Source organism: Parasteatoda tepidariorum, chromosome 1, assembly GCF_982258835.1.
Source record: "Parasteatoda tepidariorum strain Cologne lab strain chromosome 1, Ptep-v5.0, whole genome shotgun sequence".
NCBI lineage: Eukaryota > Metazoa > Arthropoda > Arachnida > Araneae > Theridiidae > Parasteatoda > Parasteatoda tepidariorum.
The window spans coordinates 16,324,720-16,393,543 of record NC_141755.1 but is presented as its reverse complement, the minus strand read 5'-3'; the positions used below and the strand labels follow the sequence as shown (position 1 = coordinate 16,393,543).

The following is a 68,824-nucleotide window of genomic DNA, read 5'->3' as shown; positions in this document are numbered from 1 at the left end:
TTCCTATCGATTGCATAAAGGATATAAAGGAATCAATACCTCATTTACCTGAATAATAACGTGGGACGCATAAATATAAATGAGAATGAATTTGTTCTTTCTCGTATAAAATTTAATAAACTTTTTAAAGATCAGATGTACCAATTCGGGTCTTATTTCATTTGATTTAGCGTAAAAAGTTACATTAGAAACAATATTACTTGCCTAGATAGCAAAGATTCTGTGTTCACCCTTCTCCCCTACCCTAAGTAAATAATTGGGCCTAAATCACATTTTTTAAACAATTCAGGGCTCTCCCATTACTTTTTTTCTGCATTAAAATATTCAGGTGCGATACTCATAGTTTACGGCTATATTATATAAAAGTTAAATCAGTGACCAAACTTCTGTGAGTTGATTTTGTTTCCGCTAAGAAGATTCTTTTCCATTAAATTTCAGACTTGTTTAGTTTTGGGTAATGTAGTTGATGGCCCTGAAAGTTATGTAAAATTTAAAATTGTAAATGTAAAATTCAGTTTCAAGATTACGCCAAATGTATACTACACACAATTAATTTTTTTCAGGTACTACTCATAGCAATACATTCACAGAAATCGATATATTTTTTTGGTTTACAGTTAGCATAAGTAAATACTTATGATCAAATTCTAGGAAAATAACCTTATTTGAAGACTTTTGAATATTGATTCTAAGGTCAACTGAAAAAATTAATTTCTCAATAGTTAGTGCGGGAGTCGTAAAATACAAAATAATGACCAATGACGTGGTTCATTCATTTCTCAAAAGGTATTTACTCATGTAAATAGATATTAAAAAATTTAATGCAAATAGATAGAAAAAAATCTGAAAAATTCAATCAAATGCAAAAATATGAATATATAACCCTGCCTTTTTTACATTTCTGTATTAAATAACCCTAATAATATTAAAGTATTTTCTCATTTTCAAGGATTTTCATTATCACTCAATTTCATTAGAGCTAATTAACTAAAATTTATCAAGATTTAAAAAAATACCCTACAGTTAATTTAATATCTACACTACAAAAACTGGCGCAATATCTCTCCGAATATGATGCCAACCAATGCAGAAAAGTTGTGTGAAAAAACCCTTTTTTCATGTTAACACCAAATTGAGCTTTCATATACGATTTAAAGGGTATAATTTTAATCTAAAGACTTATAATGGAATAAGGCTACACTCAATGCCATTGCTCATTCACGCCAAACGAGAATTATTTTCACTTCCGGAGACACCGATATTGGATAGCTTTTAATATTGCCAGCTAATTGTTTCCAATCTAGGATGAGTTGGCGTGAGTTAGTGGCGCCTTTCACGCTGCTATACATCAGCCAAGTTTCCAGTTCAAATATGTATTTATCTATTTAATTGCATGATAAGGATAATTACATTTTGCACCATTTTCATGCAAGTCCATCATTTCTAAAGTTAAGATAAACGAAAACTTTTTCCAGACAATTGTTCGAATTATAACCGCAGAATATTAAATTATAATTATAGCCGGAATATAACCGGTGCCATTATACAGAATTATAACAAGTTTTTCATGTATTGAAAAAAATATTTTAAATTAAAGACTTTGCTATGGTGAACTTTTAGAGCATCTCAACTATAATGATGTTCCCTAATTTAATTGAAAAAAGGATCAGAAGAAAACGGATCGAGCGAAAAGGATTTATTGCTTCAATAGCTAGTAGTTTTCCGAAAAGTAATCTAATAAAAAAAGATTTAATTTGATAAACTTGAAATTCGACGGGTAGAATTATATATTTCGGATAATTCGGGAAATTAATTCAAGAAGATATTTGTAATAAAAGGTATTTTTTTAAATTTATTTGCATTGATGATTTTTTAAACATTGAATCAAAATTGTACCTTCTGGAAAATTATATACTATAATTTGATTTGATTTAATACCTGAATGTAACCTTTTTTTAAATATTTAGTACGACAATAAATGTTTTTATAGTTATCAAATCAATGCTTTTAAATGGCATAAATAATATTTTAAAGAACATATTTTTTAAAACACTTCATAAAATAGTATTGCTAAACATTTTATAAAACGCACCTCATGAATTGTCAAGGATATAAATGAATTCAAACATTTTACCAATGGTCAAAACTATTTAAAAAAAATATACCATCACGTTACATGAATTTGTACTGTTCATCATTATTATATACATTATTCATTCCTAAATATATGTAAGATTATACATTTTTTACTGCATTTTAACCAAGATATTTAAGCAAATTACAATTTTCATGATATTACATTTAAAAGAAATGGCTAAAATATTTTAAATGAATCATAAATTTTTCTAATTCGATGAAAAAATAAAACCTTTCTTTGTTCAAAATACCGTAAATTTTTAATCCAATTAAATTTCTATTCAATTTATTTAATTCTATTTGTTCTAATGCTTCTCTAGAAACTTACTATTGACATATTTTATTCGTTTTATTGGTTTATGCTATACAAACAAAGTAAATACAGGTGTAAATTTTTTTAAAATCATTTTAAAGTAATTTGTTCTTAGTTATTTTAATTTCATTGTAGAGAACAGACTTTTGTTATTACATGAAAAATATGACCTCTGTAAATTTGATGAGACATTTTTGTTGGCAAACTATGCAATATATAAATATACGTCGATTGGTGCTATATTATATATATATAACACACTTATAATTTATTTTTGTTTAGAAAATTTTCCGATCATACACACATTAATAACTTTTGAAAAACCATTTTATTACTTGGGCGTTATTTTGTATTTAAATATGTTTTTCAACCTAGTACTATATTCCTGATTATTAATTTCAAATCATTTCTTAATACCTCAATTTTTGCCTCAATTTATTTTTATTCACTTAAGTTTTTAAAACAAAATTTTGATAATTTTATATTCAATGTGAATTAAATATTTGATAATTTTTATTGAATCTGTAACGCATTGAAATTAATTAAATGCTTTATAGTGGTTGTTTTGCAAGTTTTTTTGTACATTAAATATGTGTATACTTATACTAATGTTTTAAAATTTTTTTTAAGAATGTTTTTTCTCCATCGGTTACGAAGAAGTGAATTATCGAGAGTTTAAGATCCGATAAGCATTTAAAAAGTTCTGAAGGAAAACTTCTTTCTCGCGTGCAGCCGTGAAAAACTGAGCTATAAGTTAGGAAGAATTGATAAGTTAAAACGAATAGTTTTTATCAACAAAGCAAAATGTTCTATACTATGCTTTGAGCCGTGGTGACTCAGGGGAGAGAGCACTCGCCTCCCCATGAGGTGAGCCGGGTTCGAATCCCAACGATGACTGGTCGATACGAATTCCACACTCGGCTCACACCATCCACAGTGCTGACTTAAAATACCCTCGGCGGTAAATGGATAATGGGCTAAAGTCCCCTTGCTTTCAGAATAACCGTGAGAGGTTTTCGTGGTTTTCCTCTCCATGTAACGCAAAAGAGAGTTAGTTCTATCAAAAAGTTCTCCACGAAGGCAAATTTCTCTCTTACAATACTTGATCCAGGAGTTCCCTTTTATTCTGGCTTAAGTTCAAAATTACAAGGCTACGGAGTTGAACACTGGCAACTGTAAACGGGAAATTCGGATCTGCTGTTCAACGATGGTTATAAAATGAAATAATATGCTTTAAATAATGCAGGCTCAATAAATGCAATTTTCTTCATTGTAATTATTATTCATCGAAAAATAAGTATTTGTCATGTTGTTTAAAGAATAATAAAAAAAAAGCGCTAAGAAGGAACTGAAGAAAACGTTGATGACAGTTATGAAAGACGGAACGCTGAAAGAATGCGTAGGAGACGTGCCGCCATGCATGATTTAACAGCTGATGTTGAAGAACATGACATCGGTTACATGATCGGAATATGTAGGTTCTGTCCTGCTCACTTCTGCGCGAAAGAAGAAAAAAATTCTTCCGGAAAACATACTGAATGTTGCCATGTTGGGAAAATCAAATTTCAAGATTTAGAGATCGTTTCTAAATAGCTAAAAAATTTACTATGTGAGAATTCAATCGAGGCTGAGAAATTTTAGGGATCTTTTTCGAGATTGACTTAGAATTTAAATTTTTTATAGAGGATTCATCGTCAAAGATTTTAATAGCTTACTTAAATTCTTATAATTTTACGCTAAAACATATTTCAAACTAGTTTAACTTAGTAGCGAGTGAAACGAGCGTGGTTTGCAGAGCAAACCAAATGAGATCGTGTTGAACACTTAGTGTGCGAACAGAGAGCTGGCGAGCATAATCGAACAGAGAGGTGGGCTCACTGGTTTTAACATAATGAATTTATACGATGTTAATTGTTGATATGCGAAAATCAATAAAACCAAGAAACACATGGGGGGGGGGACGTCAGGTGACGAAGCAGGTAAGATATGAAGCAGTAAAAATAGCTTGTCCAGGATATTCTTAAGTTTCTAACTTTGTTTGTATTCCAACAAACTCTAATGTAAATTGAGATCATTTTGTGAGCACTGGTTAATCAAATGTACCCCCTTGATCTATGTTTGAAAAGTGCGCAAAACATAAACGAACCACACTGAATAACTTTTGATCTAATGATCGGGACGTTATAGGACTCAATCTTAATGGTTTGAGGGGATGACCTCAAACATGCTAATTAATTAGTGCAGACGATGTTTCAAGTTAAGAAATCAGACATGCAAACGTACTATCGCTGAATAAACTCACCGTTCTTTTGACGAATTTGAATTTCTGACCTCCAAAATAGAGAAATCGAATTTTAAAAAAGTCGTGTCGTTAAAATTCGATTTCTCAGGAACTATTCGACTGATTTCGCTTAAATGTTCTATTTTGTCATGTAAAATTTCAATTTTATTAATAAATTGTATACAATTTATTAACAAATTGTATACAATTTATTTATTAACAAATTGTATACAATTCAAATTTTATTTCGACTAATGCTAAATAAAAAAAATTATTTACTAAAAGTTATTTTTCGCTTGGAATTATCTTTGGACCAGCGAATTTTATTAATGTGTATTTTTAAAAAGTTCTCGAGGTCTTCGGATCATCTTCAGACCGTCACCAGTAGCCCATTGAGCTGTTGTAGCCAACAACAACAAAAAATTCTCGAGATATAGTGATATACGTAAAAGGTAAAATTGACATTAAGGAGTTCAATCATCGCATCGCTCTCCTAACCAAATTATAGGAACCCTATTTCGCAAATTACGGCTAGGTTTAAGAGTCAGAAATCCTTTTTTTTCGAATGGCAGGCACTGAACTTTATTCGTTACGCCTTAGAAGATGCCAGAGTTGTTACTCATTTCGCGTTACCCAGTGTGCACGTGTGAACCACAGTCACGGAAACGATTAACATTGCCCACGCCACACTGCCGCAAACCCGTTCATAGGGTGGGCCACATTCACTCATCGCACACAACAGAAGACAGCACAAGAGAGAGAAAAAAACCATGCCCAGAGCGGGATTCGAATCCGCGGCCATTGGCTTCACAGTCAGGTGCGATAACCGCTCGGCCACCTGGCCAGCAGTCAGAAATCCTAATCCGACAAGGAAACGGGTTGTTTAATCGGAAAGAGTTCGTTTTACCGTAACTTAGACTATCGTCTGCACTAATTAATTAGCATATTTGAGATCCCCCTTTCGGACCATTAAGATTGACTCTTTCTTAAAACGTGAAGATCCGATAAATAGATGAAAAATTATTAAAGATGATCTGTTTTTTTTTTTTTTTAATTTTAAACACTGTACATTTTTGATTTCATAGAGCAAGGAATTAACCTACTAGGACAAGATGTTTTTTCCTTCATAAAATTTCAAAATGCAACTCACAACAAAGCAAATCATATATGTTTTAGTTTGTTTACTGAGTATTGTTATAGTAGCTGGGATACTGATTGACAGGTTTTATGACAAATTGACTTTTTGCGGGGAGGAAGGAAATTAGAAATTATGTAAAAAGTGTTTCAGATGCTAATCGTTGACCCATTGTTTCGGTTGGTAGAATAACGCATCTAAAGACAAATCTCAGGAATGCGATTTTAGTAATTGACCTTTATTATCTGTGGGCATTTTCCTCAAATTTATATCAAATTTTCCTTATTCAATATTTATATCAGTAACTTTATTATTGGTTGCTTTTCTCTGTATTTTCTGTATTAATAATGCGTCTTAATAGAAATTGTTTCATTATATATTTGAAAATAAATTTTTATTCTTTGATTTATATTTTAATCAATTTCTCATCCTGAAGGAATATTGTTTTTTAAGATTTCCATACTGCAAGATAAAATTTTTTTTCTGTAATAAAAATTATTAAAATCGACAACACCAAGAATCGAACCACGAACCACGGGATTAGTAGTTTGTCTCTTCCCCATAACCCTTATTCGTCTTACCCAATTTAATGGGTAAGATAATGAAAATTATTTTTTGGGGGAAGGGGAAGAATCTGTATGAATAAGAAGCAAAGCCCTTTGACACTCACTTATCAGTATTCTACCATTTTCCTTAAAGCTAGGAAAGCCAAAATTTGGAACATGTTTTCTTTATGTAATAATAAATAGAAAAACTAAATAAGTTTATTTCGATATTTTGTAATTATCGAGATACTGAAAAGTTAATAGCCTAATCCACAGTAATGCTATATAACACCTTTTTACCAAGGCAGAAGGCTCAATTTTGTATCATGACTTCTTTACAGCATAATAAACATTACAAAGGTTTCATTTTGATATTTTGTAATTATTGGCGTAATTTGCGTAATCGAAAAGCTAAAGAAAAATGTAGAAAGAAGCCTAAAATTTGGAATTCGTGAGTTAAATAGGAAAATTTAAAACGTTTCATTTCGATATTTTGTAGTAATCCGAGTAATTATGGGTAATAAGCCTAATTGGGTATAATATTAAAAAAATACAACTACTTCCACTTAGTAGGAATAACATTTACCATGACGCAATGCTAAATTCTATGCCACTATCCACATAAATGCCACTATCCACATAAATCAATTATTTATCAAAAATCGAATATCAATTACTTTTCTTTATAATGCAATAAAATCTGGCGAGCAGCTATTTAAACGATCAAACACTTCGTTTGTTTATTTGTGGCTTGTAGTTAGGCTCGCAGAAAATGCCGTTCATGGGTTAAATTTAGTAGGAATAACACAACCTGTGACGTAGGCTATAGTATACCCAATTGGCAGTAACTCTTTGCCATGCTTTTGCCAGTAAAGAAGTCTCAAAATGGACTATGCGTTCCTTAGCAGATGTAAGGAAGAACTAAAAAAATTTCATTTCAGCATTTGCAATTATCGGAGTAATTAGCTAAAAACTGGTAGTAATGCTAAATTTAACAAGAATGCCAAATTTACCACGCGAATGCTAAATTTACACATTTTTAAAAGGAGAGAAGTCTCAAATTTAGTCCATGTACTTTTAAAGTGACAACTCAAAAAAAAAAAAAAAAAAAAAAACTAAAAAATATTCATTTTGATGGTTTGTAACTGGACTAATTGGCAGCTATGCTAAATAACATGTCTCCATGATTTGCCATAATGTGTTTTTCGCAACATAACCGATTTTGGATATTGGGCCATTAAGACGCGAACAGGTGTATGACTGTGCGAAACCATGTGAAGAGGTGAGTATGCTTTGGTGGACTAACTAGCCACTACAGATGGGTCCAAGAAAAATTTCTAACCCACCGATGTACACTTGAAATACTAATGTCGAGGATTCAAGAGCAATATTGCCGAAGGCAGCTGGAGCAAACGGGAATCCGCGAAGCTGTAGGGTCATGCAGGGAAGGAAAATAATTAACCACGAACCAGTGAGTTCGTGCAGAGAAGGACAACGTGGAACCGCAAAGTGGTGAGTTCGCGTAGGGAAGGTCAGTTGGCTATTATTTTAAAATCATTTGAAAGAAGATGGAACTATTTGACCTTTTTTTATACAAAGCGTAAAAGTCAATTTTTTCCCCTTCTAAATGTCATGCTTTTAAACAGATTACCAAATTCAGGAGGAAAAAAAAAATTGAGTTTAAGGCCATAATTTTAATTTACCTCCACCTATTTATGAATAACTATTATTTTCAAGTAATTTATATGCTCACAATTTGATAAAAGAATGGAAATAAACACTTTATAAGTCAGATTTATTCCAACTTTATTTTCTAATTAATGAGAGCTCAAATTTCAGTAAGAATGAACGACATTTGTCAAACATCAGTTTTAACTTTGTTAAAGAAATTCATGTGTAAAAATAAATTGCAGTTGGGATTACATTTAATGATACATTTAATGTTACACTAATTAAAATTCAGTATATTAAGAAGATATATGAATAAAGTATTTAAGTAACAATAAAACGAGGAGGTCGTGGTTTATGCCCGTAAATGTAAATACATATATTTCATTTTTGCATTTAAGATAGCATATAAAATCTGGTTTATCTGGAAAGGCTTTGCAAACTAATATTTTTTTGAATTGTCAATAATATCTTATTTTATGCAAAAAATTATTTCTTTTGTAGATACATAATTAATTGCTTACATTTGTTTTGAATTTATATTAGTGCCATTTCTAATATACTTAAACTTAAGATATATGGTATAAATGTGACATTTTTAAATAGTTTTAAGAAATCTTGCGAATAAAAAAAAAGATTATATAAATATTTTTTTTCTAAAGCATGTTCAACTTCTTTAAAAGCGCTGCAGACTGTCACAAGCCAAGACCGGCCCAAGAAGTCTTTGCCACCTTCGATATGCAGCAAGGCTCCTCCAGTATTTATTAAATAACAGTCCTCTTCCATCGAGCAAAAACCACCTAATTGCTGATCTTCCTCGGTTTCTGCTTCTCAATGGACTAGTAAAGATGAAATTTTTTTGTTCTGGATTTGTATTTTCAGATCGGATTTGGCGTCCGATCCGTCATAGTCAATGAAACTATGTCTAACTTTGTTAAAGTTATTTCATGACTTTAAAAAATATCAGGTTGTTTGAACTTTTGGAAATTTTAAAGTTAAATAAGGATCTCCGATAAAGTTAAATAAAGATCTGTTGTTTTCATTGATTGCACCAAATATCAGTTCATTTTCCATTCAAAGGGCAATAATTTAATTTCAAGTAACTTATTTATTGCCCAGCATTTATTCCCATAAAGCAAAATGTACAGATTAATGTAAGTTCGAAATAATTAATTTAGAAAATTGCGCTAAAGGTTCCATTAAAAGCGTTTAAAGTAAAAACATTTAAAGTTTAATTAAAAATATTAATTGAAAATTCAAGAAAGAAAAATTCAATCATCAATTAAACCTTGAGCGGTGAAATGAATAAATCGAAATGTTTTATATTATTGTTTAAATAACAAATAAGGGCTGGTGGAAATGTTATTCAGAAAAATAATTATCTTCAAACTGTCAAAACCAGGGAACCTTTTTGCCAGCAGCGTCATGTCATCAAAAGTAAAGGCAGGAAATATTAAAAATCTTTTTAAATTGTTACAAGTTTAAACAATAAATTCATTTCATTTTTCTTATATTTTCCAATAGATGTTCACAAAATTCACTTTATTTTAATGAGCAATTTAATGTCTGATGGAATATACATCATACATTTTGCAATATTTGAAAAATAATATTTTTATTCTGATTTAGCTACACTACATCCCCAAAAGTATACTACATACACAAATAATATTTATTTTTCTATATGTAGCCAAACAGATAAAAAACCATAATGTAATAAATAGTTTAAAATATTTTTATTAAAAAACTTAAATCAATATTTTAAACATGAAATAAAGTGCAATTATATAAATACAATCGCCTATTTTTAATAACTAAATTTTTTCAGCCGTCAATTACTTTAAGACTATTAAGAATTTCAAATTAATGAAGATAAATCTAAACTAATATTTCAAAAGTGTAAAAAAAAACTTCAATTTAGATTAATTTATTGTTTTTCTTTTTGGATTTAAATTCTTCCGTTGTTAGGATATTTTATTTTCATATTCTTTTTCTTAATAACATATTTACTATTATCACTATTTATCAATATATTTTATTTATCAACATCTTAATGTTTGGATTTATAATTTTCTTGCAAAAAAGTAAACCAATTAATACCATTTTTCACCTCAACTTACATTTATAACTATATATCCATTATATACAAATGTAAATGCATCGATGTCTTAATTCCAGTGATTCAGAACTTTCCTATGTAAGGTAGGTGGAAGTTCTAACGTCGCGCTAGAATTACTCTAATGGGCTATTGGAGAATGTCTGGGAATAATCCTCAGACCCGAAGAAATTACTGGCGCATGGGCAAACTACATTCACAATTAGATGAAAGGAAATATAGTGATAATCATTCGCCTCCGCATCAAGCTTCTCAATCCCCCAAATGTGCCTGGACTTTAATAACTCTGAAACTGAGAAAACTTTAGAGAAAACTCTTAACTAATGAGACAAGAATTCCAGATAGCACAAGCTCATCAGATACCCGATATTTCACAACCTTTTAATTTAGATACCCAAACATAGAATCGAACCGTCTCCCAATCTGTGAAAGGCGAGAATTGACGAAAAGCTCATTGACAAAAGCCATAGCAATCAACATTTACTTTATACATACATGATATTCAACTGGAAACTACAATGAATGAAATAAGTTAATATTTTTAAATATATTTGAAAATTACAAAAATAAGCGACAAATGCTGATAGCACATGCAAAAAATATCAATTTTAAAACTTGAGCAAAAGAATTCATTAAAATCAAACTGAATGATAAAAAATTCTTTCTGCACAAAATTGTCAGCCACTTTGCAATAAAATTGTCTTTATGTTCGTAGCGCGGGAACTTCTGTAATTTTTAGTAAATTAAGATATAATAATTTTTGATAAGATTAATGAAATGATTATTTCTTCAGTTCCCAATAACAAAAACTTAAATTCCATATGGAACATAAAAGAATTTATAACTCCTCATTTTCCAAATTGATAAGTAAATTATATTCCTATAGACAACACAAGATAGAAAGTTTTACGTACAAGAACTTAAAATAACTATATATAGCTCCTTATCACAACCTACCAAAATCATCCTGAGATGTTTTTTATTGATTTTAGGGTTTATCAAAAAGCCGAAAGATGGCGTAAACTGAAATGGTGGGTAGATATATCCTGTTGCTCCTGAGTCTTACCATTCCATAGATTTGAGGGCGGGTTTTGAAAAGTTTGTCATTCTTAGAGAGTGTTTGAAAAGTACACAGTCTCATCCCATCAGAGGAATATCAATGCATATTGGATATTATTAACTATAATATTTATCTGCATTTATCTTTCTATTTTCACAAGAGTTTTTTTTTAATATTTGTTTTTTTGAGAAAATGTTTGCGATAATTAAAAAATAACGTAACTATTTTACTTTAAACTAGATAACTATAGTAGAAGGTGAATGTAAACAAAAACTATAATTTAAAGACTAGATAGACTTTTATATTTTTGCTGTCATATACTTATAAGTAAAATTATCTATAATATTTAAGACGGACATATTAGAAAAATATTACAAATTGAAATGGGCTTTAGTAATTAAACTTGTAGTTCATACTTTAGAAAAAATATTTTTTTTATGTTCATACATATTTATCGCTCATACTATCTAAATCTGACTTTTTCTAAGGCCGTTACTAATATTTTTCATTGTTGAAACTGAAAATATACCCTCAGTATTTCAAACATGTGTGTAAAAAATTATTAACCAAATTATTCTAACTGTTTTTCTTTTATTATCTAAAAATGTATTTTGTTGATGAACATAAATGATTTTCGGATTTTTAAAAAATATATTTCAGGAATAATTTGCTTAGGAAAATCTGTGTGAGTAGATAATCTTTTTAAAATACTTAGAATGACAAAAAGATGTTGATGACAATGTTGAAAACTTTTTCAATATGTGACGCCTATCAATTAATAATTTGAACGATTTTCTAGAAAGCTGTGGTTTGCTGCCTGCAAGGAACATTGTTTTGTTTTCTTTCTGATGATTTCATCCATTATGAACGTGCTTGAAAGTGCAACTAGTCACCTTTTAAGTTTAGCACCTATAATTAAAAATGAAACTTTTTCAGACACCATAGAAAATCACGAAAATAACTCAGATGACTCGTCATATTTTAATTACTTTGAAGACATCAGTGAAATAACTTGGTCGCTCATTTTAATGACTATCCTCTATTCAGTGCTCCTCATCAGTGGCGTATTAGGAAACATTTGTACATGTGTTGTAATATATCGCAATCGATATATGCATACAGCCACCAACTATTACTTATTCAGTTTAGCAATTAGCGATCTGTTACTCCTTGTTATGAGCTTACCTCAAGAAGTTTATGACTTATGGGTGCCCCAACCCTATCCATTCGGAGACGCCATGTGTGTTGTACGTGGTTTCACAGCTGAAACTTCAACTTACGCGTCAATACTGACAATAACAGCTTTCACTGTTGAGCGATACATTGCAATCTGTCATCCTCTGAAGTCGCATAAATGGTCAAGCCTCTCAAGAGCGTTGAAAGTTATAATGTTCGTGTGGATTGTGTCATTGGTGTGTGCCATACCGGTGTCTTTTCAATTTGGAGTGCTGCACATGAGAGGGTCGTCTGGAGAAGATTTATGGTTTACGGCTGTTTGTACCATTAAAAGAAAATTGCGTCACGCCTTTCTCATATCATCGTTAATATTCTTCTGGCTCCCGCAAGCAATCATACTTGTTCTATATGTGAAAATAGGGCTTAGATTGAGGCTACCGAATCCAATGGCCAAAGCGATGGTCAGCGATGATAGTGAGAGTATGGACGGGATGAAAGACAGTTCTGTTAAAATGACACAAAGCCGGAAAATAAGTATGATCAACAACAGAAAAGGAATTATAAAAATGTTGGGTAAGTTTTTATTTTTCCTTTTTAAAAAAGTTATTGTTAAATTTTATTTTAATTCAAAATAATCTTCGAAACGTCAGAAATTACAAGAAATAATTTTATCTTAGGGGGAGTCGGTAGGGCATATATCAATAATGATAAAACTGACCTTTTTTGATGTACCTTCTCTAAAAAACTACATATGATATCGCTCTGAAATTTTTTGGGGATGTTTAAAATTATATTAGTTGTATGCTGAGATAGAGTTTTGGCGTGAACAGAAATTCTTTGTGAGTTGTGAAACATTCTTCGAAGAAACTCTTTCAGAAATTTAAAATTTTCAGTTAATGAATTTGTAAAAAAAAATTCTGATAAAGATATGAATTAACAGTTATCGCAGTGTAAACATGTATAGGTAAATATTCTGTTAAAAAACAGAAGCAATATCTTATTTAGATGCTGAGAAAAGGTACATCGAAAAAGATCAGTTTTAGCATTATTGGTATATGCCCTACTGACTTCCCTTAAGAAAGTGTTTTGAACCACTTAGTAATATCTGATATTTATCGCAACTGTAGCAAACAATTTTACTTTTAAATTAGAAAGTTTAAATTTTTTTGGGACTTTTTTTCTCTTTTAAATGGAATTATATGTTGCACTATATACATGTGATTTTAACTATTATGGGTATCTGATTTTAACAATATATTTGTTTTATATTGAAACTTATCCTCCTTTATGTATGCTTATTCTTTAAAAAGATCAATAATTTAAAAATCGTTTTTTTTTTTAAAAGTTTTCATACAATTCTTGTTAAGTAAAATGTTTCGAAAAAATACTTTTTATTCATATCTTAGTGTTTAAAAAGTTTGAAAATTTTGAAAACCTGTTTCATGTAAATAAGTTTTTTTGAAAAATTTGTAATATGTTACAATTATCAAAACTGTTACAAGAATTCTCCTGCAAATAGAATGAATTTTCAAATTAGAAAATTCAGAAATATTTTTGAGATTTTTTATGCTGGAGTTGAATAATGTAATGTATGATATGCATGTCATTTTACAATTATGCAATTTTGATTGTTAATTCAAGATTTATTAGTTTTATATTTCAATTTCTGCCCGGGTATATATGCCTATTTTTAAAAAATCGATTACAGATTTAAAAATCTTTTCTTTTCCATCTTATATACGATTCATAAAAGAATCATACTGATCTTATTCAGAATCCGGAAAGGGGTATATTTATTCCGAAAAAAGGCACAGTTTTAAAACATTTTTAAAAAAAATGTATGATAGACAGAATTTTATAGCTCCAATTTTTAATATGTTAAATATAAACTATAACAATACTAAAATTGGTTAATGTTAGATAAATAGATTAAAAAAAGCCTTATTTGTGTTTTTATTTTTACAGAATTATGCCAACCAAAAAGATATCAAACTTTTGTCAATTTGATTTTTTTTAAATTTTGTTGAAGGAAGCAGCGTAAAAAAAGCTTTTCTGATTTTGATGGATTACCAAGCAAAAAATGACAACAAAAGTTTTGAAGGGCTTTCAAATTTTAAAAAGAAAAGAAAGCTGAAAGTTATGGATCAAAAAGGATCAAACCCTCTATAAACTTTTAAAGAAAATTTTACAATTAATATCCTAAAGAAAAAATTTAAAAGCATCAAATAATTTTTACTCGTCCTCATCTCGATTGCTCATCATCGATACATATTTCTTTTTCGTCTTTCAATAATATCATGTCATTATTTAATCATTTCACTTTTTTTCAGTTTCTTGCTCTTGTTCTTTGTAAATTATAACTCATATCATTAGAAATATTATTAATAACTATGTCGGTACTCTTCATTATATAATTTATGTTAACTTTTTAAGCTATATTAGTGTATTTCAACGATGGCTCAGTGCTTTGGTTAATAAGCTGTCATTATTAGGAATTGAAATTTGATGCTCAGTGATGGCTTGAAGTCAATCCAAATTTAAATCAATGATTACTATGAAAGTAAAAGCGGTTTATGCACAATACTAAACAAAATTTTCCCAAAACAGCACGAAATTGTGAAGCTTTAACCTCCATGAGGCCCCTAGCTTACAATGGACTGTTTCGAGAATTGTTTTGCTTTAGTGCATTTCAATAATTCTGTGTATTATGCATACCATTAAATACGATCAATTTGAAAGATTTTTTGACATTTCACGTTAATTTTGAATGGAACAGGATCTTATTCTCTAAAACATTTGCGTTAGAATTTATGTTTGTTGTTAGTCTACTTCTTTTAATGTCCGCAAAAATCTTAAGAAGCATTCATTGTTTTTTTCCCTTTGTGATACGAAACCCTCCATTGATAGATGTGAAGCAAAATACTGAAAATACCTTTCTTTTTTTTGCTTCTCTGTGAGTACTGAAAAGGAATCAAGAAAATTTATAAATGTATGATTGTAAGAAGAGTGAAAATTTGATTGTACACTTACCCTTCAATGGGCCATTTATTTCTAGTAAGGTTACATTAAAATGCTTTTTGAATTTCGATAAAAAAAATTCATTTAGAGTAGTTGATAAAATTAATTTAAATTTTAAAATTTTTTGTGGTAAGTATGTTTACTACTACCCAAGAGATGTTATAAAAAAGTAAGAGACTTTCATTTCCTTTCATTTGTAAAATAAATTTTATAAATACTCTAAACTGAAAGAGGAATTATATGCTAAGACTTATTTTACATTCCTTAAAAACAGGCATATTGTAACCAATTTTATTCAATATTTCTTCATCAGAGCTGAAGTTCAGAACAAATGGCATACCAAAGTAATAGTGGTGGCAAATATACTTACCACGGCCTTAGAAAGGGTTAAGGAAATTTCCATGGTTGGAAAATTGGTTGTTAATTTATAGAGCCATTATTTCTCACCTTTTTTTATACATTAAATTTTTTTTTAAGGGCAGTACCTGCGATTGCAACTGAATAGCAAAGTTGTCCGTGTTTGTTTCTGCGACCAGCTTCCTTCTTCGAGTTGAATTTCCAGTGCCTTTAACTGTTAAAAACTAAAAGTAGCAGAGTTGTCATTTTATTAGCAAAACGGTCATTTTATTAAAGCTTCCTAACTCAATTTTGACACCAGGTTACGAACACGGGTTCGATTTATGACCCAATAACCCAAGAACATCCCTCCACATTGGCAACTATGACAACTAACACAAAATTTTCTCACTCATCGGCAAATGTCAGCACTGCATTTCACGCTCGTCCTACGGATCGCCTCGATTCGACAAACAAATCATCTAAATTTCAAACGACATGAATTTACTATTATGTTGTTGAGGAGTTGAAGGCAATGTTTATGGGCATAATGTAAGTTTAATTTACGGTCAGTGGTCACAAATTACCGACAGATCTGTGTTTTAAAGCCCTTTTAGTTTTATGGGTATAATTTGATTTTACCGTCAGAGACTGTAACATATTTTGCCGATCACTAATCATATTCTAGTACTAAAATTTTTTACAGCGCATGAAGGTTTTTTCATTAATTAAAATTTAATTAATTTTTTAATTTATCTTTGATACTTTTTATTTTCTATTAAAGTTCTCTAATTTCTCAAATTAGAATCATCTATGTCATTCTTAAAATAAATCGCATTTAATTCAAATGGATTATTTAATTGATATATTTAATTGACTGAAAAGTCTGCAGTATAACTCTAGAAGGAAAAAAAAAATGTCCACACAACATGTTTTTTTTATGTTCAGGGTGTAAAACTATAATTTAAATATTTTTTTAAACATGAATGCTTAAAAAAAATATTAATTTGTGAAAGAGTGTTATGTTTTTTTTTAACGTAACGCTTGAAAAATATGCTTAAGGCTATTCCTTTTTTTTCTAACTACAAACAATAATGAAAAAAATAATAAATAAACATTTCCTGTTTTTATACAAAATGTTTATTATAATAAATAAACATTTTATAAAAAAATGAATAAAAAATTTATGAAAAAGTTAAAATTAATAAAAATGAAAAAACAGGATGAATGCAAATAAATATTTAAGAATAGGCGATATTTCAACATATTATTCCTTTCTTCTTCATTTTTTATCTTTTTATTAAAGAGACAAGAAGATGGCACGTGGATGTTAGCATATGAACAAAAATTTGCGTACAAAAATATTTATCATTTTCTTTTGTTAAAATTTAAGCGCTAACTTCGAAATGTCTCTGGCTGAAAAAGTTATGTTTCCACTAAAAAAAGTTATTGGTTTGCAATAGTGAAAAAAATCCTAAATAGATCAGTAATTATTGCGAAAAAGGGTGTTTTATTAGAAAAATTATCAAAAAACTTTGTTATACTGTTATAAATGATAACCTGAATACTTTTCTACTTTCATCTGTATGCTTTTCTTTTTGAATGGAAATGGAGGTGATTTCAGGAAGAGAATCGAATTGATATTTTTCGATGTACTTTTCATGCTGAGTTGAATGAGACCTATCTTGTGATGAGTGGATTAATAGTTCAGAAGTTATAAGGGCTTTATGTACAAAAAGTACAAATTTGCACTTTTTATTCAAATTGCACCTGAATGTCATTTGCGCATCTGATACTTCTATATCATTTAATTTAGGGTAAAAAACAATTAGAAAGCAATTTCTCAATTGTTTAGATAGCAATGTCAGATGCGTACATATTTACAACCCCAAATTTGCACTTTTCGTCCACAGGACAAGTAAGCGAATTATTTTCTTGACATTGAATTACTATTTGCACCCTAAGGAAAGTTACATTATTGCAACGTTTTGGATATTTTTGTGGCAGAAGTATATGCCCCGACTTTTTCAATTTTCTTATACATTACAATAACTGTTTTTTTATCTGTAGCAATGATATCTTTCAATCAAAATTTCGAATATTTTCTGACTACCTGAATGCTCAAACTCTCATTGAAGCACTGACTTAATTTACACTGCAAATTTCACTTATTTTCAGAGCAAAGCAGGATTTATATTTCTTTTGCTGCTACCCCAATCATATCAATCAATATCATTAATCACAATTATCATTATCATTACACATACAGAATATCATTAATCGCGACTAACTAAACAGACTAGCTAGAACACTCAGATCTCAACAGGATTTCACTGCTCAAGAAAACTTTGAGTTTCAACAGTTTCTTGACAAATACAACCAGAATATATCTGCATATCTAAGAGCAGTTTTGATTACTTCTTGGCCAAATGAAGTGATTAAATATTAATTGGTGTTCTATACCTGAATATAAAACAAGTTTCAATAGTTTTCTGATAGCTATAGATAGAATTCCACTTTATATTATAGCCGATTTCGTCCATTTTGCCATTAGCTTGATTGCTCAATTATGAACAATTTAACACTAAATCGAGCACTTATAATTCTTTAGAAGACGAAGGTAGACCTGGGTCAAGCATTGGGGTGCATAAATTCTCGTGGAAAACGTTTTGATTTAACCAACCCGCATTTGCGTTACATAGAGAGGAAAACATTAAAAACCTTATGTGGATAGATCAACGACAATAGAAATCTAAACAATGATCCGTTTGACACTGAGGATGTTTTATGCCAGCACTGTGGTGGGAGCGAGCCGGGAGTAGAATTCATATCGAGCAAGCATGGCTTGCATTCGAACATGGGTCACCTCAATGGGAGAAGACTGCTCTATCACATGAGCCATCATGGCTCTAACAGAATTAATTGCCATATTGTCGATAATTAAAATAAATCATTATTAGTAATTTCAATCCCTTTCCGACTGGTTAGTTTTCTCAAATTTGAACTGGTGTGCTGTTCTTGAGGACAATGCAGGTTACAAATGTATTCTGAATTGTTTAAGTAAACATTTTTTTCTCTTACCACCAATCAAAATTTTGACGATCTTTCATGAACAAGCTAACCGTGTGACAGCTAAGAAGAAATAAAATAGTAAAAGAAAAGGTAGCTTTAAAAATTCTTTTTGAAATGGATTGAAAAGAAAACTATAAACCCTCTACGGAAAGAATGGAGAGCTATGCTAAACGTAGTTTTTTTTTCTTCTTCTTCTTTTTTTTGGAGGGGGGGGGGAGATGAAAGATAGGCTTATCGTTTTTAGCGTTACAAAGGCAAACTTATTTTCTTTTCAGAACCAGAATTATTTTTTTCTCAACAAATCAGCCTTTAAAATTTTTATTTCACCTTCTTTTACACGCATACGATCATTTCCATTTTTTTGATAATTGAAAGTTTAAATTAACAGATCAAACTTTTTTTTTCTCCTTTTGACAATGCAGTGCATATTTCGAAATGAAACACTAGAGGGGCCAATATGCACCAATAGAATTCCTGCAAGCAATGTCTCGCTTGAGTCAAGCAATCAGATTCGATACTCACGCGTGACGTCGATTGTATCTATTCCAAATTTCAAGTTTCTAATTATATCTATTCCAAAAATAGATTCAGCTTGATAATAACCATAAGCTTATAAGTTGTGTTAGATTTGGAATTTGTTTTACCGTTAAGGAATTTATATCACCCCTTTAAATTGATGTTATCACAAATAAGTTATTCAAGGAAATAAAGTTTTAAATGTCTAGACAATAGTTTTTTCTTCACATTTATAAAAAATCTCTCGATACGTGCACAAATCCTTATAGTTTTGTCTTTGCTTCGTGTTTTCCACAATCTTACCTGCCCAAAGTAAATAGACACTCTTTGGGGACATCATGAATTAACAGAACCCTTTCAAGAAAGACTTAGATGTTATCCGCTAATTATAAACCATACACACATCAAATCTAAAAAAAAAAATAAACCAATAACTTATTAATAAATTAATAAGGGTGCGAGATGCTCAGAAACTTTTACGGTTTAATTTCAGATTATCACAAACTGCATAGCTATAGAAAATGCTTTTTTCACAGTGGGATATTTCCTGGAATTGCAAAGTTTCTCAAGTCTTTCACGTCGATCCAAATAAGAAGAATTTAGAAAATTAACAAGCATATTCATCGTTCATTACCAAAAAATAAACAAAATTTCTAAATCTGGTACATTATTCTAACAAATAATTTCATTTTCTTATTTTCAAAGGAATTTAATTAAATTTTTTTCAATTAAATAGATTACGTTTTTTTTAAATACTTATAATGCATTTGAAAGATTCCTGAATTAATTGAACTATTGCGAAAAATTAATAAAAAATATTAGGAATTAAAAATATTTTATCTGATTTTTAGAAATAAATCTTTTGCTACATTCGGGGAAGTTTGTAAGCTCTTACCGTCAAAAATATTGCTTTAAATTGAAATATTTTGTTTTAAAAAAGAAGTAGTAAAAGCACTTCTCGACGAGGTAAAAAACTAACAAGACAGAAAAAGTTATTTCTCGAATTACACAATAACGCCTGAAGTTACATCTTTTTAAAGTTCTTCACAAAATATTTTTTATATCTCAAATTTTTGACTTCTCAGCGTGAGACGTGTATTTACAATTTTCAAAGGGCAGATGTGTAGAGTTACTGAACAATTTTCGCTTAGCAAAAAACTGTATGGGAAATGGTATGATATATTCTTTTTTGTTATTTAGAGTGTTTCGAGTAAAAAATTTTAGTGTATATTAACGCCAAATAATGCTGGCGTAAGAATTACTTCAGACCAAACTGGTGTAGTAAAACTTTTTACATTACTCTTCATTCTGTCTACTTTCTGCACCAATATTCGTTCACACTATTGTTTAGAGTAGCCATATCGCCATTATTTCTGTTATTCAATAACACTAAAATTTGTAATTAAAGGAAGATATGATACACATAAGAGACAGTAAAGTTACTTTTACAATACATTATAGAGTAAGAAATATATATATATATATATATATATATATATATATATATATATATATATATATATATATATATATATATATATATATATATATATATATATATATATATATATATATATATATATATATATATATATATATATATATATATATATATATATATATATATATATATATATATATATATATATATATATATATATTAAGCACGAAGAAAATTAAGAGAAACAATAAGTTTTATTTACTGCGCATAAGCTGCAAGTAAATAGAACTCATAAAATAAGTTCAAAATTTACAGAAAACATGGAAAAAATTACAGAACAATGAAGTGAAAAAATGGAGCGGGGAGAAGAAAAATAACAAAAAAATAAAAATAAGAAACCGGAAAAAAATTTATGAAAATCCGGAAATTAAAAGATCATCAGCTCACACGATTATATCCGCAAAAAGGAGTGCTTTCCAATATTGTAAATGAATATAGCCAAATCAAAATATATAAAATATATAGTACTGTAATTTTACCATTTAGTACTGTAATTTCACCAAAATTTTTTTTCCTCTGTTCTCAATGAGGTAATTTTAGAAAAAGTACCACTTTTTTGAACCTAATTTTTTGTATTTCAATCATCTTTGGTTTTATATTACTTAGTTTTATCAAAAGACGTTTCAAACGCTTAACTATAAACAAAAGAAATAAGTGGCTGCAGATGACTTAAAAATGCCATTGACGTCACTCTTACACGCAATCCGAATTTATTTTACTTAAGCTTTCCTGGCATAACGATCAAAAATAATTAATTACTAAAAAAAGCCTTCAATAAATTCTTAGTGTTACTCGTTTTATATTGAACTAAATTATGAGTAAGTAAACCTCATTCATGTTAACCTCACTTATGCTTTTGTTAATAATAAAAAAAATAATTGGCCGTGCAACAAGCGTGCAACAATGCGTAATTTTGTTTTTTTACGTCCTTCCCAAACGTACTAGCTGGAAGTTTTAGGTTCGGGAATTAAAATTGCCTCTTGAACTCCCTGTCCAAATGTCAGGACCCTAGCACAAACAGTTCTGGAATTGTTAAAGAGACAAAAGCAAAAGCTCAAACCTTTTTCTTTTAAGCTGGAAAGTATATACTAACACAAATAAGAGATAAAAGAAATGCTTCAAACTTCTTTTCATTATTGATTTTTTGCTCTTCCACGTGACTTTACGTTATTAGCTTAAGCGAAACGCGTTTTCTAACTATCAAAACTCATCAAAATAAATCTTAACTATGCTGAGTATGACTCAGCATCGAATATAATAAAATTGTTCCCAACCAATTCGTAATAGTTATGAATAAATGATTAATATAGATAACATTATTGCTAAATGAGTAATTATCGATGAATAAGTTTTGCAAAACTTTAATCAAAAATGTGCAAAAGGTCATATAAAATTTAAAATCTTCCAATTTGTTTCACAACTTCTTCCTTAATAAAACAAAATTGTTTAAGATCCATAAAATATATTTCTTCAACCTTAATCTATGTTTAATTGTTTTATAATTTATTTTTTACCGTTTACATGCAAAACTTTCTAAAATTCCCAAACCCGAAACTGAAAAATATTTTTATAGCAAACTTCCTCATTTCAAACGAAGCAAGTTATTCAATTTAGAAATAAACTAAGCAGAAACACTTCCTGAAACTAATTTCAAGAAACAACTGTCTAGCATTGTTACTTTCACAGTTTTGCACAGATGGGGAGCATTTGAAAATAAAGTACAATTCGATCACAATTGTATAAATTACAAGCAAATTCCAAAGGAATTAAAGTGAAAATTACTAAGACAATAGAAAATGAAAATGCACCAGCTTGTATTGTTCGAGTTCATTTTATTCTCCCGTCTCAGTTTTAATTTAATCAAATTTGTCTATTTTGTGCATTTGTGAAGGAAGTAAGCTTTAATTGAAAACAAATAATGCAGAAATTCCATCTACTAAGTAGAAGTTTTCTCATCCATGGTTTTGTCTCTATAATTATTTAATGAGTTTTTTTATTGATTTATTGCTTTCATATTAAGTTTCTTAAGAAAGAAATTAATAGTTTTTTTTCTTCAAATGTTTAAATTGTTGAGAGTTTAAAACATTTTTTTTAATTTATAAAGTAATTTGAGATGAAATTTGGTTTAATAATTTAAAGGGCTATTTTTTAAGACATACTTTTGACTTTTTTATTAGAATTTTTTAACATATATAACATGATGTGATATCCCATCTTGTTTTATAATATTTTAAGAGAAACTTTTGCTTCTTTAAATTGAAAGTAAACCATTCACCGTATATTTCTTGTTATAAGCAGAAGATATTAGGAAAGAAAGAGTTTGGCAGGTTAGCGAGAACATTGAGGAACATTTGTAAAAACATTTTTCTTTTGGTTTCCTTAGAATTAGATCAAGAAACGGTATAAGCAAAATATATAAATACATAAAATAACAATTAAAAATAAGACACCTGAAAATAATAATTAAAAAATTAACAAGAGGAAAGGAAATAGAATAGAACTTTCTTTTATCGCTCATTTTTCTACATAGAACAATAAATGATTAAATTAGTAAACAAGCAGAAAAAATTAAATGTATTAGCTTTAGAATTTAATGACTACTAACTGTTAGCGTCTGATTTGCTTTGGATTTTTGCCATGTTTAATTGCTGATAAAATAGATCTGGAATGGTAATTTGAGAGGCTTGAGACGATGAGAAGGTTAAAAATTAATTTTTGAATTAACGTAAATAAACTAAAATGACTGGGTAGTACAAAAAGGAAAAGAAATAAACTCACAGCGAAAACGCTTTTTTTACTCTCTCTTATATGTGTAATTTAAAATTTTTAATAAATTCTTAAAGAAAATGTGATACACGGACAGGCTTACCCATACGAAAAAATAAGGTATTTTTGATGTTGTTTGAGGTTAATAGACTAAGGGTAGAATATCTGAGGTAGAAAATTAAGTTATGTTTTGCACCAAAAATAACCTCATTAATAAACCTCAATTTCAACCTAATTTACACCTAATAATAAAATCAACCTCATATAGCGATTCTTTTAGTTGAGATCTAGTGAAATTATCCACACCTCAAACATACTTATTTGCTTCAAGTGCCGAAAAAATAACCTGCACCCCTAAAAATCAACCTCCCTAAGCTTGTTGCTCTTAAGTAGATGTTCATCAACCTCAAAACTACCTAAAATATCAATAAAACAACTTCATACACCTTGATTATACACCTTAAGAGGTTGATTTTGTAAGGTTGTTTTTAAAGTCAACTTCAAATAAAACTCAAACCAACCTTAACACCTCAAAACAACCTCAAATAAACCTCAAAAACACCTAAAATTTTTGTAAGGGTATATTCGGAAACATATAGTATATCATTTCAAGAACGTTATGTACAAGCCTAGTACATTTTTTGAAGAACGCACAAGGGAAATTTCTTTACATAAAAAAAAATCATGCTTGTTTGTATAAACTTTAAATTTATTCTCATCATTATATAAAAACAAAATATGCTATGTAAACTGACAAAACTACACACACCACCCAAGTAACTAACGCTTTTAAAATTCTATCTCTTAACAACCACGCCAGGAACGAATCTCAATAATTACACTGATTAAACAAGTTGAACTGAGCTGACTGTTCTACTTTTTTCTAAAAATTTTCACACACCACTGACAGGAAAACTTCCAACCATGACAAATTTAGTGAGCATCCTCTTGCGTTTACACGTTGGTTAGGTAAGCAAACATGATCAAACTCACGAGCCACAATTACATTTCAGCGGTATGACCTCTATGCTCCGTGACTGCATATATATATATATATGTATATATATATATATATATATATATATATATATATATATATATATATATATATATATATATATATATATATATATATATATATATATATATATATATATATATATATATATATATATATATATATATAAAAGACGGAACTGCTAAGAAAATCAAAATTAATTCAAAATTAATAAGCAATAATGCATATCCAATTCCAGTTAACTATATTTCAAATAATGGAAAAAAAGGAATTGCATTGAGCTGCTCTCAACAGGTAGGGACATGAAACAGATCTAAACTTTAATCTGTAATATCGATTATGTTTAAATTTAATCCTCAGTAAAATTGTTCAAATTTAATCCTAAGAATCAACAACTATCTGAAGCAAATAAAAATGTGTCTTTCAGTGGATTTTTTCCCCTGAAGAACCTTGAAAAAAATGAGTGCGATGATAATATTTTTTGATGACGCTCGTTTTATATTTTATTTCATTTACAGAATTTGCAACTTTAATTCTTTATAACATATGATTATTCTCAAATGGAATAATTCGTACATTTTCAAAATATCGAATTTGTCATTTGTCAGTCCGTTTCAAGTTAAAAACAAACAAAACAAACTAGTGTAGTTGGAAAAATTCTCAACAGAAAGTGTTTACTCCAATTAAATTACTAGCATTTTACAGGTTGTATTCAAAAGCCTTGGAAATAGAAGAGCAATTCAATTAGTAAAACATTTAACGTTACAGTGTTATAAATTTTTTTTATTGAAATGGTGCATTTTCCTAAATGATTTACTGCTCGTGTCGAAAATGAGTTAAACATTTTTATCTATACTCAAAATAATTGTTCAATTGTTAATATATTTTTATATTAATAAGTTTTGTTATATATATTTAAGTACTTTTTTAATATACTCTGTTTCAAGTTAAGAAAAACCTTTATATCTACGGAGAGAGCCAGTTTGTATCTAAGTACGAGATAAATGGATGCCAAGCTTCCAGTGCGAACGTATATCAACATCGCCAACTCATAAAAGGCCATTGCATGGCCTTTTTTTACCCGTTTTCTTGTGTGAAATGAGGAAAATATAATTTATGGAATAAAAACTATTCTTTTTTTGTTTCCTTTAAAATTAAAGAGTTGCATTAATCTAAATAATACTTTCTAATTAAAGAATAATAAATACTGTTTCTTGCAGACGATTTTCTTCTTCAGCGAATCAAATGTAAAAATTCTTTATCTCGCATTTGATTCGTTAAGAGCATGTCAGAATAAAACGCTCCATTTTTAGTGGTTCAATCAAATCCAATGCTCTTGCAACGTCATATAGTTATTTCTTCTTTAAGAACACTTTTTCTCCTTATTTATCGAAATTATTCGCCAAATCAAGGATTCCAGCAAGACTACGAATATAGGAGATTCTATGATAGATAGGAGAAGATAAAACGAATAAAATTTCTGCTTAATGTATTTAACTTTTAAAAGCTTTTATATTGTTTTGAAGGCATATTTGTATAATTTGATAATGAAATGAAACGGAACTATATGCAGTCGGGGATGATTACTTAAATCCTGTACCGCAAATTGTCTTTTCTTAACTTGCAACGGAGTATAAGTATCATAGCTACAAAATGCCCCTTTCTTACATTTTCAATAAGCGAATAATTCAAATCGCATAACTATCGCAACATCGCCCATTAATATCTTCTTTAAGATATTAATGGGATTTTAAAACTGAAGTTTTTGTGTAAATATTTTCTAAGTAGAGAAGTATTTTGCATATGTAGTGAATACTAAGTGTATGTGACATAATTAGTCAAAGTTAGTTCTAATTAACACTGCAGTATCCACCTCTTGAGAGGCAACCATATTAAAAACGGAAAAAAACTATAAAGAAAAATTTTCTGACTATTACCAAACACTTCTACATAAAAGTCTAGTCCCAGTAAATAATCAACTCATGTAAAGTTAAATATGGCTCTTTTTATATGTTATAAGGAAGAAAATACATATTTTCTGCTAACATTTGCGATATCTCAGTTTTAGGCATGAATGAAATTTATGTTTTGTTGATTAGATTCTCCAACATCATATAGACCGGCTTCCTTGGGATAAATCATTGCCTGAAGGAATCGTAGACTCATTTATAAATCACAAGGGTTTCGTGTGATTGGGGTCAGTAACAAATTAAGAGGTTCAGTTGACTGGAATATGTTGGAATTCCGCCAGTACATGAGATATCTAAATATAATAATTAAATATATATTCTAGCCTAAGTTGTGCTCAAGCTTTGGCATTTAGCTTGATTCAATAAATATTTTCTCTTATAACAAACTAAATATAATTTGTCGAAGAATTGTCTACAATTATCATAGAAGATGGTTTTATATAATTGACAGTAAGTATTTTCCTTGGGGCTTAATTTATTTCGTTCCATTTGAAATAATATTGTTAGGTATAAATAGGGCTAAAAATATTATTCGAAGACAGAGGTTGCAAAAACTAAAATTTGTATAATGGTAATTAGATTTTTTTTATAAAAGAAGAAATAAATATTAATTACTAACGCATTTTTAAGTCAAGAGATGATCTTGAAGGTTAAGGCTCCACAATTTTAAAGGAATCTTGAATGCTCTAATACCTTTACTTCAAAGACAAGCTAGTACCTATTAACCGTTTAAATGATGAATTATGAAAAATTAAACCAAATACCTTTAAATTTGAATGATTCACTACTTTGAATAATTCACTAGATCCCAAAGATAATAAAATAAAAAATGTAATAAAATGTAATGTATGCGTAAAATGTAAATTAAGTACTTCATGTGCCCAGTACACATCTTCGGACGGAACAATATGGTACCCATTTAGAAGTCTTTGAAATCACAAAATATCATTTTTAAATATATACTTATAGTTTAAACTGTTTTAAACCATAAAATAATAGCATGCTGTCGTGATATTCTACTATTTTCCAGTAATGGATTTCAAAATACATCAAGAGGAATACGATTCATACGTTCTTGACATATTTGCAGAATTGTTTCCGGCTTTTTCAATTCTGCTGGTTCTACAGATTTCGATTTTTTATCGATTTTATAATTAAACTTTCCTTTTTTTCTACTTTTGTTCTTTCTACTTTCGTTTTTTTTTTTTTTACTTGAATTTGATTCTAGGATTTGATTTTCTACTTCATCTTCTTTAATAATAATTTAAAAACAATATTCTACAGATAGAATGAAGTGACACTTAGAATGAGGTTTTTATCCCACCCCTATGTTTTCCATATCAATTAAAACTCATAGTTCATCAGGCTCTGGCTGTCAAATATCTAGGTCTTCCAAATTTGAATCAGAAAAGGCTTGAAATTAGAAAAGAAATTGTTTATCGTACCATGATGCATCTCTTTTAGACATGGTGAAAAGAACATTCGAAGTTTGTAAATGAGACAAATTAAAAAAAAGAACATACTTTCTTTGAACTCACTCAGTAACTATAAATTTATCGTGGGAGTTCAATAAAGTACGAGAATCAGAAAAGAAAATCTATCAATAGAAAGAATCTATTTAATACCAATGTTGGGAACATACTCAAAATCCCATTTGATATTTAACTCTCATTTTCAAATAACCACATTATTATAAAGAACTTCTTTCCAATAGTTAGAATTTCAACAAAAGTGAAAAACTTAAAACATGAGAGAATGCATATTATTTTCCATATTTTCTGTAACTATCACTGTATTATAAGCCATCTGCAAATTTATGTCAAAAGAAGTTGAACCTAAACACATTCATCCTCCTTTTCATTTTCAAACATCATTATTTTGTTGTTGAATAATTGCTCTGATACCGATTCAATGAAATGCACACAACATAACTTAATAAACAGTTTGAAATCTATTTATAAAACCCTTTTAAACCAAAATGTTCCTAAATTGGAACATTTAGTTTCAAGCTAGTATTTTGCCTTTCAAATTTCATAATATAATTTTGAAATTTGTACTGGTAGTATAAAAATTGCTTTTTTGGTAAAATATATTGCAAACTGAATAAAAACATACAACAAATATCCAACAAAAAAATAAAATTTTGAAATTTGTACTGGTATTATAAAAATTGCTTTTTGGTAAAATATATTGCAAACTGAATATAAATATACAACAAATATCAAATTTCTTAAATAGATAAAAAAATGGTTCTGGAAACAAAACCAAGTTAATTGCAAAAAATACTTCATAATGTAAATTTTGTATGTATGAGAAATGATATTTTTCCGACATTAAATACTCATTAAATTTAATGTCCATGTTCCATTTTTAGAACATTATAATGTAAATGGCTGATCTGAAACAGAGTGAGCTTCAAGTCTTCACAGAGGATACGACTTTGATCCTTTACAATGATCGCTCAGTGCCTCAATCACTGAGGCATATATTAATGTAAGACTAAAGTAATTGAAGTAATAACGGACAAGATATTTTTTTAATAAATGCATCGCCTGGCTTTGACACACCACTTAAAGTCATTTAAAAATAAATTGAAATCTTGTTCCAGGGTCCATGACGTGGAATTGGCTCCACATCATACTTTCTAACTGATTTTCAGAACAAAAGTCTCTCTTTTTGCTAAAAAGAAAAATCATGCTTTTAAATCAATTATACAGTTTCAAAAAATACTATCACTTAATGACCACTTTTCAAAAATTAAACATTCAAACGAAATTTTATTAAATGATGCTAAGGGCTTGAATGCATCTTCAACCAATGATTATGACAATGCGCCTTATTTATGATCATGATTATTTTCAATGTTTAATTTGAATTTGTTACCATATAAGGGAAATTTTTTTATTGTATATCAATATTGATTTGATGTACAATAATTAATTCGGAAATAGGCAGAAAATTCTTATCATCTATAAATAAAACCATTTTTACCCACATACAATTACACTATAATTTATCCAACATTCAACTTCTGTAATGTCTTGCGTCAAAATATCATTTAAATTGAGTCCGAAAATTTCCGGGTTTTCAAAAGAAATTGGAATTGAGAGGTTACTTTCAAATTTTGGACTTAAAGTATTAAATTTTACGAGGAATGAAAAGTCATCTATATAATTTTAACCTAAGAATATGTAAAATTTCTGTGACTTCTAACAGAATTTAAATCGAATAAAAATTAATTTCCCTATGCGATGTTTTGCTTCATTTACTCTTGTATAGCACTGTAATATTTTTTTAAATTTTTTTTTATTTCCAATGAGCTGCACAATCGGTCTTGCCGATGAGCAGACCTAGTGCGTTCTCCAGAGATGGTATCCACTCTTTCAGGACCACCACAATGGGTGAGATACCGTTGGTCATGTTAATTTGGACGTCTAGTTTCTGCCACACTAGATGGCAGCACTGAGACTCTATTTGGATGCTAAAGTGCACTAGGAGCTTCCAAAAGTATAAACTAATAAATTTTCCTTTCTTATTATCGGGAGATTAAGCTTTTGAGCTAATTCTCTAGTAATGAATGACCTCATCGATGCGGAATCAAATAAAATATTTATCTCCTGCGTTTTATCTGCCAAATGTAAATTCGCAACACATGTTTGTAAGAACACTGATTGAAATTCCCCCTTTTGTCCCTCTTCGACATGAGAAACGCTGGCTACAACTGTATTTTTCTCTGCGGTTTCTTGCGAACTTTCCTTTTGAGTTTTCGGAATTCCAAAACAAATTATTTCGTGATGAGATTTACTATTACATTTTTTACAAGGACTAATTTTACTCCTACATTGTGAACTTAAATGTGATTTACGGAAACATTTAAAGCAACGACCTTCGCGCATTAATCTATCTCTTTTTTCAGAAACCGACATTTTTTCACAAATAAATGAATCATGTTCTGATTTACAAAATACACAATTAAATTTTACATTAGTAGCCAATGCTGAAGCTGTGGGAATATTCGATCTGAACTGTTTTTTGTTATTTATTACTTCCCTGGAATTATAATAATTATAGTGTTTATTTTTCTTAGCATTATCATGGAATAATGTAGATGATTCGCGTACTTGAATTTCTTCCTTAATAAATTGAATTAATTCCGACACATTAAATTCTGATTTTGATTTTCGTTTGCGGTTGTATTCTAAAGTTAAATCTTCTGGTATTAGTTTTAATAATATAGGGCATAATAAGTGTCCATATGTTCCAGAGACTACATTTAAGCTTTCTAAGGATCTAATGTTTACTTCTAAATTATCATATAAATTCCGTAATGCTCTAATATCACTAGAATTTTTTACGGGATCAAGATTTAATAGACGATTCATATGACTATTAATCACTAAATCTTCCCGCCCAAATCTATCTTTTAACAATTCTATACTTTTGGTATAATTTTCTTTAGTCAAAGCAAACCCTTTAATAGCATTTAATGCAATTCCACCCAGTAAACTCTTTAAATAAGTAAATTTTTGTATCTCAGTTAAACTTTCGTTTTCATGGATCGCGATTTCAAATTGATTCCAAAATTCAAGCCATAATGTTGTTTCTCCGTAAAATTTGTTTATGGTTAGTTTTGGGAGTTTAACTGCATTACTTATTTCTGGTACAAATTTAGATTGTGCGCTGTTAAATGATTCTTCTCCTCCTCTACTTTCTTTATTGTTTTCTTTCAAAAATCTTGCGATTCTAGATTGCCACTTTATTATTTTTTCCGAATATTCTTCAATTCCAGTAATTTCATTTTCTATTTCCTCACTTTCAATTAGTGGTTCAATTCGATTATTTATTGCTTTCAAACTTTTATTTTTATCAATTAACTGTTCCTTATAATCTATTAATTCTTCGATCTTTTCTTTAGTTTCAACATTATCATCATTCATCAAATTTTCAATCTTTGTTATTATTCGAGTTGTTAAAGAGCGAATTGTTTTTCTTTTGTTTTTCAAATCATCGTATGAATCCATAATTTAAATCAATTGCACTCACCTTTAATCAAATTCTTAGCCCCACGTTGGGCGCCAATTTTAAATACGGTGATATGATCTTTCAGATCTCGGGGTTTCATTCATTACAAAACGCCTTTAACATAAAATATATTTAATAACAAGAAGGATGTTGATGATGTTACAGTGTTATGGAGGAAAACTGTGTAGAAACTAACTGATTTTTCATTGCTGCGCAGAGCGCCATCTATTGAGTATTAGAAATAATTAATATGGAGAAATAAATAATATTAACACACCGTTCCACCAAAGGCTGTAACATAGAGACCAGGGGTTCAAATCTCAAAGTAACAATGGATGCAACGGCTCCGAAGCGTATATATAATAGGTTAGAATCCCGCTATAACATACGAATCTGTTGTGTTTGGTAAAATTGTGCTATCGGTTTTTCGTAGTAAAAAGAAGTTTTAAGACGTTCTTTGTATTTACAAGGAAACCCGCATACGGATATTAATAAATAAATAAATCCCACTACCTTATTAGCGATGGATGAAATTCTCGCTATTGTATGATATATCTGAGCAGAGTTTCTCTGAAACACTTTAATTAAACATTTAAAGCTATCATTAATGTCGCTTTAGCCCTTGATAAATTATATTAGAATACGAAATATTAACAGTCATCAAATAAACTGTCATTTTAAATAAGCCGTAGAAGCCTAAACAAACTACAATCGAACTCGTTTATAACGAGCACAAAGGGACCGTAACATTGTACTCGTTAACCAGAAAAGGGGGGGGGGCTTGGGAGGTCAAATGATTGAGTTTACTTAAAATTTAATTAATACTTACTTTAATTACATTAATTAATTTAATTAAATACTTTTCTTAATTTAATGACAACTAGCCCCCCCCCAGCCAGCAAAAAATTTCTAGTTGCGCTACAGTCTTAAAGAGCAATTAGTTTCATTTCGCGGCTTTTTTTTATTTCGCGCGTATTTCTTATTTTGAAAAAAAGATAAGACAGAAAGAATAGAAAGATGAGAAAAAAGATTGCAAGACAGAGAAATATTGCTCGCTGAAACCGGATCTTGTTCGTTAAAAGCGACTTCTGTTCCATAGACTTAACATTGATCCAACCAAATATTTTCGTTTCCCTCGGTAAATCCGAGCTCTCGTTAAATCCGAGCTCGTTATAAACGAGTTTGACTGTATTACCTTTTTATTGGTAAGAGACAACGACACCAAAAGGTTAAAGTTACCACATGAATGGTAAAATGGTTGATAGTTCTGGAGATAATTTTGTTATTTTATAATGATACCTTAGATGTATTGTAATAAGAACTGTAATTTTGGGAAGCAGAATTTTCGGTTAACAGCAACGACAGTGAACAGTAAAATTACTATATGAGTAGTATGCTGTTGTTCAGGTTTTATAATTGTGGTTTCTTTCACTGGAAATGTCTTTAAAATGCAAATATGATGATTATGCCAGATATTTTTTTGCAAAATTCAGAGACACATAAGAAATGGAGTTTTTTCATTGGCTTAGAGGAAGTCATTATCTTAAAGTAAACAAAAAATGATTCAGAGAAGTCAAATACTTTAAAGATAGTATCAATGATGCTGAAAGCTTATGGCTCTAATAAAAAAATTAGTTTATAACGCATTTGTTTTGTATTACTTAATTTATTTTTAATTTGTTGTACCCAAGGCTCCTATACGAGTACTATGACCCTTTACTATACTACCCTATATTCTAATTCAGAGGCTCTAGTTGTGTCTGGTTATCCGAATGATCAACGTGATTGTTATAGTATAAGCGAATTATTTCACCAAATAAATATTTTTATGGCTGTCTGAAACTACATCTTTACTTTGCTTATAGTTATGCTTTTAAAACATGTTACTATAAAACACAATAACTTAAAATCAACTGTAATTGGAATAAAAAAGAAAGTTTTGAACTGAAAAGCAAAATTAGGGAAGAAATAGTACTAATTCGTTGAAAAGAAACGTAATGAAAGACCAATGTAATTATTGACGTAAATTATAATTAATTTTGGCAATAATTACAAATTGAACTAATAAATAACTTATGTTATTTATTAGTTCAATTTGTAAAAAGTTAAATTAATGGAGAAAATTTAAATTTTTATTACATAAAATTGTAAAAAATCGCTTTACTATTATTAACGCCAATGATGCTTAATTTTGATAACATGCACTACAGGCATCATTGCAATTGGTGCTATTTTAATAGGTACTAAATACGAGTATACTCTTTCATACTAATATTCACTAAAGTAAAGATTCTAATTATTCTCTAGATACTGAATATTCTCTGAAAACCTATATTATTATTGACGTCAATTATAATTAATTTTGGCAATAGTTAAAATTGAACTAAAAAATAATTTATGAACTAAAAAGTAAAATTAATGGAGAAAATTTTAAATTTTTATTACTAGAAAATGTAAAAATTCACTTTACTATTATTAATACCAATTATGTTTAATCTTGGTAACATGCACAACAGGCATCATTGCAATTGATGCTATTTTAATAGGTACTAAATATACTCTTTGATGGGTACAAAATATTTTATGAGTAAATTTGGTACTGATTACAGCTGCAACAATACTATACATTCTTTACCTTCCCTCGAAGATATAAGTACAGGAAAAAGTAGCTTGAATGTGATTTGCCTCGAACAACAGAATCATGCCAGATTATACTGAATACAGTTAATCTTTATTTTGAGGAGATGAATTACTAAATACGTGTTTCACTTAATCTAATAAAGTTAAAGCCACCAAGAAAGGCAATAAATAATAATAAATGAATAAAAAACATTGGGAATATTTTAGTTTCAGTATTTGTTTCTATATTTGTATAATTAATTTTTGTGCATTATTTTCCAGTGTTGTTCAGTACGGAGTAATTTATGCTTATTTTTTCACACTGTTCTAAGAACTAGTATTTAGTTCAAATTATGTTAGGTAGCATTTTTATTTATTTTTCACGTACCAATACAAAAAAGTGCAAAAAGAGCTTCATATTACCTATTTTCTTATATACGAGTACAATCGCTTTATGCTAAAAAAACAAACGTATGTGTGACCACCAATAAATTTGCAGTGATTACTAACGAACAATTCATCTATTACTTTTTTTTTATATTTAGTAATTTTATTGTACAAACACAGAAAATTCATCTACTGTTGAGAAAATATTTCACCGTCCAAGACCTCGAATGTTTTGTTTTGACAGTTTACTATTTAATTCAACATTCATTGACATCAATAATGTGGGAAGCTATTGCGTTTCATTTTATTCCTTACAGAAATTTGTCACAATTGAGCAATTTGTTGTTACTAACTTGTTTGAGTCTTAAAGTTCATCGAACTTCCATGGATGGAAAATAGTATCACTTTAATTAATTTGGCTATATTAACATTTTGCGTGTAATTGTCCTGAGAAAAAGAGAGCTTTAAAAACTACCAGAATACCGTAAAATTTACCGTTTTTCTGACGTAATGGGAGCACTAAAAATTTGATAATTTTTACAGAAGTGATTTGGTAATGATTTAGGAAAAATTAAATTAAATATGACTATGTAATATGAAATATGAAATAAAATTCAGTTATTATGGTAAAGTTTGGCAAATTACCTTGATACCTTAGAGCATGGTATAAAAACCGTTTATTGGGTAAAAATTACTTTTCAATTTAGTATGTTTTACAAAGTGTGTTTTACTAAGTACTATAATTTCGAAAAGCAAAACTTCCGATACACCGTTACCATTTGAACCGAAAGATTACCAAACGTAAGTTTAATTTCCCTATATTTTGGTTTCAATATTCAAAATAATATTTTTTTGATCAGAAATGTCTTGACGATGCATTACGGTAATTTTACCGGAATTTTCTTCTTCGTGTGGCTTGGTTAAAAATATATTATAGATGTCCATTACAAAACACTCATTATGTACAAACAAAATATAAAAAAATATAAAAATTTTATTTTTGCGTACTTTTTATTTCTGACGAGGTGAGAGATCAAAGCATTTTTAGGTTAGGTTTTTAGGTCACCTATGCTTCTATGCACTTACACCTTATTTGAATTCTATATATTTATACTAGCTGAGGATTTTGAAAGTCAATGGAGAAAGCAAAAAAGTCTTATTTTTAATAAAGAAATTGCTTACTATGTGTTTATTTGTATTACTAAGTCCCTATTTTAGTTGATGGAGGAGAAAATGTTTTTGATCATTTGCTTCAGTGATTTAATGAACATTTTAACAACGCTTCGATGGTTTGAAGTTCCTTGAAGATGAGTTTAGAATTTCTTGAGAAGAAGAAAAATTTTTTTTTGTTGCATTTCCATTAAATTTTTTGACATGCATAGAATTCCAACTTCAAAGTGTTACGAAAAATCCACAAACTTTAAATTTATTGACTCCAAACACTGAATTTAAATACTTATTATTAAAGAAACGATGATTTTATTTCTTTTGCTGAAATAATTTTCTTAAAATATGTCTTTCTTAAAGTAATGCTCTAATATTGAAACAAAATGGTTTTAGAATTTTATATGAATCCATAATATGTCACAGATGGTTTGAAAATGTTATAACTTATTACCTGCTCTAAAGGAAATGACGTAGTGTGATTTACTTTAATAAAAGTTGGCTTATGAAATATTAGTTATTATTGATTTTATATTTACCTTTATTTTCAAGATCTGTAACAATTTAGGTTTGGTTGTGTTGTTTATCAACGTAATTCGTTAGTTGCGAAGTTTAGCAATACAGCTGTCAGTTTTAATTTTCTTTCGAGTTTGGAGCAGTTTCATTTTGCTTATAGATAATCCGATATCTTATTCTCAATCAGTTTTGAAAATAGTTCTAAAATTTGTCTATGTATCACACTGTTTAAGGAGAAAACTTATCGTGAAACTAACTTCAAAATGATCACCGTTTGCAACAATTACGTGTGTAGTTAAGAGAGATTTTTTTTTTTTTTGCCGCTCTTGCAAATGTTTCACTCATGATCTAATATGCAGCAGAGGAACATTGTTCAATAGTTTCCACGCCATCGCCATCTGTTTACCAACGTATTCATTAATTTTTAAACTTGGTGTAAATATTATTATTTGTTTACCAAGAAAGAAAAAAGTAAATTCCAGATTCTGCTTTTTCTTTCTTTTTTTTATTGAAGGATTTTTTGATTTGTTTATTAGTAATGAAACACGTAAAAATGAAAAAGTGAATATGCAGTCCAAGTTATTTGCATATACAGATTCCTGTTTAATATTTTCTAAATTCTTAGCTACTTTTTAATTATAGTTTAGGGATTTTTTTAATGATATCTTGTGTTTTAACACTAGATATTAAAAAAATGTTAAAAACGATAAGAATGATCTTTTCTTATTATTTTCTTGCATTGAACAAAATTCCGAATTAAATTACAATTTTCAAGTACCGGAATTTGGAATACATCCATTTTAATATAAAATATTATGCCGTAATTTATCAGACTTGTTCCAGTAAAAATGATTTTATGGTAACAGGAATCCTGATTGCCGGTACTTGTTACCGTAATTTGATCTAGAATTTTTTACACTGTACACTGTATTATAATAAGATTAAAATAACAAATTTGTAATCAAATCGAATGTTTTGTGCTTTTAACTACTCTTGAGGAAAATCTTTAGAGAATAGAAAAAATTTGATTCAACGAAGTTTAATAAAGAAAAAAATTCACGTTGTTTGAAATGCTTATAAAAGTTGTAATGATATTTTTTCCCAAATTATCATCTACTATTATTTTTAATGCAGAATAAATTTGTTATTAAACTAATGACAAATGTCATAAGCTTTTAATTAGCTTTTAAATACTTTAAAAATGCAAAACATTTCCGTTGCTTTGTCATTATTAACTTATAAAATTATTTTGAGAGAATTTATTTTAATTATCTATTTTTAATTTCTAAAAAACCACCCTAAAGAAAGAAATTAATAACTTTTATTCCGTATGCTTAAAGAAGATTAAAATTACTAAAAATGGAATCTTAATAACCTTGTTGTTGTTTATATATTTAAAAATATCAGTTTTTTGTTGGGATATATTATAAATTTTGAATGTTAAAGGATTATTTTAAAAGACACAAACAGCATTTATAAATTTTATATGAACTTAAAAAAGTATGAAAATAATTTAAATATAAATAGATTACTATAAAACAATTAAATATTAACAATAAAAAATGTTTAACTATGAATAGTTATTTATTAAGAAAAAACTGGTAAAAAATGATTGAAATAAATGGTAAAAATAATGCTAATATTTTCAAACTAGGAGGCTTCACCCCCTGCTCGCTGGCGCTCACCAACCCCCGGAGCTGCTTTCACAGTTCATTTCGGATTGCTTCGCAATCTAATGCTCGCTTTGCTCGCTCATTGGTTACGCTCTTAACGTCTAGTTTTTGTATACTTTTTTGAATACTGAAGTTCCGAAAACTTTTCACTGTAGAAAATTCTAAACCTGTACATTTCAATATTAATTTGAAATTGCAAACAGTTCACATATTTTTCTTAATCACACTATTCTAAATTTCAGTTGTTGAGAAAAGTAACTGTTGTAAGTTTTGTTTTAAAGTCTTTCCCACCAGAGGGCTAAAGCTATGTGTTGTAAAACAATATGAAATAGTAGTCTGCCACTGAAAGCAGGATGTAAAGCATCGGCTTTGATGAAGATAATTTTGTAATTTTTATTCTCTGAAGGGCACCACCTTAATAATATGGAATTTGTAAAATAAATGTGTATATTTTTGATTGTTGATGAAGCCCATCATTTTGTGTTTTCATCAGTGTTCAGAAGCAGAACAACTATAAGTTTTTTATTTAAACACAAAAAAATAAAATGTATAAAAAACAAAGAAAAGAGTAAGAAAATGAGTAGTCATAGAAAAAGTTAGAATTATAATATAGTATTTGTCAGTTAAAATAAAACTCTTTGTTTAAGTCATTGCTAACAATTCAAATTTCTCCGAGGCAATTCTAAAGTATAAATTAGGTAGTATTGTTAAGTTGAAACACAATATTTTTAGTTTTGATGTCAACAATACAATTCAATTTTTCACAAAAACGATTGTTTCCATTGTTAAGTTCAATGTCAATAATTCAAATTTTTCTGAGGCAACTCATAACCTCTAAATATTATTTTTTTTTATGTACACATTTCTAAATGTCAGTATACAACCACAAAACAAATTAAAGTCCTCAAATTTAGCATGAAGTTGTAAAATGTTATGAAAGAGGGTCATAGCAATAATGAAAATAGAAGTAAAGTTAGTACTGTAAAATTAAAACAATATTTTTTATCAATGAGCCAAGTTCTTCAAGAGGCAGCTGTAGAAGTAGGTTGTTTATTTAAAACTTTTTATAGAATTTCTTTAAGAACACAATTGTTAATTTGGGCATTTGGCGATACAACACTTTTAGAATTGAAGGATTTGTTACGTCAAGCGCTCAGGTATCATAATTTCGATCTTTTTGCGCTTCTATGTCATTTTGATTTATGTTGCTAAGTTAACTTTCAAAGAATTCTATGGCTGGCAACAGCATTTTTATTTTTTAAGTTGTTTATTTTTATTTCTTTCAGAATTCGTTATTTTTTTTAGCTAAATGTTTTTTGACCTAACAGAATTCTTTGCCAATTGTTTTCTGTATGAATGAAGAAAATAAAGTAAATATTTAACTGTTGTGAAAAAAATTTTATTTAGTTGTACAAAGTACTTCAGCCAAAATTTGGGAGCCACGTAAGAGAATTATATTTATTAGATCAGAAACACATCATTAAAAGACAGAATGCTTTGGTCTTTTTAAAACAAAGCAAACGTTGCCACCGGCGGAAAAGAAATACAGCCAAAATTTGGGAGCCACGTAAGAGAATTATATATAATAGATTATGTTTAAATTCTCAGAATTTATTAGAAATAAGTACCTTTAAACCAAAAAAAGAAACTCTTCATTAAAAAAATTACTTGATTTCTCTTGAATTAAAGTTAAATTTATTTCATCCATTTACGATTTCACTAAATTCTTAGAATTTGCTAGCATTAGTGAAGTTGTCTGAAGTAAAATAAATTATTAAGGTATAATAGCTTCGTTGATGTTGTTAAAAAAATGAAAAATATGAATGGGATTATAGGAAGAGCAGGCAAAAAATAAAAGCTACAATACTCGGTTTTTGTTCCTGAATTTATGAAAGGGATGTAAAGTATTCGAATGGATTATAATTTTAATCTTATCCATTATCAATTTAATTAGAATAAGCAATTATTAAAACATATGAGTAATTATTTAAAGTTGTTCAGGAGTTTTACGATCCCAGGAAAAACTGTTCAGCGATGAAATAGAATATAAATGCCTTACATCCTCTATACTCATCTATATATATATATATATATATATATATATATATATATATATATATATATATATATATATATATATATATATATATATATATATATATATATATATATATATATATATATATATATATATTTGGAAATCATTGTTGGTGACTAACGCACTTTTGTTTCAAATGTTAGGTTTCTTCAAACTTGGTTTGAGTCTAGTTAGAACTTAATTATGAACAAAATAAGTGAGTTATATTTAGGTATAGTATTTTAATTTTTTAGAAAGCAATGTTTTAAAAAATGTAAATAACTTTAAGATGATTTACTAACTGTTTCATTGGATATAAGTAAAAGCATATAACAATAATTCTAAAATTATCTTTTAGTCATAGCATAAATATATTCTTATTTCTTTAATAAATCAGAAAGTTTCACTTTACTATTACAGAAAAGTTTTTAACTCAAAGTTTGTTATAACATTTATACCATTTTAGTATAAAAATATTATATTAACTATGTATTAGTAAAATATTCTTTCCATAAAGCAAAATCTTTGGAATGTGAGTTGAAATTTTTTAATTTGGAATGATTTATTAAGACTTCTAGAAAAAAGTAGTTAGATCATTGAGCGATATAAAGGTGATTGAGCGATATTTCCTTCGCCTTCTTGTCTACCAGAGACACAGATTTTGATTTTTAACAAACCTCAATTTTTAAACGAAGGTAAAGTTTGTGAACAGAAATTAAAGAGGTTTGAATCCTTTAATATCTCAACTTAAATGCAAAAAATGCTTGATGAGTTTTACAATAATAACAAATTAAAATTTAGGTGAATAAAGAAAATATTATTAATTTATAAAAGTTGAAGTTTTAACTAAAAAAATAATTCTAAAACTGACCTAAAAACACAAATTGAAAGGTGTTACTCTCTTTAATAATAAATGTATTATTTGAAAGTCATTTTGACATATTTACATCAAAATTTAGCAAAAAAATGCAGCATTTATAATACAAAAATTAATGTTAAAATGCAGCTAAAACAAACTCAAAGGGCTTGTTAATTTTAGTAATAAACAATATTACTCCGACAAAGTCATTTTAGTATATTTATATCAAAATTTAACATAAAATTTTGACACTTATAATGCAGAAACAAATATTAAAATATATATAAAAAATATAAATTGCAAAGCCTTGCTAGTTTTTATATAAAATAAAGTTACACAGACATTTGATTTTGGGCATATTTACATCAAAACTATACATAAAAATGCAGTGTTTATGTTACAAAATGCAGTTTCGCCAATGATCTCCTACAAATTGACAATTTTCTCTTAAAACTGTTGTAAAGCTAAAATTACAAGTACATTTCTAGGACTCCACGTATTCCATTAACACTTTCTGTAATTCTACTGTTCCAGATACTGTTACAACAATTTGTCCTTGCTGTAACGTTATTCCTTTTAAACTGTCGAACTCTAATTTAAAGTGAATAACTAAATTCCCAAACGGAAACGAAGGCAAAACTCTATCACTGTATGCCTTAGCTACTTTAATCAATGGCTATTTTAGAGTTAATGTTTCCAACCGAAATATATATTAAGGATACTTGTAAGTGTGAGTATTACTAATTTTCTAAAGTTGTTGTTTTGATAATAAGATTTTACTGAATGACAATAAAATAAGTACGAGTATATTGACTGTTCGAAGTAATTAGAAATATGAATTTTGATGACAAATGTGTATTGAAAGTAATGAGTTTTGTAAAATCTTTTAAGGTAAGTTATATAATTTATGAAAATCAATTATTTGAGGCGAATCGTGATTTATACTGCCGCGCGATTGAAAAAACAACGTAACTGCTTCACGATTGATTCCGAGAAAAGTGATTTGACAACTGTTTTCCTTCTATTGCTTATGCTATGAATGCTAAAATAGAATGTCAAAAACTGATACAACAGAATTTGAAATATATTTTCTAGCAATAAGTAGCTTACCATACAAAGATGAGAAATATATAAGAATCTCAATTTTAAATCTTTGTCGGCTACGTTGATTTTTCAATTTCACAGCAGCACATTCATCGAAAAGGGAAAATGAAATTGAATATTAACTATTTGTTACCTATTAAAAAAATTCCATTGATTTCAAAAATATGCAGATGGAAATGAAATAAAAATCGATAAGTTTCATGTTTTCTAAAACCATTCTAAAAACCGTGAATGAGAAGAAGCAAAAGTTATTTGAAATATAATACATAATAAGTTGGTAACGAAAAGTGGAATATTAAGGTGAGGCACAAAACTATAGAAACCAGAGTAGCAGAGAGTGAAGCAAAAATAAAGTTGAAGAAAAAAATAAAATAAACCCTGTGGACTAGACTTTCAAATCAAGGTAAAATGTATTTCCACGTGCTATGGAGAGGTGGTGAGGACAACAAGACAATCAGTTTGACAAGGGAATCAGTACTCATACGAATAAAACGTTTTTCAGAGGTATCAGGATGAGCTGATGTGACAAGGGTGGAAATAATTTTGGATTTACCGAAATTGAATTTAAGCACAACATTCTAACAATGCGCAAAAATTTTATAACAGTCGTTGAACAGCTGACCCAATTTTATGAATTTACAACTACTAGTGTTCAATTCAGTATCCTTGCAATTTGAAGCCCGATCCAGAAGGCAAGGGAGACCTAGGACGAGGTATTGGGAGAAATTGCCTTTCGATGGAACTAACCCGCATTTGTGTTACATGGTAAGGAAAACCACGAAAACTTTGCATGGTTAGCCCGACGGCAAGGGTACTCTAACCCATGATCCGACTACCATTGAGGATATTTTTCGTCAGCACTGTGGTCGGTGCAAGCCGGATGCGGATTCGACTGGGATTCGAAACCGGTTCACCTCATTGGAAGGCGAACGCTCTATCCCCTGAGCCATTACGGCTCAATGCAGTAATTGAAGATTTATTGTATTTTTGGTGCTGACATAGGGCGTATTTAAGTCTAAATTTTAAAGCGCGTCTTGTTAGTCCGGCATAGGCAAGGTTGCATTGACAAGGTAAGTGGTAAATGCCCAGCGATTTTTTTCAAAACAGGTAGGATCTTTAAGTGATTAAAATTTGTAAACGGGCCTTAAAAATAATTTTACAACCAAAACGGGAGAAGATATTATAAATTTTGTTATAAACGGGAGAAGAGAAATAATGGTTAAGTTACAAGTTCACTGTAAGGATTTTTGAGCACTTAAAACATGTCGGTTTTTATTTCCCTTTGCACGTATTTGAAGCCAAAGAAGTGTTTTTTAATTAGCAATATCCTACCACTTCAGCTTTCTTGGATTATTCATTTAATTTACTATATGTATTCAATTTCTATGCTTAATCCAAGATCAAAACAATGCTACAAAATGAATAAAAAAGAAAAGAGTTTTAATTAAAAATATTAATAGTAAGAGAAATATTATAATTTATAATTTAATTTGAATTCCATTATGATGTTAATATTGATAATATGAGCAAATGAACTTATAGTAGTTATTTATTAAAAATATAAATTAATTAGATGCTTTCAATACTAATAATCAATATTAATGCAGTCAAAGATTTCATAGATTGCATACTTTTCTCAATTTTATTACTTTTAATTCCAAAAGAGTACAACCATTCATTTGAAGCTATAGACTAACAAATATTAGAGGGATCGGAAAGTAATTTAATTTCGGTGCATTTGATATTTGTTACCAAGATTTTACTTTTAATGAATAATGGAATCAACTTCGTTAGCAGCAACTTTTCAAGGCCGGATTGTTAAAGAATCGAAATGGATCGGAAAATAAAAGAATTAGTTTTTATGACTATCGAGTGTTTAGTGCGCCTAAACGACATTACTTTCCGGCCCCCCTAATATGTAACAATGAGCGAGCAAAGCTAGCCAGAATTGACGCTAAGGAGCTGCAACAGCAGTTCTGGGGGTTGACGAGCATAGTGGGCTGGAGGTGGGGTACTCTAGTTAAATTAAAATCGCATTTGAAGTGAAATTTTATAAAAGAAATTTTAAAAAAAATTCCACAGCTTTAAAATAATTGCAGTTATCAATGTTGCCTCTTAAGTGTTTGGTTTTCTTTTCGGTCCTACAATTTCAAAGTGCACTTCTATCTCTGTTCGTTTTATTTCAGTCACTTAAGGAACTCTGTTTATCAACATATATCTAGAAATCGTCATGTCATCCACACCTGCTGGCTTTGTACGTCTAATTTTAGCTTTTACACGATTTAATCTTTAGCCTTTTCACTGGCATTTGCTCTATTTTTCGTTAAAAAGTTGGATCGGATTTCTTAGTACCTCTTTACTGCGTGTTTTGCTTTATTTTGCTAATCGATGAACCGAGGCGCAATATCTTGGACACCTGACGAGGACAGGGCGGACTTTTAATAAAAATGGATCCGTTAGCAGGATAAGAATAATTTTCCTTCTTTTATGATGCTGAAGGATTGTTTTTCATTAACTAATTTTTTAATAAAATTTCTTTTAAAAAGGTTTTAATTTTTAACTTTCTTTAAGAGAAAAATAAAGAGTAAAATATAACCAAGAAATATTAAATACTGATAAAGCAAAACCAAGTAATGTAAGTTGACGAAAATGCGAAAAGGTGCAAAAAAACGGGTCAAATATCAAATGATTAAGCTAAAGATTTGATAAACCGATGAAAGCAATAGACTTCAATTAATGATGACAGTATCTCCATCTGGTTAGAAATTTTGATTACTATTTAATGTATTATAGTAACAAGCGTCACACATTTGTTTGTTTATTCTTAAAACCTCATGATAATTTTCGCTTTATTAAATCAACAGTAACTTTTAAACAGTAGACATGTCTCCTACCATGTTATCATGCTGTTTGCGTTTTAGTTTCTTACTTGCGTGGTTTTTGCTGTGTTTTTCATTTTACCACTAAATTCTGGATCTTATATATATACAATACAGGCTTCTCAAGGTGTTAGGGCACAAAATGATTAAACAAAACGGTGTTTCACATTAGCAACGTGGGTGTCACATATCAACCTAGTTCATGGAGGCTAATATAGGGCGTGATATTATTTGTTTCGTTTTAATCTTAGCTGTAAGCATAGTAAAGGATTATGAAATTCTAAAAATGGAAATTTCTTTCAGCAAGAAAAAGAAATAAATTAAATTAAATTCTGGAAATGTCCTTTTTTATGCAACAAATGAATTATAAAATTTTTTTCCAGAGTATTACAGAACTCTCTATTACAGAAACAAAACCAGAATTTTATCCGTGCAAACTAGGTCCACGTTATAAAGCAATTTTGTTCCAAGCAGCTGGGTACATATTGTAGTTGAGAGGGCTAATCGGTCAATCTCATGGCTGGCTGAACAGGGGTTCGAAAGCTTGATTTGATACTACAATAATACTTTCGTTCTTTCAAAACATGAGGAGTTTCCAATAGCCAGAATCTTCAATCGGTGATTTGAACAATAAGAATGAGAAACTAAGATTCACGCATAAATGGCGCAGCAGCCATAGAGTTCCAATGTCCACTTAAAATTAATTTTCATGGTTTAGAATCTATTCTAGCCGTAAATGGTTACAAAACTGTATAGTTTTGTATTTTAATTTAATTTTAATTTAATTTTAATTTAATTTAATTTTAATTTAATTTTAATTTAATTTTAATTTAATTTTAATTTAATTTTAATTTAATTTTAATTTAATTTTAATTTAATTTTAATTTAATTCTAATTTAATTTTGATTTAATTTTAATTTAATTTTAATTTAATTTTAATTTAATTTTAATTTTAATTTTAATTTTAATTTTAATTTTAATTTTAATTTTAATTTTAATTTAATTTAAATTTAATTTTAATTTAATTTTAATTTAATTTTAATTTTAATTTTAATTTAATTTTAATTTAATTTTAATTTAATTTTAATTTAATTTTAATTTAATTTTAATTTAATTTTAATTTAATTTTAATTTAATTTTAATTTAATTTATTAATAGTCAATACATAGTTAATATTTAAAGCAAATAAAATGAGAAAAATTCCCGATAAGGAACTTAAATTTACAATAACTTTCGAATAAATCAAAACTTCGAAATGAAATTCCTGTGAAATTCATAAATGGAATTGGTTCTTTCCGCGAGTAAAATTAATAGTCAATAACTAAAGTAATTATTAATTTAAATTTAGTTAATCTTTTTAATTAAATAACTTGAAATCAAATAATTTGTTTTTATTCATTTAGTTTAATTTTCTTTTAATTTCATTTATCAGTTGTCAATAAGTAGTCATTATTTAATGCAAACAAAATGAGAAAAATTCTCGAAAGAGCACTCAAATTTACAATAACTTTATAGTGAATCAAAGTTTCAGAATGAAATTTCCGTTAAATTCATAAATTCTCTCTTTCTGTAAGTAAAATTCTAGCTTAGTTGAATTTTAGTGGGCTACAGATCGGTATTGGTTTACTTAAAGTTTCATAGTTAAGAATTTTCGAACTAATAACTGAACATTAATTTTTTTATCCCATGGTACTCCTCCATTTTTCTACAACCTTTCATAATTCCCAGTTTTTAAGTCTCATAGTTTTTTTGCAGCAAAATGTAACATTAAGAACACCCAAAACAGCGACAGCTGTGCACTTGCGATTTTTTAATATAAAGGGAAAATCAAAATTAAATAATAAAGTCATCAGGTTTTTTTTTTGTTGTTGTTGAGGTAAGAGAGTTGGCCGCCAGCTCACTCCGCTCACCAATCCCCGCAATTACATCACTTTCATCATTATTTTCTCTTAAAAGTCGAAATTTTCAAGTAAAGAAATTGCTAGTAAATTTAAAAGTAAATATAAATTTATGTTAAAAAGTTTTTTTACAACGTTAATCATATTGGAATGAACAAGTAGTTGGATATGAAAATAATCACCTGTACTTTAAAGAAATGTATTTCAATCTAGCAATAGAGCAGAATGTGTTTTGCAAAAAAAGGAATAAAATGTAATTTTACTCGCTAATATGATTTATATCACTACTAGGTTAATACCCACTATTCTTACGGGAAAAAAATCACTGTATCGGTATTGATCAACGCAATGAAAAACAAATAAACTCCGTTTTCTTAATTGTTTATTACCATTTGATGTTCTTTCTGGTGGGTTGAGATTATTATATTAGGCAAAATAGTCTTGCGGAAATTCATAAAAATCGATCAAATGAAAACTGAATTCAGTATGATTTGGCATGATGATATTACTCGAAGCCAAGTCTTGGCAGTTAAAACTCACCATAGTCAATAAATTTTTTTGCAGTACTTTATCCTTTCAGATGCCCTAAAGCAGGAATGGGCAAACTTTTTTTGGTCGAGGGCCAAAACTCGAGAAAAAAAGTTTGGTGTTCCGAGTAAAAACTTCTGAAATTAAATAAAGTCAATTCATCATTGAACGCATGGCACTCTACATCAAATTTGCATCCTTCAGTAGCTATTTAGGGGTAAAAAAAAGATTACCAATGACTCAAAAAGGAAATTCCCCTCCACAGAGGATCAAAATTGTGATGGCATGTCTTCGGATCATCCTCCGGGATGATTCCCAGACCGTCGCCAATAGCCCACTGTGCAGCTCTAGTGCGACGTAAATTAACAACAACATCAACAAAAAAGCAATAGCCATTTCATACATTTAATAATTTCACCACTATTTACAATGACGTTGTTTGTGTGCAATCTTTCCATACGCAGTAAGTAATGTTAGAACTCGCGCCGGCAGAAAAATCCGCTCGTTGGAGCTTAAAATGCGCAGTCTGCAACATGTGAAGTACAATTCGCTTATATTAGATTCCATACGTCTGCTCCTCGAGAAAGACAAACGCTCGTTGGAGCCAATCTAGAGCTATTCTATAAAGAACTTCTGTTTTCAACTTTTTCCCAAGCTGTCTGTGTTAACTATTTCCATCAATTCATGTTTTGTGGAACAAAAATAGAGAAAGTAAAAAGGTCATCAGTACTTTGTTAAAAAAGAAAGAACAAAAATAGCTCTAAACAAAGTAGACAAGAAAATGGATATATAATGTATATTGTTTATATTCGCCACGGATCGGCAAGTTAAATTCTGTCTGCGGGCCGGATAAAACCTTCAAGCGGGCCACAGCTGGCCCGCGGGCCGTAGTTTGCCCATCCCTGCCCTAAAGAATCAAGAATATCATAATCTAGATTGGGTACAACTGTACTTTAATTAACGTATTCGGTAGTGTGTAACAAAAAAAATACCCAGTAGTACCTATAGCAGATATCAATTAAGCTTCACTTTTTGTCAATATTGGTATGGTGATTATTTACGGCTCCCCTAAAAGAATAAGTACTTTTTTTTTACAAATTAATAAGCTTTTTAGTATGATTAGAAAATGTATGGTCAAATCTACCAGACCACGGTAAATTGTTACGTTTTTCTGGCTCAAAAAGAACACCACACCAAACAGCACGAAAATTTTTATCGAAGAACTTTGGTAATGAATTTGGTATAATTAACAATAAAATATTGTTTTATAATGCGTGGTAAAATTGGTAAATGTGCATAAATTTGGTAATTCCATCATGGTATTTCTGAGCATGGCTTAAAAATTTAAATATTTTAATAGTTTACTTTTCGGTTTTTGTAATGTGTCGTGTTCGTGGATGCGTGATAATAAGAACTATAATTTTGAAAATCAGAATTTCTTGTAAACCGTAACCATATAAAAGGAAAAATTACTAAATGAATGGTCTAAATACTGTATATTTCGGTTTTTATTATCAGAATATTGTTTCTGTAAGCTAAGAAGCATCACTGGATCTTATTTTTAAAATATTTAAGAGGAAGAAAAAGTTTCTTTGGTTTAATTGTTAGGCCAAAGCTACATGTGTGAGATCTTCTAAATCTATAAGATATAATCTTCATTTTGAGCGGACTAATAAGAATTTCAGGGTCAAAGATTAAATTATCCATTACTGTCTCGATTTGAATTTCAAGCTGATAGCTCTATAAAATTATATAAGAGGAGTTATGAAAGAGGAATTACCGAGACACAGAAAAACTCATTATTTTTTAATTATGGAAAACAGTTCAAATTAGAAATTATTTTTTCTACCTCAAAATAAAATATCTATATTTTTTAATATTTTAGTATATATGTTACCGGCAAAATATGAAACGCCAGCACTCTATAGAACGACAAATGCTATTTAGGCAAAGTATGAAAAAAAAACATATTGATGAGGTTATTATGTAAATGATGTGCATGTTACTGTGAATGACCGAAATCGGTGGTTGTTGACTTTCATTGGTGAATGTTGACAATCACATAGTCTCTATGGTGAATGTCCGCAATATTTATGACATTCGATTTGATATTAGTCTATTCGTGGATATAATTACATTTGTTCAATATTTTAATACTTTCTGACGATAGATTACAAGAAACATCAGTGTTTGGAGTATCGGGCAAATATATACCGGGCAATGGCACTTGACCTTAAAAAAATGTTAGTGTAGGGTATACCGGGCAAATGTATATCGGGCAGTGGCACTGAACCTTAAAAATACATCAGTGTAGGATATAATGGGCAAATATATACCGAGCAATGGCCTTTGACCTTAAAAAAACATTAGTGAAGGGTATACCTGGTAAATGTATACTGGACAGTGGCCCTTGATCTTAAAAAAACCATTGCCCGGTTTACCCTACATTGATGCTTTTTTAAGGTCAAGGGTCACTGCTCTGTATATATTTGCCCGATACTCCAAACACTGTTTCTTCTAATCTATCGTCAGTAAGTATTAAAATATCGAATAAATGTAATTATATCCACGAATAAATTAATATCAAATCGGATGTAATAAATATTTCTGACATTCACCAAAGCGACTATGTGATTGTAAACATTCACCGGTGAAAGTCAACAACCATCGATTTCAGTCATTCACAATAACGTGCACATCATTTACATAATAACCTCATCAATATGTTTATTTCATACTTTGCCTAAATAGCATTTGACATTCTATAGAATGCCTAGGCAATGTGTGAAATATAAATCATTTCATTCTTTGCCAGCTAGTTTTAGGCATTATATACAATGCCTAGGCATTCTGTAGAATGCCGGATTCCAAACTTTGCCGGTAACATATATATTAAAATATATATCTGGCAAAAAAGAACTTTTCTCTCTTTTCTGATTATTTCAGACCTCTACTTTAGCATGAACTAAAAAATATAAAGATTTCAGTAGAGATAAATTAATTTTTCTACAACAGTTGACAAACAGTCACTCCTGACGACTAAACATGTTTAAAAAATTCATGAAAACTAGATAATAAAAATAGCAAAAAATTTTGCTAAAACTTTAAAAAATGCAAAACTTTAGAATTTGAAAAAATAATCTCGTGTTAATTTTCATAAATAAAAATGATATTTTTCAGCAAATCTAATTTCAACTTCATAGTCGCAATTCTACATACTGCAAAGCGGCCCGCATGGTATTTTTAACTCCAAGTTTAACTGTTGGTAATTCTCAAATTCATATCAAATTTTAATTTCATCATATTCCACGTACAATTTTGACATCCTTTCTTAATTTAGGAGTTCCTAAGTCGTAAAGCTTTTAAGCAGCGAAACGAATGTAATTTAAAAGTTTAGTAAAGCAAAATAACCGAGAAAAAATCAAATAAAAGGTCACTTAAAATTTCTTTAACTTTCAAGAAAATGGGAATCAGGAAAAAAACTAATGTTAGGATCATAAAGCTTTTTTTAGCTCGTTAAATTTGAATTCTGTAATTGCCCTTCTTTGGTCCTCAGAGGGGCCCGATAGGTGCTTTCTGCCTCAAATTTAACAGCTAATTGTTATCGAATGTTATTATTTTTTTATATCATCTTCCTCGAGCTACATTTTTCTACCAACCTTCGTAATTTGAAGTTTGTTAAGCCTTATAGTATTTGTGACGTGAAGCAAAATATAACGAAAAGTTTAATACCTAAAACAGTGATTTCGGTATTTTTTTTAAATATGGAGTGTAAAAAACAATGTATTAAAGTAAAGCAATCGTATGCTTACCTGTAAACAATGTAATTTTATATATGCAATTTGAATTTGATGTTTATCGAGTCACGTTCTCGGTCAACACGAAACATTTAGCTTTAACAAAAACTATTTTAGGTTTTCTGTCTGCATACAAAGAACTAAGAGAGCTTTTAAAATATAATAGAAATTTCTGAGCAATCAGATATTTTTCTTTTTAAGGTATTTAAGAGCCTTTTATTTCTAATACGACAGAGGGGGGAAAGTTTGTCCCCTATGGCTTCCTGTTGTTCTGTAATTCAAAAAATAATTTAATGAAACTATTAAGTAATCAGGTGGGTACTATATTTAGGTCACGCTAGAGCTGTAGAATGGGCTATTGACGACGGTCTGGGAAACATCCCTGAGAATGATCCTAAGACATGCCATCGCAATTTTGAACCTCTACAGACAGGATGACTCCCCTGCTTTGGAAGCCAGACAACCTGCAAGACGAGCGCTTTACGGTAGAAAAATTTAACGAAGACCAATATCGTGCACCCTTGGTCCCTACGCAAGCTGATCAAAGTGGTTAACCATCCACTTTCTGACAGCAGCCAGTGATGCTTGACTTCGGTGTTCTACTGGGAGCCGTGTCTTCATAATCAGTCCTCTGCGGGTCAAGTATTAAGCGTAGTTCTGACTTTCCATAATTTGATCCAATTTAAGTGCCTATTCACGTGTTTTATAGCAACGTTTTCGAGTGTTTTATAGCAACGTATGGATAGAACCTCACATCTAGAATTACGGGAAATGTCAGAACGCTCCTTTAGGTATTTTGGTAGGTATACCATAACTTCAGGTAGATTTGGCTGCATGGTACTCTTTGGTCAGTATGAAGTATTGCAGTTTCTTTAAAGGAAGTTTTTCATCGTATGTATAATTAATATTTATCGAGAAAAAGAAGCTTATTTATCTGGAAAAAAACTAATGTATAAATAAAATTGAAAAGTTATCATTTCGTGCGGCTAATTGAATAAAATATCATAGAGTTTTGATAATCGAATCTATAATGGGTTTTTATTCAATGAATTATGATTATAATTTAAGATTTTGGATGTCTAATTAATCTGAACACTATAAATCTGAGGAGATCCGCTGTGTCTCCTTCAGTTTTTCAAGGTAAACAATGTTTAATATTTCTATTTCTAAGAAGAAAATAAAGAATAATATGCAGCAATATTTAATCTTTTTAAGTTTAAGAAGAAAATAAATAATAATATACAACAATATTTAATATTTTAAAGTTTAAGAAGAAAATAAATAATAATATACAACAATATTTAATCTTTTTAAGTTTAAGAAGAAAATAAATAATAATATACAACAATATTTAATCTTCTTAAGTTTAAGAAGAAAATAAAGAATAATATACAACAATATTTAATCTTTTTAAGTTTAAGAAGAAAATAAAGAATAATATACAACAATATTTAATCTTTTTAAGTTTAAGAAGAAAATAAATAATAATATACAACAATATTTAATCTTCTTAAGTTTAAGAAGAATATAAATAATAATATTTGTCAAATCTTAGAGCGTTCTAAATTTTAAACGTAAACGTATAGAAATGCAAAAACGTGCAAAGCATGTTTTTTTATTTTTGTCCAGATTCCATGAGTCTTAACTAATAAACTAGGCAGACATTTCAATTATTTTTCTCATACTAGCTATATTATACTAAATTACATAATTCTTTTTATTCTTTAATTAAAAACACTAAATTGAAATCGCAGTTCAGTTTTTATTTTTAAAAAATGTATTTCATTCAAAACTATTGTTGTTTGCAAATTTATTTGTGACACTTTCATTAACTAAATACTAATTATCGTCTCCTAATTAAAAAAAAAAACAGACAGTAGTTAATTTTTTAAGTTTATTTGCAAATTAATTGAAGAAAATGAATGTTCATTTTACTCTTTATTCTTTTTTGAGAGAAAAAGTAAATAAGGTACTAACGTCGTTAAGAAGCAAAGCGTAGATTTAATTTAATTTTGATTCTCGAAAGGGAACGAGCTTTTTGCACTGTTTATGACAGATTCCATAAAATAAAAAAGAAACTATTTTCTAAAAATGTATTTTCGTAAAACAGTTATGAATATTTGTTTCTTGAAAAAAGTCCTTTTAAAAGGAATTTCCAAATCATACACTGTCATGCCATTATAAAAAAAAAATATTTATTTTAATTTTATTTTAGGTGAATTTAATACTTATCTTAAATAAATATTAAATTACATTATTCTTTCCTGAATAAAGAGTTAACTTTTTTCTTACGTTGACAAAAGTGAGTTAAAATAAAATTCTATAAATAGATAGTCCATTTTTATCCGATTATTACTTTGCATAAAAATTCGTTCTTCTGCATTCGTTAGGCTGAAAAGAAATGTGCAATTCACGTAAATATTTAAATTTTAAAATATTTTAAAATCATATAACCGAAATTTATTAGATTGATTTGATTATTTTTTATTGATCACCAAATAGATGATCTCTACTTATTTTGAGTCTAGACTGATTCCCTCACTTTTTAACTGAATTCGGTCTAATTACACTTCTACATTTTACACTTAAAATATGAGAAATATAGTTAGATAAGTAGTATATATCAGGGCTCGAAAAAACTCAGAAATTTTACCCGTCCCCGAGGACGGCTTGTCCAACAATGCACCCGTCCTCCGTTGAAACTAACCCGTCGCTTTTAAGTAAATAAAAATATAATTTTCTCCTGCTTATAACAAACATTTATATAAATTGCACAATGAATTAGTCGTTACTAGGATTACATTATACAGTAATAAAAGAAATACTAGGTTATTAATAGTAACCTAGTATTTCTTTTATGAAATAATTTAAATGACAAGGGTCAAGTTATCTGGAATGTCAAGTTATCCGAGGGTACTGCGTTTTTTAAATGAATCAAATATGACGTTTGCCAGTTCCACAATCAAGCCAATGATTTACAGAGGTTCATAATTGCTTTTAAAGCTTCTTGTTTAAGACAAGTACGCATTGTGTTTTTTTTGTAAGTTTATTGCTGCAAAGCCCCTTTCAACCGCTGCAGTACTCCCAGACAGAGAAAACATCAATATATGCGCAGTATGTTGCTGTATTGTGGGTCATTTTGCTGCCTTGTAACTTACAAGACTCTTGTAAGATAACAAAAATTGAAAATGTATCACGAACATTAACGGGAAAATGGCCGTCCGCGCGGACGTCGGATTCGAGAAATTCGTTGTCCGCGGAGAATTTTTGATCTTCGAGGACGGGCGGACGGGCTGTTTTTCGAGCCCTGGTATATATAGTAAGATAATTTCCTTCCTCAACTTCAGCTGTTTGTTTTAAAACGTTTTGGTCTGATTCTTAAATATATTCTAAACACTTTTTCTTTTCTTTATTTTTTTGTTTATGTACCCTATTCTAAAAGGTAAAATTGAGTAGCTATTTAAGGAATTCATAAAAATAATTCCGGCAATTATTAGATAGCTTTCCAATCGAAACATTATAGTTACATTTTTGTCTGTTCTTTTTATTGTTGTTAACTACAATTATTCAATTGCAGTTTAGATTTAATAAATGATAAAAAAAAAACTGGATAAAATGTAATACAACCTTTTATTAACCAAAATTCTTTTTTTAAGAAATCATCACAAGATAATAATCCAAAAAAAATAAATAAATAAATAAAGATGGACGAATGCCAACTACAAAAATGTTGGAAATAACAAAATCAACATGAAACCATTTATTTAATGTCAAGCTAAATAATTTTACTAATTGTCATTTATAATAGAAAATTCAGAAATGGCATTGAAATCAAAATATTTAATCAACATAAAAATTTTTTTTGACATGTTTAATGACAATTTCAGTAAAATTTATTTGTTCTTATATATATATATATATCTATATATATATATATATATATATCTATATATCTATATATCTATATATATATATATATATATATATATATATATATATATATATATATATATATATATATATATATATATATATATATATCTATCTATATATATATATATATATATATATATATATATATATATATATATATATATATATATATATATATATATATCTATCTATCTATATATATATATATATATATATATATATATATATATATATATATATATATATATATATATATATATATATATATATATATATATATATATATATATATATATATATATATATATATATATATATATATGTCTGTGAACTATGCACATATCATGTTGGTCGATCTACTGTCCACTGAAATGCAACTACAGAGTTGAAATTTGACGTGCTGCTAGAACCAGTTTTATTCTAAACTTAGAGAGAGCTTTTTCCAAAATTCCTATTTGATTGAAGTTATTGCTATTTTTAGTATTTTTTGCATTTTTTTCCCTTAAAAAGTAATTATGTACCCGAAAATTTATCTCCCTAGCAATTTTCAGTTTATTAACTCGTACTTGACTTTATGTCAAAAGTAACTTTAATTGTGAAAAGTATACAAAAATTTTACCGTTCACTATTCTTTGCTATAACATATATCGGATGTTGGAGCTGGATTCGAACCCACTACATGTACGGTTCGGAATGGTTGCATTCATTGTTATTGTGAGATTTGAACCCCTGACTCCTATGTTACAGAGGCTTTGGTGGAACGGTGAGACCGTTGGGTCCGGAAATTTTCCATTATTAACTGCTGGGCATGTTAATTTTACTGCTCTTGGACGATATCAGTCTACGCAGACAAATATCCAAGACTTATTGTTTGGGTTAGAGAAACACCATTATTACCCATATTACCATGTTATACTCGAAAAAATGAAGCAAAACATCGAATTGGGAAATCCATTTCGAATTTCATTTGTAGGGAAACATCCCAGAGGATGATCCGAGAAATGCTATCGCAATTTTGATCCTCTGCAGAGGGGATGGCCCCCTTGCTTTGGTAGACTGATGACTGCTCGTGCTGTCGAGCACTTTACAGTCGAACAGTTTAACGACGACCGATACCACGTACCCTCGGTCCCTACGCAGAATGATTAAAGTGCTCTCCCACCCACTTATTGACAGCAGCCAGTGATGCTTGACTTCGGTGTCCTACTGGGAACGGTGTTTTTGCGATCAGCTCACTACGGGATAAATTCGAACTAAGATGACATTTTTATTTCCTTGCCAAATACATCGCACACGTTTATTTTAAATGTATTTAGCCCTTTTTCGCAAAATTAAAAAAAGTGAATAGTTTTATTTAAGAATAATTCTTACTTTTAAGGTTCAAGTAGAAGAACCTGAGGGTATTAGTTCAATTGAGTGTTTATTATTAAAAATGCATATTTTCCTCAAAAAAAAATTTAAATTTCATAGATTAATTATACTGGGAATTAAGTCCGATGTCATTTATTATGTACAAAGTCACGTGTATAAAAGCGTGAGAGCATATTTTTTAGTGGCCTTTCTCACTGGATGCGATTTTTTTGCATGCAAACAGGTACCTGATTGGTGGAAAATATTTATTACACCAATCAGATTCTCGTTCATATGCGATGCATCTAGTGAGAGTGGTTTCTTGACGATGAATGTCAAATTATGTCTGTTTATCTACTATTTCACGAAGAATGTATTCTTCATAAATAATAGATATCTGAATTCTATATTTTCATTTCGCCGCTTAAGAAGAAGGAAAAAAAATCTAGCATATACAGGGGTTCATTAAAGACCGTTCTTAATATGTCCTCATAGAAAATGATATCAAGAAAATAAAACACATGGGGAGTCGCAAAATAAATATAAAATAATATAATTAACACAAAAACGATACCAACATCTTTACAAGTTACAGTTCTGGAATTACTCCTCAAAACAGTTTTAATAGAAGGTTGAAAATTAAAGCTGTTTCTAGATATAATTTTTCCATTTTCCTTTTCGTTCGTCCCGCAATCAAACATGTTTCATTGTTTATTATATTTGCTTTTCTGTTCTGTGATGAGTCTTTATTTAGATTTTTCTTCTGGGTCAAATATCAATTTGCGACTTTGATATGTATACTTTTGTATTTCAATTTTGCTAGGGATTCTAAAAATACATATTAATAGTGGTCGTGATGAAACATCCTGTATAAATATTAATATATTTAAATCCTTCACTTATTTATCAAATAGCCACAGCCCGTTATACGCGAGCAAAAGCGTCACTTTTCTGAGTGCCATGCTTCTAAAGCATATCTTAGGTAAACTACATTAATAGAAACTTAGAATTACTTTAAAACATCTTTTTATGTTCCATTAAATTTGCTCGGAAGTCTAGCCAAAGTATACTTAAGATATAGACTTAAGACAAAGTATACTAGCAGAAAAAATATCAAACCATTAAATAAGTAGATTGTTTGGCTTTTTACAAAATGTGCTTCTTTGGGAATAAGTTGGTTTATCTTGCAATGTAAATAAATGAAATTGAAGTTAAACTTACTTTAAAAAAATAAAAAGGAGAAACATTGGTGTATGTAGCGACATTTATAAAATAGTCATTTAGTTATAGATTAAAAACTCCTTGTATTTTTTTCATCGCTCCTTGATGTAATTGCCCAATCGAACGAAAATCCTTACATGTTTAACTATTTGAAAAACTTTTTTAAATGTAACACTGTCATGTTAATCGCAAGAAAACAATTAGTGTTATATTCTTTTGCATTTTTAATAATTCTTGTTTTCATTGTTAAACTTATATAAAACGTGGCGATCAGGAAGTAATTGAGCTTTGTCTTGTATTGACCTTTCCGCTTTCAAGTTATTCGGGAAGTAGTTTGAAATTTATTTAACGTCAGCATTTGTGATAAAATTTCTATAAATTCTATTTGTCGCGGTCAACAAATGATTTAAACTTTCCATTGCCATCTAGCATGGGGCTCCTCCAAAAATTTGAGGCTTCCAGCTAGTTAGAAAGTGGTCGACTACCAGATTCCAACCCCACAAACACGATGGCGAGTTAGTTAAATTGTTATAAAAATGTAAAACTTTTTAATTATTTTGTTCATAATTATTGTCTTTTTCTAAAATATTTATTAATAGAACAATTTAATTTGAAAGCCCTACGGTAACTCGATACTTTAAAGGAAATGTTTGTCCTTTAGTTACTGACTGCGTAACAAATTAAGTGTATTAATTTCTTTTTCAGCGTGATATTTTTTTTACCATGTTATGTCACCCTCAGAGAATCAATACAGGATTGAAAATGACGTCCCTTTTGTTCATGCACAGTATCTAATCACACAGACTGCACACTTCGTCGAGTTTGTCAGATGACATTATTCATTCTACATTTTGATTCTATTCAGACGAACATTCTACTGCAATAATTTCTCATGACTTTTGATGAGAAGCATATGTTTCCGTATCCATACATAACAATGGAGCACACATCAAATGCTGCTTTAGAAGTATATTTTACAGCTTGTTTATAGAGTCGTTGTTCGGAAATGCGATTGAAATTATTATTGAAGTTGTGGATAGTTTAAATAATCTAAGCTTTCAGTGAAATACTTTGGGCAGCAGCATCATAATGCGATGCAAGTTCATTGAAACCTTAATAATGTGCTAAATTTAACCACATTCTTGTTTAAGTTAAACCAAGCGTAATCAAGATTAAAAAGTATGATAGTAAGGTTCAACTTAGCATGATGTTAAGGTTTGAAGAGAATTCGAATGATAATATAGTTTAATAAAGTAAGTAAGGCATTTTCGAAACAGCCTGTTGCGGGCTTGGGAGTTCATGGAGGATAAGGCACCACAATTTTGGGACCAACGTCATGATTGTGACAATTGGTTAGCATTGGGCACAGGCCGTCTGAACTTCCCATACAAGATGGCACCCATTGATCTGAAGTTGAGTGGGTTTCAAGTCGCCACTGCGAATCGAACCCCAGTTTTTCACAACGACAGTTTAGTGCCTTAATCACTAAGCTATCACGGTTTATTATAGTTCAATTTGCTCCATTACAATATGCTCCATACAGCTCAATATGCTAACTGTTTATAGGAAATAATAAATCATGTAATAATTTTAATTTTACTTACGCTCTCAAAAAAGGGACTCAGTTTTAAACCTTAACATTGGTATTTTGGATCGTAGCGTCATGCAAATTTATGCATTGAAACCCAAGTTCAAGAAATAAATTGCTTTCATAGCAATTTTATTCAAATCGGTAAAGTCAGAGATTGCAGTAAATTTAACGATATTATGGTTCGCAACATTCTGAAATTTTTAATAATATACTTGAAGAAAATCCGTTTAGTTATAGTTTTTTTAAAAATTGTTATGCAATTTTTCAAAAAAAAAAAAAAAAATAACATGCTTTTGATATGCGAGGTATTGCCTTAGAAATTTTCTTTCAACGTTGAATCACAATAAGATGCTACTAGCAGCAGTAGAACTTAATTCACATCGCACTAGAACTGAACAATGAGATATTGGCGAAGGTCTTGGAAAAGATCCGAAGATTTGTCATCTCAGTTTTGATCTTCTACAGAGAGGATGGCTTTTCCGTAGCTCTACAACTTGCGCGTGAATCCGAGAGCTTGGCGGTAGAACAGTTTAACAAAGAACGATTACGCACACTCTTGGTTCGTTTGCCAGCCAATCAAAGTCACTCACCTCTTCACTGATTGCAGTCAGTAATACTTGACTACATCTACTGGTAACAGCGTCTTACGAGCACTTTGAGAGCATAATGCGATGGAATATTCTACACTTTAAAGAAAAGGTGTTGAAATTGAGCCAACTTTCTGTTATGTTTGAAGTATAAGATCTTGCGATCAAGTTTGAGGCACGTTGTTGCAAAAAACAAACCGAATAAGCGTAAAATGTATAACATGTTAAAACCTATCGCCATGCATTCTTTACTAACATAGATATGTATAGAATGTTTGCTTTTTATACTTTTCCAGAAATATATTTAAAGTGTAACATTTTTGAATAAATTATCCTAAACTGAATTGGTAAGATGTTACTTGATTAAAAACTTTATTTGCGTCAAAAATATACAAATTGAAAAAAAAAATCATTCGACATGATTAAAACGCTCAAAAACAGGCTCCCATTTTTAACAATTGCCTTACATTGTTGGAATGTTGAGCATAAATTCAATTTTGAGAATGCCAAAATCATTTTCACTCCAATCACGTCAGCTCATCTTGATGCCCTGGAATCTTGTTGTATTCATAAGAATACTGATTTCCTTGTTGAACACATTAATTCCTCCCACCTTCTCCATATCGTGGAGAAATGCTTTTTTCTTGGATTTACCTCTCTCGGCTATTGTGGCTTTTCTCTTTCTGTTCTTTCTTTTTTTCTCTCGATCTCTGCTACTGTTTTTTTTCTTCAAATTTTTTCTCACCTTTATTTTTTAATTTTTCATCAGCAACTTTACGTTTTATATTTCAAATCACCTTTGTTGTTACTTCTCATTGACGACTGGCAAGTCTTGCCAATGGGAACCGGATTTTGAGCGATTGCTTTATCTAACTTGTATATTTTCGAAGTTTTGAATGAAGTAGTTCGCTTGCTATATTTTGACATGAATTAAAATCACGCTATTAAAATTATTAATGTTTTTTTTCTTTTCCGTTTCAGTTGCTGTTGTGGTGTCGTTCTTTGTGTGCTGGCTGCCCTTTCACACTCAGCGACTGATGGCTGATTACGTAACCGATCCAACACCATTGTTTGACGAAGTATATACCCTCATAAGGCATGTCTCTGGCGTGTCCTACTATCTCAGTCCAACTGTAAACCCCATCCTTTATCAGGTCATGTCTCTGAAGTTCCAGCAAGCATTCAAGGACACCTTTGGACCTTTCAGCAGATGCTTAAGAGGAGAGTCACAGTTTTCAGAAATGACACCAGTCACGAACGCTGCAACTGAATATACAAGAACAAGCATGAGAGTCAGGAAATCAGCTTATGGATCTTCAAAAACAACTACGTTTAACATTTAAAGAGTAGAAAATGACAATAATGATTTTACTCATGTGAATTTTTTTAGTCACTTAAAGCAGTGTTTCCCAAAGTGTGGTACGCGTACCCCCAGTGGTACGGAACAGTTTAGCAGGGGTACGCGTTCTTATGCGAAATATCTTGCAACAAACGAAAATAAAAAAAACAAAGCCAGTCATGCCAGCCAGTTTTAAAAACAAAGCCAGTCATGAAAATTTACGATTACGTATTTTTCTATTGGCTATTTTTTGCAGAGTTAACAGCTAATAATTAGTGGTGTCAACAGCCAGTTGTGATTTTTACCTTTTGTGCAATTTTTTATGATAAAATATTCATTCATTTTTTTTATTAGTGGTACTCAGCGTTACGAATAATTTAGAAAGGGTACACAAAAGTCATAAGTTTGGGAAACACTGGTTTAAAGTATTTGGTGATAATTACTTCTAAAATATTCAAACATATCCTACTCTAATACAACAGTTTACTGTATCGCAAGAGTTTACTTTACAAAAATGGTTGATATAAATGTCTCGTTGGTTAAATGTTTTTTTTTACATTCAATCAAAACACATTGGTCAAAATGTCCCGAAAATAGCCACGAATCGTCATGAAATTAGCTTAATATTATTTACAAGTACTATAGTCTCTTTTTAAAAAATGATGCTATGCAAATGTTTTGTTGGCATTTTTTTTTTCGTATAAAACAAATTACCGGGATCTCAAACAGAAATGACAAATTTTGACCACTATTGTCAAATATTTTTCCCTGCAGCATATTCCGATGCATTCCCTGCAGCATATTAAATAATAGTTGATAGAAGCAAGATGTGGTAAATTATGTGGATAGAAAATCAATTGTGAGATTATTTTCGATTTTACATCGCAACCATCGTTTCTTGACAAACTTTCGAAAGCAGTTGATGGATATATCATGCTAATAATAAACTAATAAATAATAAAAATAAATAAAAATATTGACTTTTCAGAAACATTTTTTTGGAGAATGAAGCAGGTAAGCCTGGTGTTCATTTTATGAGCTGGAGCTTAATGTTTCGAAAATCTTTCAAACTAGTATATTTTGATAATTATTTATGCGTTAATCTATATACATTTTTATATGTTCTAACTGTTAATTTACTGTGGCAAGCATTTTTATTTGGTCATGAAAGTATGTATAATTGTGGTGTTACAAACCTAATGTAAACATAATTTAATGAATAAAAATAAGCAAAAAACAATATAGCTGAATCTAAGGACAAATTAATATATTTATAAATGTCGAATATCTTCCTTTGGTTTAGTATTTTTTTTTCTAGTTAAAAAAAATAATGTTTCGTTCACAAGTAGACTTTCTGGAAAAAATTTTCAAGGGGTACACCATAAATTTTTTTTTTCTGAGAAAAGTTCCCTTTTTAAGTTCTTTTCAAAATTTAAGAGTGAGAACGTCAACATGAAGGTTTATCATGAGCGCATATAAGAACATTGTTTTAAATCCTTTCAACGATCTTAAAGCATAAGGAATAGATGATATAACTGATTCTTTAATTTACTTTGCTCTCGCAACATTTTAAATCTAATTATGCTACGTTTACGTTAGATGTTCAATTATTTGTCTTTCAATTATCTTAGTAAACGTATGGATTTCATCCAAGCATTCTATCATTCCTCTATAAATGCAACTAATAAAACTACGAATGAAGCCTATAATTACAAATGTTTTAAAAAAACCTATTTATTATTTTAAAGTAAAAAATATTTTTTTTAAAAATTGATATATGTTTCTAATGTAGCTTTCTTTCCATTTTTGTTTAAAATAAATTTGATGTAATATTAATCACGCGTATTTTCTGTCGTATTATTTGTGAAACTTTATAAGATCACATATGTAAACTCGATGCATATGTGATCTTATGTAGAAAAACATATCAAACAATGAGATTTTTAATTGAAAAAATGCTGTACGAGGGTTGCTATTTATATTTCTGGCCTTGGCAACAGTAAGTGTTGCTAGGCCACCGCAGATGATTTTAATTGAAAGTTTGATATTTTTAAACATAAATTCAGCAGACGATTTACCATTCTAGCTTCATTTGTGTTGTTGACAGTAAATTGAAAAGTTCTTCTCTTTCAAAAAATAGAATTGAATCGTGAACATTTTCGTGCCATTATTTTTCATAACTTTCGACGTGGATTGTCAAGACAAGAGTGCTTCGATGAACTTAATTCGATATTTAGCGATAAAGCGCCATCCTACAGCACTGTAAAAAATTGGTATAACGAATTTAATCGTGGTCGATGTTCGATCCAGGACGAATCCCGTGCAGGTCGTCCAAAATCCGTTGTTGTGCCAGAAAAGATCGATGCTGTGCGTGAACTAATAAAGCAAGATCGTCATGTGAAATACCGTGAGATAGAGGCGTCTTTGGACATTAGTATGACTGGCATCAATAAAATATTGCATGAACATTTGAGCGTAAAAAAAATTTGTTCGCGTTGGATCCCGCATAATCTGACAAACGCTCAAAAAAAGGCTCGTGTCGATTGGTGCAAGGAAATGTTGGAAAAATACGTTCAAGGTACATCAAAGGCTGTGTATAACATCTACACAGGTGACGAATCATGGATCTATGCATATGAGCAGGAAACAAAATAGCAATCAACTGTATGGGTTTTCCAAGACGAGGCAAAACCAACAAAAGTTGTTCGAGGAAGAAGCACATTGAAACAAATGATTGCCTGTTTCTTCGGCATTAACGGTCATGTGGCAACAGTGGCGTTAGAGCAACGCAGGACAGTCAATTCTGAATGGTAAACGACCATTTGTTTGCCAGAAGTCATCGGAAAAATTCGAAAAAAGCAGAAGAACAAGCGAATCATTCTTCATCATGACAATGCGAGCTCTCACACATCGACTCAAACAAAGGCATTTCTGACGGAGCGAAAGATCGAACTGATGGGTCATTCACAGTACAGCCCTGATTTAGCACCCAATGACTTCTTCTTATTCCCACACATCAAAAATAAATTACGTGGACAACGATTTTCGACCCCCGAAGAAGCGGCTGATGCATTCAAAGCGCATGTTTTGGAGTTACCTCAATCGGACTGGAAAAAGTGCTTTGAAGATTGGTTCAAACGCATGCAAAAGTGTATTGATCATCATGGAGAATATTTTGAAAAACAATAAAACCAATTTCGATCCTACATATTGGTTTTTTCATTATTAGGCCAGAAATATAAATAGCAACCCTCGTAATGAAAGATTTCAATGCATCACACTTAAATTAAAATAAAGAGGGTGCAAAGAATACCATTACAGCAAAGAAATCATTATTTCGAAGCAATTAAATAGTAAGAATCTCGTTATCGAAATTAAATTTTCTTTCTTTTTATTCTAAGGAATAATATAGGAAATATTCTTAATGATTAATTATTATCCGAGACTTCTCTGATTTGAAGTAATAAAGAACTTTGGTTGTTAGTCAACTTTTTACAGACACATATATAATAAAAGTTTGATGACTCTTGGACAAAGGGAAAAATTATTTTCTTTTTCTCTCATAATTAAAATTACTATTATAAATTGAAAGTTGAGATTATTACCTCAATTTTTCTCTTCTTCAATGTGTATTATATAATAATACTTGTAAATAAAAGTTTGTGTTGTATGTATTGTTGGTGGTAAATTCTCTCACAGTATTTTATACAAAAGCTATATAGTGTCTTATCAGAATGAACAACTCTTGCGTTAATACTGGAAGTACTATGAATAATTTTTGAGCCGCGATGGCTCAGGGGATAGAGCGTTCGCTTTCTAATAAGGCAAACCGGGTTCGAATCCCAGTCGATACGAATTCCGCATCCGGCTTGTACTGACCGCAGTGCTGACGTGAAATATTCTCAGTGGTAGACGGATCATGGGTTAGAGTCCCCATGCCGTCAGGCTAACCGTGGGAGGTTCTCGTGGTCTCCCTCTCCATATAACTCAAATGCTGGTTAGCTCCATCAAAAAAAGTCCTCCACGAAGGCATATTTCTCCCAATACTCGATCCAGGATCCTTTTGGATTGGGTTCAAAATTACAAGGTTGCGGAGTTGAACATTAGTACTCGTAAACACATAAAATTGGGCCGACAGTTCAACGACGGTTATAAAATAAAATATGAATAATTTTTAAAAATCCATATTGAGTACACTACAAAAAATTCCGGATCAAATTACTGCAGAAAGTACCGGTGGTTTGGGGGCATCATCCGAAAAATCCATTCCCGAAAATATTATACTGTAAGTTTTACAATAATGCCTATTTAATTAGAGAAATTCAATGATTTTACGGTAATTATTAATGTAAAAATCACGGTATTTCTGATTTTTTTTCGTTCTTTAACATGCTCCGGTAAAAATGGATTTTACGGTAAAAAGTACTGGGACTCAGGGTGCGGGTAATTTTTACCGTAATTTGATTTGAAATTTCTTACAGTGTACTTGGGTAACGGTTCTACCCCAACGGGCTGAATTCTAATTTCATTTAGGTTAGTACTTCTATACTACTAGTACTTTATAGTACTTTATACTACTAGTATAAGGCTAGTACTTTAGGTTAGCTCTTTATATCTTCCTGTAAGTATTTATCAACAAAACTTTCTTTTACTTCATAGTTAAAGTGGTTGAAAACTGTTTCTTTCGAGCACTCTATTAGCTTTTGCGGCGATCGTATTCTTTTATTTCCACTGATATACAGACTATTTACAAAATATTAATAATAAGAAAAAGAAGGAAAATCGTTTGGGTTGCCCAGCAACCAGCCAGAGTTGCAGTTATTATATTTACAAGAGATTTAAAACAATTATTTAAACTAATTCTCCATTGATGTCAGAACACACTCGAATACAACAATCAGTCTCAAGATCGCAGCACGTGAATGATTAAAATAATTGAAAATGTAAGAAAAAGTACATTCGCAGACGGAACAATGGAGGCTAAGTTGTTAGGAGAAAAACTAAACAAGATAAACCGTGGAGGTAAAAAAAGCAAATCCGGCAGAATACATTTTCATGCGAAATGTTGAGATTGTGTGAAACTGAACTCTTTTGCTTGTAAGATTCAAGAGCATCAAGATTAGCTGATGTAAGTATTGTTAATTTGAGCATCGTACTCGAGTGCTTGGAACGTAATGACTTTTTTCCACTTCCATTATGAAGCAAATGAAGTTTTTATATTAGAAAGTACACCTTTCCACTTCAATTTCTTAATATTATCCAGTTCGTAAAAGAAAAGAAAAGAAAGTTTTATAGAAAGAGAGTTTGAACAAAACCATCTCAATGAGAATTAGATCCTACTTAATGTGAATTTACTTTGATTAAACGAGAATTCAATTTGACTATTCAATGTGAGTTAAATTTGACTTAATGAGAATTAAGTTCAACTTAATTTGAATTCAATTTGATTTGATTATTTGATGAGAATTCAGTTTGACTATTCAATGTGATTTAAATTCGACTTAATGCAAATTCATTTCGACTTAAATAGAATTCAATTTCATTAGTCGATGAGAATTTAATTTGATCATTCAATTTGACGATACAACGCGAGTTAAACTCGACTTAATGCGTACTCGGTTCGACTTAATTTGAATTGGATTTGATTATTCAATGAAAATTCAATTTAACTATTCAATGTGAAATAAATTCGAATTAATGCGAATTCGGTTCGACTTAATTTGAATTCTATTTGATTATTCAATGAGAATTCAATTTGACTATTCAATGTGAGTAGAATTTGACTTAGTGCGAACTCGGTTCGACTTAATGTGAATTCGATTTGATTATTCAATGAGAATTCAACTTGACTATTCAATGTTAGTGAAATTTGACTTAATGCGAATTCGGTTCGACTTAATCTGAATTCGATTTATTATTCAATGATAATTCAATATGACTGTTCAATGTGAGTTAAATTCGACTAATGCTAATCGGTTCGACTTAATTTGAATTCAGTTTGATTATTCATTGATCATTCAATTTAACTATTCAATGTGAGTTAAACTCGACATAATGCGAATTCGGTTTGATTTAATTTCAATTCAGTTTGATTATTCAATCAGAATTCAATTTGAATGTTCAAGTGAATTAAATTCGACTTAACATTAATCGGTTTGACTTAACTTGAATTCAACTTTATTATTCAATGAGAATTCTAGTTGATTATTCGATGTGAATTCAGTCTGATTCTTCGATGTGAATTTAATTCCACTTAACGTGAATCAACTTTATCTACTGAATATGAATTCAATTAGAATAAAAGTAAGTGTAAAACATTGATTCCAATATTTATAAACACTCAAAAATTAAAGGTCTTTAATATTCTATTTTTTAAATTTATTGATTTTTTTAAACTGGATTAATTTCTCTAATTTGTTACAGACTTAATATTTAAAATATTAAACGCGTTGTCATATCAATGGCTTTCTAAACAAGACATTACAAAATTAAACTTTATAAAACATTACTACATTTTTTGAACATAAGAAAATAACAAATGAGTTATTTTACTGAGAAACATTGCATTTGGAGTTAACTAAGCAATTTCTGTTCTCAAATGTATGAAACATTTGGTTTTATTTTTGTCATTGAAATGATTGAAAACATCACTTGGCAACTAGATCATTAAGGAATGTTTCACAGCTTACGCTTAGATTACATAAAATGCCCACAAACACAGAAGATAATGCCTGTTGTTACATCTATCTACTATACATTGAATGAAACATTCATACCTTAGGGAACGCAAATATTTATGCAGGTCTGATGGTATAACATGCTTCTCTCCTCAACTTTCCCCGAGATTCGAACCAGGGTAGCCGAATTGAGAAGCGAGTATACTCTACTGTAATCCTTATGAATAATCCAGTCGTTAAGAAGTTTAAATGTTTTTATTTTCAGTTAAAAGATGGTAGAAATAAGTTTGTACCGGAAAAGTTGAATGATACCATAATCAATAATCTTTATAGTAATATTTCCTTGCACTTTTTACAATTAGTACAAAAATGTTATCTGATGTCATTGTATTAACAATTATTAGATAACTATGCGCCACTAGAGTAGAGTTACAGCTTGATCTCATTTTACTGCTTGGCCACCTTTTAAAATTATCGCTCATAACATATTAGCGTTAATGGTAACTAAGTTGAATGCAGAGCCCTATTGTTTTTAAGTATTCCAATTCTTCAACCTCTCTTCCAATTATAATATATAACTTAGTTTTAAATAATATATTTCTTCCTAACTCCAATCCAGTACCTTAATTAGTCACCGTCTAACTGTATAACTGGCTTTATACATTGAATTCTAATAAGAATTTAAAATCTGTCTGATCACCGTAGTTATGAGTTCGGGACATTTCATGAGCAAGAGAAGTATTAAAATTATTTCCATCTCAGTCATGAGATAAGATAGAAAACTCACTTTCCATTACGTGCTGTACTACTTCCTCACGCACCTCTCGATCCATAATAATTTGAGCAACGCGTGGCATATGTTGTATGCATGCTATTACTCGAAAAGTGGTATGGCACCGTTCTTCATATATATATATATATATATATATATATATATATATATATATATATATATATATATATATATATATATATA

At 29.5% G+C, this 68,824-nt stretch overlaps 1 protein-coding gene across 1 annotated transcript; it reads left to right on the top strand.

The window, feature by feature from the left end:
* Positions 1-11,261: 11,261 nt before the first annotated feature.
* LOC107444450 (pyrokinin-1 receptor-like) lies at positions 11,262-62,145 on the top strand. Its single transcript, XM_071180154.2, has 2 exons — positions 11,262-13,003; positions 60,814-62,145. Exons 1-2 carry the CDS (start codon positions 12,103-12,105, stop codon positions 61,173-61,175), a joined length of 1,263 nt encoding a protein of 420 aa, XP_071036255.1. The 5' UTR covers positions 11,262-12,102; the 3' UTR covers positions 61,176-62,145.
* Positions 62,146-68,824: the final 6,679 nt, after the last annotated feature.

Excerpts from the sequence above, each read along its gene's own strand:
- LOC107444450 (XM_071180154.2), top strand. The coding sequence starts at position 12,103 with ATGATTTCATCCATTATGAACGTGCTTGAAAGTGCAACTAGTCACCTT. Across the intron at positions 13,004-60,813 it reads AGGAATTATAAAAATGTTGG|TTGCTGTTGTGGTGTCGTTC; the intron begins GTAAGTTTTTAT and ends TTTCCGTTTCAG.